Source organism: Solanum lycopersicum, chromosome 2 (assembly GCF_036512215.1).
Source record: "Solanum lycopersicum chromosome 2, SLM_r2.1".
In the NCBI taxonomy this organism is placed as follows: domain Eukaryota; kingdom Viridiplantae; phylum Streptophyta; class Magnoliopsida; order Solanales; family Solanaceae; genus Solanum; species Solanum lycopersicum.
This window is the reverse complement of record NC_090801.1, coordinates 50,166,790-50,219,209: the sequence shown is the minus strand read 5'-3', so window position 1 is coordinate 50,219,209 and position 52,420 is coordinate 50,166,790. Positions and strand designations below refer to the sequence as shown.

The window sequence follows — 52,420 nt, the reverse complement described above, 5'->3', positions numbered from 1 at the left end:
ACACATCTAAACTTAACTAGGGTCCTATTATTCACCTAATATCATTTTTTCGTATTTTTGTGAAATTCATGCTGACGTAGAACCCTTCAACCATCTAAGTTAGTTGTGTTTGTACACACTCACCTGCCATATGCGTAAATATTATTATTTATAAAAAAATTATTTTTTTTAAAAAAAAATCTTTAAAAAATAATTTTTCCATAAAAATTATTTTTTTCTTATTTTCTTTATCTTGTATTGAAATTAAGTTATTACACTCTTTTTTTTAAATCTTGTATCAATTTTTTTTTATGTTCATTCAATTTTTAATATTTTTTTTCTTTCGTTTTGATTTGATTTCAAATTTAGTTTCAAATATTTTATATTTAAAATAAGTTAATTCTGAATGAATATCAAATTAAGTTAAGAAAATCAAATAAAACGTAAAAAGAAAAAGTTAAAACTAAAGGACACTTTTAAAATATATTTTTTTATTAAAAATACACATATTTTTTTTTAAATATAATTAAAAGTGAAAAGATTATAAATATCTGTACTAACTAACTATAAAGTTATCAATCAAAAAATGACATGTATTCAATTTGTGCACTCATCACTTGCTATCAAGAGTGTGTGCACACTTTTGATGCCATGTCACGTTTGTGCTATATTTATTTCATTTTAAATGAGTTGAAGGGGTGATAAAATTCTAATAAAATTTATGTGTTTCTGATGTTTCGATCATAGTCCAGAGAGTACTTATCTCTTGTCAAATGGAATAAGTATGAACAAATTGTACTTTTCATCCTTCACAAAATAACGTGTAGCTTGGCTTTATCTTTTACTTCATTTTGGATTTACTTGTTCATTTTTTATTTGTTAAACTTATTAAGAAAATAATAATTGACTTAGTAAATTTATCATTTTGTTCATATTGATTGATAAAATCTCAAAATCAATTTACTCATAAAAAGGGGTTCTATCTTTTCTAAAAATATTAACTCTTTAATGACAAATAAAAAGAAAGAAATAAAAATCAAAATTAAACAAATAAAACGAGACAGAAGAGTACATAATCGATAATTTAACATGTGGATATGATTCACTAACGTGTCACGCATGTATATGATGTTACCTAATGTCGTGCTCTGCTTGAATAATCTCATCCACTCAATAGGCCAACCTAGTTGGAGTTGATTGTCTGAAAAAATATAAATTTTATATATATATATTGTTAGAATGATAAAGATTTTGATAATTGACAAATACAGAAACAGATGAAAGAAACAGGTTGTACAGACGTGTTCCTCACAGAATGAATCCGACTTGGATAAAGAGAACGTCAACCACGTGAATTAGAAGTTATAAAGCTGTGGAATTATTATTTTTTCGACAAGCAACAAGTACAAAAAGTTTCCTTTTATAAAGGAGTTCAAAGCCAAGTGAAAGAATGAAAACTAATTCCTATTTAAGGAAATTTATTTAAGGAAATTGTGTTTTCTTATTTATTAAGGAAATTCTATAGAAAAGGAGTCCAAGTAGAAGTCAACAAGGATTTGTAGAAGGCAAATACAAGTTGAATTATACAAGGATTTGTTGAAGTTTTGATCTATAAACAGGGAGCTATTTGCATCAAAAAAAATTGCGCACTTACATAGAGAGAAGATCAAAACACGATCAAGAAGTTTGAAAGAGTTTTGAGATTTATTGGGAGTGTAGCAATTTGTGAGGAAAAATTGTAAGATTGTATTCAAGAGTCTTGTTTACAATCTGAATTTTGTGAGTAGGAGTTGTTCAACAAGTTGTAGAACTTGAAGAACATTGGAAGATATTAAACCGGGGGTTTTGTGTCTTTGGGTAGCTACAAATTAGAGTTTATAATTTCTTAGCTAGGAATTAGAGCTATGCCCTCTAACTTTGAATGTGCACAAGTAGGCACTTGAACTATTATAAAATTAAACAAGTAGACACAAGTGTCCTACATGACATAATACACGTAGGATGTCATGTAGGATACAAAACTGTCATGTAGGACGAATGTGTTCATTTGCTCAATTTTATATAAGTTTAAGTGTCTACTTGTGCACACCGAAAGTTAAAGGTCAAAGTTGTTAATTGACGCCAAGTTAAGGGTCATATTTATGTATTATGTCTAAAGAGAGTACATACATTCTGTATGCCATGTTAACAAAAAATGATGTAATAATGTAACGACCCATTTGGTCGTTTGAGTACTAGAGAATTTTATTCATAAAAGACTCTTACAATAGATTTTAAATGAGTATTTTGAACAATATATATCTGTAATTTTATGATTATAGGGATAGTTTAAATAATTAGCTTAGTTGATGGTTAAAAAAAATGACACTAAAATTAATAGGAAACATTTTTATCTTTCTTATAATTAGTCAAATATAATAACTAGGTTAATAAATAATAAATAAAAGAAAGAAAGAAACATACAATAGACGCAAAATTACACAAAAGGAAATTGAAGCGGCTAAGTTCCCAGGTAAAAATCTCCATCAAGGTATTGAATCATTGTTTGGAATCATTGTTTATCCATATTTCTTTTTTATTTTTCTCTAATTACTTGTCTATTTTGACAAATCAAAAAAAGACAAATTATTTTTATCTATTATATTTTTTACTAATTACTTTGAAAAAGGTAAAACTTCTTGAAAATATTAATTTTTTAAATTTATCAATTTCATAATTAATAGAGATAAAATATAAATTTATTATGTCAAATATTAATTTTTTAATAGATATATCGATTCAAAAGTGAATGAATAATTAGAAATAAAAAAAATATAAATCGCTAATTAATGCGTCGAAGTTGAATAATTATTATAAACAGAAATCGAGGTGAAATTGAAGGGTGAGAACTAGTTACCGTTAGCGTTAGATTTGAGATTGGGGGACAAGATTTTTGGTTAATAATTTCTATGATTGCTTATTGATTTCCTTATGATTACTAAAGAATCACATGGTGCAATTAACTATTTAGTGCAACATGCATTTAATAAAGTGACGAGGATAACATGTGGCTTTAGCTTTGGATATTGTAAAATTTTTATTATTATTTTTATAAAATAAGTTTTGATATTGAAATAAATAATTAATTATTTAGTGTAGTATCTTTCTTGAATATCATTAAAGTTATATTGTTCAGAGAAACAAAGACTTAACTTTAAGTTTGAATATAAAAAATAAGAGATCTGATGTGTTAATTGACCTCAACATTAGAAACTTGAATATAGATTGTATTTAATGATTTTTGGGTCTAGGGATAATTTTTGAGTCTAGGCTATACATAGAGTAATATGAGTGTCTATAGACGCTAAACTTACAAATGACGCATACTACATAAATTGGAAGCGCTCCGAGACATTGAGAAAAGAAAAAATATTAAAAAAGTAACCTGTTTGACTTCGATTCTTCGGTGAAGATAGATTATGATTTATTTTATGTGATAGATAGACTCTTAATAGTGATTGATAGTAATTGAGTGATAGTGTGAATTCTGAATGTACTTGGTTGTGCAATTTGAATAATCTATGTGTTGTTTGTGATTGGTGTTTTAAAGAAAAATAAGAAAAAAATATTTGTTTTGAAGAGTTTCCGACTTTATTAGAGTCGCCACTTAATTTTGAGGAAAATAAGAAAAGCTGACATTTCCAGAAGACTTAAATAGATTAAATCCTTTTGAAAACTTTAAAGTAATTCGGGGATTCATATTGTTAGATTAAATCCTTTTGAAAACTTTAAAGTGATTCGGGGATTCATATTGTATTTTAGGAAGGTACTTAAGGCACCTAAAATACTTGTTTAATACGATTTTCCGGCAACTAGCTTAATTTGGCTAAATTTAAAAATGCGATAAAAATATTTGTTAGAATTGTTTGAAAAATGTACGCGCAAATCATTTAAGATTGTTTTGAAAGTAAAAAATTATTTATCTGAGTGAATTTTAATTTGTAAACCCTTAAGCCATTTACTTGATTTGATCGAGTTGTTAAAATCGAAGTGACGTTTTGCGAGGAATTGGATTTTTCTAACCTTAATAAAAAAAAAAGACAAATAAAACAGATAAGTAATAAAAAGGCAAGTAAAGAGAGAGGGAAAGAGATTTGGGTCCAAATCCGGGTTATCTGTTCGCTTGGATCGGTTTTTGGACCCACCTGTTTTGGGTTTCTGACCCATTTTTCTTTCTTTTTACTTGTCCTAGACTAAGCAAATAATAATACAAAGTAAATACAGAAAAAGTAAAAGACGACAAGGGCTTACGCCCGAAATACAATACGAAATGCAAAAAAAAAAAAAAGAGTCTTCTAATTCATCTTCTCCGACTTTGTTCAATTTTTTAAACTTCGGAACCTGTCCATCAAGTTGACTGACTCGGTAAAGGAAAGTGTGATAGGACCTCTATGATCCCGATAGGAAAATGCACAAGATGTAGATTTCACGAAAGCTCGAATGAGCGTCACATGAAGAGAAGAAAGCAAGAACACATAAGAACCTAATATATTCAAAGCTAATGACAATAGTTAAATTGCCAAATAATAGGACATTTCACGGCATTCAACTTAAGCAGAATAAAGATAAGAAAAAGTAATAACATAAAAATAGCAATAACAAAAACTTTATGCAAACAAAATGCATTTAAGGGACGCCAAAGAAAATAATTGTTGCTTATTGAACTAATCATAAAGGAGGCATGATACAGAATTATGATAAAAACTTATTTGTAAACCTCTTATAGCAATAAGAAAACGCAGAAAATGTTAGATCTTCCAAATCACACATTGACCCCTTTTTACCATTAAGCCGAAAGTAATTAATTTTATAACAAACTAGATACACCATTCTTATACATGAAAACTGATTTTAATCAAAGTTAAATGTGGATAGAAAACAATTAAAAATTTTTTTAAAAAAACAGTTGGCTAATAGAAGGAGATTACAGGGGATGCAAAAATGCATTTAAACAGTCCAAAATTTCAAGGGAAATCTGAATAATAAAATAGGAGCTAATGGAAATAAACAAACCAAAATGATCTTCCAAAATATCTAATATTTTAACGGTATTCAACTTTTGAGTTGATTAAGGCTCGACTAAGGTGATCGAACCGTGAGAAGTTGAAGAATAGTAAAGCCACCTTTAAGGGATAAAACTTGGAATTCAAATCCAAAAAAAAAAAAAGGAATATTCCATCCCGATTCTGAATTTGCAAAGGATTGAAGGATGAGATGGATTGACTTTCTCGCCCTTGGGGCCACGCGTCATCATCTCTAGGCGAGCAAGGTCCAGGCTGTTGGTGCTTTTCCTGGCAAACTCGTACAGAGACAGAAAGGGGAAAGGAAAAGAAAAGGGGCGACGCAATTTGCATCGCGTCTGGTTCAGGGCAAGAAATCTGGAGCTCATCCCTTCGTGCGTGAGGGATGTGGAGACGATCTGGAGCTCGTCGACATCTACTGCACAACCTATTCTACTGGGTTCCTATCGCGCATAGGAGAGAAAGGAGAAGTGAAAGAGGGTCAGGTTGGGGGTGTGAAAAGGGTTGGCTGATTTCTTATGGGCCTGGGTATTACTTGGGGTACAGAGTAAATAAGAAAAGGAAAATGGGTATTGGATTTTTAAAGCTGAACACAAGCATTGTATTGGGCCTGCAGATTGGACCGAAAGAACTGCAACAGACTGCTAAAAAAATTAAGAGAAAGGCCCAAATTGGTCTTTTAGTTAACAACATTACCAATTCAGTCAAATTAGCTTATAATTGGCCAATTTGATTAGATTTTAAAATAAGAAAAATTAGCATAATTTAATTAACAAGCTTCTTAAGGTTAACAAAACAAAATACTTAACTCGAAAATTAACTGAAGATTCAAAATATAAGCTAAAAAGATTAACAAAATATCACTATCATTATTATTTCTTGATTTTGAATATGGATAACAAATTTAAATATCTATACGAATAATTATGAATAATTAAGTAAGCATATACATTAGCTAAAAATTAAAAAAGCATTAAAACTTTTGTAAAATGGCTTGCAAGCTAGGCTATTATTATATATATACATTTTGAAATTCATAAAAATCAATTATTTTGAATTATTTAAACTCGGGAAGCTCATTAGTTAATTACTATCGGGTGAGGGTCAAAATCGGATGTCAACAATTGGTTTGAAATCCTGAGACCGTAAAATTTATAATCTTAAATCTTCTCTATCAAAGTGATGCCTTGAATAAAGAAGGCTTGATGAAATATTGTTAATGAAGTGAAAACTGGTGCCACGAGCCAGCCAGCATGATATTATTGTATCAAGTGTCACATTCTGACACAATATATTGGATCATATGTCACGAGCCGACACGATGTCATTAGATCGGGTGTCACGTTCTGACACGGTAATATTAATACACAAACAATGTACTCAATCTCAAAGAACTCAATTCCCAAAAGATCTAGGTGTGGATGCATGAGCCCTCGTGTGTTTTCTCGAAATTGTTACCTGATTTCGTTCTTAATTTGGTGTTGTTGTCACTTGTTCATGTTGGTTGTTTTACACCTTCTAAGTGTTATAGTTGATTTTATACTATTAATAATTGCATATTAGTTTCTATTTTGAGTTGACCGATGATATTAATTTGTTTTCCTGTACTGACACCTACTTGTGTTTTCTTCGTTTTCTTTTGTGAAGTGCAGCAATTGTATCATCGGCTTCGACTGGCCCTCAGCTTTAGCCAGTATCCAGCTCATCCGATTTCAGGGTGAGCTACTTCTTCTAGCTTGTGTTGGATCCTCTTGGTTATGGCATGATGTATTTATATTTCGGACATAGACTATCGACTTATTTGTTTTGGTGTCTTTAATACTCTTAGACTTGAAATTGTGATAACAGATGTCCTTATGTGATGACTTTCAATGTTTTGGGATAATATGTAATAGACTCTAGAGGTTTTTCTTATTGGAACTTTAATAAGTTTGCAGCATCCGCATTATGGTTGTTTTCTGTAAGATGAACAATTGATAGAAGTTAGGGTTCAAATCGCTGGTTCGCCCACCTAGGACGGTAAGTGTGGGTGTCACTCGTGATTCAATTTGAATCATGACGAGCTTAATATCGGTTTAGGTTCGGTGATCACGTCACACAAGGACGAGTCTAGTAGAGTCTTGCGGAACGATACAAAAACATTTTACTTTTCTTTGAGAGGTTATAAGACTTTATCTAAGTGATACAAATTGATAGTTAGGTGATGCATATTTGTATTTGACCTTCTTTACTCTATTTATTAGATGGTTAGAATTAGAGTAACAACTGTAACAACACCAGCACTAGCAAGACAGGGTGCGCTTGAGCCAACCATTGGGGCTAGCTAAACCCATTAGAGCAACAATTGTGGCAATAATAATTGACTTGTCTTAGAACCAATCAAACCATAAAGAAAAGTTAAAAATGCTTGAATAAAATAGTGGACCTTTAAATTGGACTGCTAGAATCATTTTTCCCTTTCACCCAAATCTATAAAAATAAACTTTACTGTGCTATGCAATGGGTTATTTTGAAGCCGTAAAAATATAATTTAAGATTTAAAATTTATGAATTTTTATTTTGTAAATAAGTTCATATTTCATTTTTATTGATGAATTCGTTGTATATAAATATTAATAACATACTTGGTGAATTAGTAAATTTAATGTGAACAGTAAAATAATGAATTTAAGTTGTATATCAGTCCTATGCTAGTGCCATTCACCCGTTCAAAAACTTCAAATAAATTTAAATTCGAATATTTTGTGTCGTCGAATTGATGAATTTAGGGATCATAATATGATTCTTATGTTTGGATGGTTGTCACTTGGCATTTAGGGTTGGTGGGAGTGCTATTTTAGTCTAACTTGACTAACGTTTGGAAAATTTTACCATTTTGTTTCCAATGGAGCTAGCAAATTAGCGGTTCTAGAATTAATTGACGTGTTAAAGAATATAAAATATGTAAGAGTATATTAATTAAATTAATCTTCTCCCACGTGAATTTGTGAAAAATGATCGAATTTTTGGGTTTCTAAAGTTGGTTCTATGGTTCATTAGTACGGTTGCTAGGCCGAAATCGTAGGTCGCTTCTAGCAGTTTTTAATTAAGTGTGTTTTGATCTTTTCCTACCCAATTAACCTTTTACTATATTGTTTTGGACTCATAACTAGTCATATAATTGATTTTCAATTCCTAATTTTACACAAACCCTCTCATTCTCTCAGACTTAAAAATAAGTTATAATAATTGCAAAATATTTTTCAAAATGACTCGAAGGACTTTCTTGAACTTTCCTCTTAACCTTACCTTGAGTATAAAGTGTGAATTTAAGAGCTATGATTAGGATATAATCTCTCAATGATTAATGAAGGCTTAGATAGTTAGTAATAAGAAGAGAGCAAAGATACAATTCTAAAATAAGAACTGGCGCAACGTGGAGGTGGAATTTAATTTTTGATTGAGAAAATTTTTTTTGAGACAGAGGACTCCGTATCCTCTCCGCAGCGCGGAGAGAGGGTGATTGCCTGCAGGTGAAAATTTGAAACGCCTCTACAACGCGACTCTAGGTTCAATTATTTGGTTGTTCTTTTCTTTCTCTCAGGGAGTCAATTCAATTACTCAATGTCATTCCATTGTCTAATTTCACAAAATTTTATAAACTCGGAACATTTTCAATGAAACCACATAAAAATCTATCAAGAGACTCAACTAATTCGCAAAACTCTCGCCTCAAGAACTCAAAGACCTTCATTGTTAGCTAAAAATCAAGAACTTCCCAAGAACTCAATAAATCGAGTTCAAGAATAAATTCATTGGTAAAATTTTACATGATTGACATGAGGGAGAACAAATCCAATACTATAAAAATTTACATACCTCGAAAGAACTAAGTTCTTGAGAAAGATCCACAAATCTTAGTGACTCTTTGGTGTCTTGGAAGTCAAAGAAGTAGAATACAAGAAGCTCAACAGAAGCTGAGTATAGAATATAGCCTATGACAGAATTAGTATGGCTACAAATATTATTGCTAGAAGTTGAAGTTAAAGTTGAATTTTGTATGGAACAACATTGTGACAATAAGGCAGCAATACAGATCTCCTCCAATCCCATATACCATAAACAAACAAAACAATTGTCATTTCATAAGAAAGATTGCAAGAAGGTGTAATGAACACAGAATACATTGCAAGCAAGGATTAAATGTCATATCTCTTCACTAAAGCTTTGGGAAAGTAGTTGCACAGTGAAGTTGTGCAAGTTGGGACTGATGGATATATTCCACCACCTAATACAGTAAATTTTAGGTTTAGCAAACATAAAAATTATATTTATAAGTCATAGTTATAGTTTACGTAATTGTACTCCATTTAAAATTGTATATTTGCTATGAAGCTTTTGATTTGTATAATTCGTTATATACACCCAATTTATATACAAATTAGTTAGTTTTGTATAATTAATTTATACAATTGAATAATTTGTATATAAAACATCTCAGTTTTTCTATATTTGTATATGTACACAATCATATTCGTCTTTAATTATGATAATTATGTTTGTATATTAGATGATACTTGTATATGTATATGTGTTTTTTGGTTAGACTTATCCATTGTATGTGTACATATAGTCATAATTTGTATATGTATATATTCTTTGTATAAGTGTATATGTGAAATCTATATGCAAGTAAGAAATAGGCCAAATACATATGCAGGTCCCTAAAGTTGTTCGCGCTTTTCTCCCAGGTACCTCAACTAACCAAGATTCCTATTAAATCCTTTAACCCCAATAATTTGATCCTTTTAAATATTTTTGGCTGATGTGGAGCTAAACGTGATCTCACGTCCTGTAAGCGCGTGCAGACGCTTTAAAAGTGCTGATGTGGATCTTCAACCACCCACCAACGATCTTCTTCCCCCTTTTAACCCTAATTTCTCCCATTCTTCCATTATTTCTCCTCTTTTGTTTCTCTTCATCCCTTATTTCTCCTCTTTTGTTTCTCTTCATCATTATTTCTCCTCTTATATCTCTTTTTCATTGATTTCTTCTTAATCATTAAGTTCCAATGTCGAATTTATCTTCTTCATCGATTTCTTCTTCTTCAACTGCGAAAGTACTATGTCAATGTGGGATTGTTGTGGAAATGAAGACCTCATGGACGCAATCCAATCCTGGACGTAGGTTCCTTTGTTGCAAAACTTCAAAGGTAAATCAAATTCATTTTTTTGTCCAATATAGTAAAGAATCACCTTATTTATAATTCAATTTTTTTCTTTAATTTTGTAGGCACGAGGTGGATGTGGATATTTTCGATGGTATGATGATGAAATGCCTGCTCAAGCTAGGAGGGTGATATGGGGTTTGTTGAAAAGAGTCAAAACATATGAATTGGAGAGGAATCGATCAAGAAAAGTATGGATAATATGCATCATCGTAGGGGTGATATTGGCTACTTGGATTTGTGTAAAAAATAATCTTAGTTGATTCATTTGTCTTCTATTAGATTCCTTCATAAAAGTATGTATGGTAGATTCTAGTGTTCTTTATGGACAATTTAGATCGATTTTTCTACTGTAAATGCCTTGTGTTTTTATTGTAATGATCTAATTGAAGGAATGAAGATAATTTGTGTCTCAAAAGCAGTTAAAATTGATCATTCATGCCATTAATTTGCTCTAGTGAGCTCCAAGTTTTAAAGCAGTCAATACAAATTTCTGCTGCTAATTACACAACCAAAAAGGGACTAGTCTACAGAAATACATAAATTAGGCATTCTTTGGTGCACTAGATGTTCCACGCTTGTTTTCCTTGACTGAGTGATACGTTGCAACTGTGAACCAGTGACAGCATCTCCACCATTCCACTTGAGTCCTCGAGGCTTATAACCAATATCAATATTTGTTGGAGATGCATCCTTATAAACTCTGGAATTGATAACTTTTTCTCCTGAAGTACCAGACTGCATGGAAATATCTTCAAATGAGACTTTATATAGTAGAGTAAGAAATGAACAAAATTATGTATACACTTACATTAAAGGTTTGACTACCACTTGCATTTGTATAGATGCCAAATCCTATAGTCTTGGTCCTTTTTTGTCTTCCTGTTGATATTGAAGCTTCCACAGCCCTTGGTTGATCAGGTTGCTGACTTGATACACCTCCAATGTTGAAAACACTGCCTCTTCCAATTTCACTGGCAGTGCCAGTACCTCTCCCAGTGCCTCTACTAGTTCCTCTGTCAGTACCTCTCCCAGTGCCTCTACCTCTGCATGTGCCTCTGCTTTTAGCAGGTTGTTGCTCTGTTCTAACAGCTGAAGAATCAAAACACATAGAACTGCCTTGATGATTGAATACTGGTGGCTGACTTGAGCTTGATGATCTACTAAAAAGTGGTGGCTGACTTGAGCTTGATGGTTGGCTAAAAAGTGGTGGCTGGCTTGAGCTTGATGGTTGGCTAGACAATGGTGGCTGGCTTGAGCTTGATGGTTGGCTAGACAGTGATGGTTGGCTTGAGCTTGGTTTCCTGTTTGGGTAGCCTCCAGTTTGTCCCATTTCAGCCTATTAATACAGTAATAATAATTGATTATTGTAAATAATTGAAACTTATTGTAAATGTATTAGAAGAGAATAATAACTTACCAATGTTGGACAAGATTTTTTGTTGTGGTCTACTTGATGACACAGTGAACATGTCATTTTTACTCCTCTTTTGGATAACTTTCCATACTTTTTTCTAGGCTCATTCTTTGACTTTCTTCTGCACTTTGGTGGCCTACCAGGCATGACTTTTGGTTCATGAGGTTCAATCACTACACCACTAGTGTGAGGCTACATTTTCATGTTTGGTATTGGCTGTAGAAAATGATTATAAGCCTTCAAAAAAGTCTCTTTCCTATACCAATGTACCACTTCATATTCAGGTTCTATGCCTTTGTGCTGATATGCAAGCACAGCATGTTGACATGGTATGCCCCTCAATTGCCATGTTCTACATGTACATGTCTTCTTTCTTATATCAACAATATGTCTGTATTGACCATCTAAGATTTCATACCCAATATCACCATTGAATCTAACTTCACAAAATCTAGCAAGATCTTTGTTCTCTTCTAGTACTAGTCTAGCCATAGGAGAGATATCTGAGATCCAAGTTTCAGCAAATTGTCTCATTGCAATATTTCTGTCCATTGTCTTGTGCCTAATCTCCTCTAGCATAGTTATGATAGCCTTATGTCTAGCAACTAGTATCCAAGAATTAAAAGTTTCACACATATTGTTTTCAACAATATCACACTTAGAATGCTCTTTAAAATATGCTTTGCACCAAGTAGTTTTTTCATAATGCAACAAGTCCTCACAAATTTTATTACCTAATTTTTTGAGTTTATCCATCTCATCTTCAAATTTCACTTCAAAACTTGACTTAGCACATCTCCAGAACTGTTTCCTTCTTTCTTCACCACTCCATAATTGATGCCAGTTGGACCAGATATGTCTAGCACACCTTCTCTGCTCACTATCTGGTAGCAACTCACATAAAGCTGGTACAAGGCCCTATGTAAGCAGTTGTAGCACAAACATTAAAAAGTATTAGCAACACAAGAAAAAAAATAATAGAACAAGATACAATGCAAAAACCATCTAACCTTCTGCATATCTGACATAACAGTCAGTCCATGTCCTGTGCCTAAGTTCAGATCTTCTATCAAGTACTTTAGAAAAAAATTCCAACTATGTTTTGTCTCTATGTCAACAACAGCCCATGCGATTGGAAACATCTGTTGATTTCCATTTCTACCAACAAAAACCAACAATTCTCCCTTGCAAGAACCCTTCAGAAAACATCCATCTAAACCAATAATTTTTCTGCATCCTTCCAACCACCCCCTCTTCAATGCATCAAAGCAAACATAGAAGTAAACAAACAAAGTTTTTCCTGGCTGAGACTCTCTATCTGTCCTCACCCAACAGGAAGTACTAGGATTAGTATGTTTAATCATGTCTGCATAATCACACAATCTTGAAAATTCCATCTTCCAAACACCTAAGAACTCCTTGATAATCCTCTTTTTTGCCCTATGACAAACAGTTCTTCCAACATATAACCCAAATTTTTTTCTCACTAATTCCTGAATTTCCCATAATCTTATATATGGTTGACAGGTTATTTCATCCTTGAACTTTTCTGCAACAAACTTAGATGTACACAACTTGTTCTTGGTCGATTGAGGACATACATGCACAGGATAATAATTTTTGACAACAAAATCACCAGAATCTTTATCTATACTAGCAAACAGCAACCATTTACATTTCTTGTCCTCACATTTAACTCTAACTCTTTTTTTGTCAATAGACTTCAATTTTAACCTAGTTTTATATTGACAAGAATAGTCTGCAACAGCTTTTCTAAATTGTTCAGCACTTTCAAACACCATACCAAGCTCAAAAATTGCTACAACACAATCAGGATCAAATCTTACCTTTTTACTTTTTCTTCTTCTTGGTAAATCAACACCCTTCACAAATTCTGAATCCAATTCATCCCTACTGTCTTCACTGTCCAATTCTGAGCTATCTATATATTGCTCATCACCCCCCTAGTCTTCCAGTGTATCTAGCAGCCTTATTCCTTCCTATGTCTTCAAAGCCTCTATCAACACCAGCTGTTCCAAGCTTTATTTCCTCAGTTTGAGTAGGTTTTTTCTTTTTCACTTTGTTTCTCCTTTCATTTCTAAGAGATCTTAATTCTTCATCAACCTCAGAGTCATCCATATCAGGAATAGCATCCTCTTGAGAGTCATCACTACTTTCTTCATTTGATTCAGTCCATTCCACATCTAGATCTGATATATCTCCTGGCTCAACTTCCACATTAACATTTTCAGATTCAGCCTCATGATTTAACCTTTCACTTGTAGTCACATTTATATCTTCTAAGTCTTCTTCAACGACAGACCCACAAAGCAAACCTGTTGTGACCACTTCTAAATCATCCACCACATGCTTTACATAAATGTCTAAAAAGTCACCATCTTTTAGGTCTTTGATGAGATTTACTAATGTTAAATCAGTGTCCACCTCAATAAAGCCATTTTCTGTGGGGTCTTTAACACAGAACCCACCAACAGTAATATACCCCAATTGTTTAGTGTAAAAAAATAACTCGATTATTGAGAAGTGGTCCTTGTCGATATTAACATATTCCACCTCGGCTTCCCCTTTATAAGTAATTCCAGTTTTGTCCTGAATAAACTTACCACCATGATGAAAACGAGTTATAATAATGGCGTCCATAAGATTCCCTGAAACAAGGCTACAAATTTTTCTGACAGTTATGAACAATAAAAACCAAAAAACCCTAACTTTATCTAGATATTAACAACAACAACCACATTGATACTAAAACCCAGTATATATCAATAATAAACACAGGATAAACACATATATTAAAAACACACAACCACAACAACATGCTCGTCACTTACCTCACACTTGTCAACTCGAAAATCGCGAATGAACTCCAATATCGTCTGCAATCTTCGATGATTCCTTCAACAAAACACTCGAAATCACTATAAAATGTAAGAATTTCAGCTGTAAAAGTAATTGAAAATGAGAGATTCTTAGGGTTTTCTCGTTTAGAAACGGGTTAAAAGTGATTTGGGGGAAAATTGATTTTTAGGTTTGATGATATAATATGTGGCACTGACGTGTAATTTGGTTGGACTGTATTGGTCAAAATTTCCACGTGGGGAAGGTTCATCTCACGCGCCTAATTACCAAAAAAAAAATTATTGAAATTTGGCTCCACATCAGCCAAAAATATTTAAAAGGATCAAATTATTGGGGTTAAAGGATTTAATAGGAATCTTGGTTAGTTGAGGTACCTGGGAGAAAAGCGCGAACAACTTTAGGGACCTGCGTATGTATTTGGCCTAAGAAATAATATAGGTTGTAATTTGTATAAGTATATGTTCTTTTTGTTGTGCTTTTTAGTTGTACATGTATATAATATAAATAAAAATTTGTAAAGTTGAATCTCTCTCTCTCTCTCTCTCTCTCTCTCTATATATATATATATATATATATATATATATATATATTAGATAGAATACAAAGAAAAAACTAATATAAAGTTGATTTCAACATGTTTTTGGCGGTTACCAAAATTCGTAATAGCACAATTGGGAGGGTAATGGTGACAATTCAAAATTCAAAAATAATGTTGGTCATGAAAGGAAATTGATCTGGGAGAGAGAGTTCAAGAGAAAATTGTGTAAATGAAAAGATAAAAGAAGGAAAATTTAAAATTCAAAAATAATGTAGGTGAGGAAACTAATCTGGATGAGAGAATTTAGGAGAAAATTATGTAAATGAAAAGAGAAAAGAACTCAAAAAAATCAAAATACTATATAATGTGCGTGCAAGAAAACTAATCTAGGTTAGAGATTTTAGGGGAAAATGGTGTAACCGAGGATAGAAAAGAACTGCTTTGATTTGTATATATCTTTATACAAATATACCTTTCGTCTCTTTATACAATACTGTGGGTCTTGTTAGATAGCAAATTATGTGGAACAGTCGCTACGAGCTGGAATTAAACTAAACTATAGCTATAACATTTAATATGAACTAAATATTTGCTATTTTATACAATTTTTCCTATAATTCGATTAGGATTGTAATTTTATCTTAAATTCCTATTATGTAAGTAATTAATTAATTATCTAATTATATAATATTCCTGTCGTCAAAAATCACATCTTACGTTATTGCTAAAAGAAGTTGTTGATATAATGAATTTTATCGTAAAACTAAAACATAAATCTCAAACTAGCAGCTCCCATGCGCCTTACAAAGGCACAGTCAGCTTGCGCCTTGTAAGGACCTTCTTCTATCAAATCAAACACTCTCTTGTCTAAATGTTTACCCTTTTGGTTTCAAATTCGTTTGAAATCACTATGTTACCTTTTGATTTCAAACTTATTTTTTGTTACCCTTTTGAAAATTTCACTCAATTTTTTTGCTCTTTCGGCTCCGAACGTGATCCACTTTGAATGGCAAAAAGGGCTATCAGGTGGACACATTTCTTTTCATCAAATTGTATGTGATCTAAAGTCCAATTCTGCTCAGTATTACTGGGGTGAGTAAATGCGTCAAATTGATGAATTGTGCTGAATTTAAACGGATTAATATGAATTTGACGTAAATTTGATGTAAAGAACAGGAGAGAAGTGATGTATAGTTGATCTTCACTCTCTGAGAAAGAGTCGAACTTGGAACTCATTTACCCATTTTCCAACTCAAGCCCCATAACCTGCACATACTTTGCTTCGTCTTCAATGGAAATTCTTCAATTATTCGCCAAGTTATACCTTTATTTCATAAATCTATGAGTCATGACCCTTTCAGAAAGATCACATCATAAAAGAGCCATATCTTACTACTGCAATACAATATACAATGTAGAACCTGTCTGTTCCACTCTCCCTTTAGCTGTGAACTCCTTCAAGTCACCTGCAGCCAGAACGAAGTAACACTTGCATTGAGAAACAATAGAAATACTAAGGAGACGTTCATTCTGTATAAATCTGAAATAGTACAAGATATCAAATTACTGTTTTATTCCGTGACACAAGTAGAGAGTATGGAAATCTGAGCTACTCACCTCAGCTTTCTGTAAAAAGAGAAGGCGGGAGGACTTTATATGGGTTTAGAATTCCGTTAGGGTCCAGTAGCTTCTTAATGTTGGCCATTAGTTGGACCTGCGATAAGAGATGCATCGGTTCAGCAATTTATAAAGGACTTACCCACACATTGAGGGGACAGAAGGAGGGGAAGGAAAATAATACATGCAGTATTTTCACCTAATAGTTTTTCAATTTAAAAGTAAGCTATGCAGACTAAATCAGACAATGGACCAACCGATGCCAATATCCACATTCCGTTCTTTATAGTATCATTTTGGTTTAGAACCTATTAATAGGTATACTTGATGGCAGTATATCAAACATGCTGGCTAGATGGGTATTTGCAGAGATGTGTTAGCAAGCTCACGTTATCTTCACTATATGATGCTTTAGAGGGAGACAAGGGCTTGATGTCAGTACACAATCATAGATGATCGTTTATCCCCATTCAGTCTTAACCTATGAAAAGAACTATTATTCATCACATCTCTTGTACTTAGTCGCGTTATTCCAGTATCTAGAAAGAAAATACTGAGGATTTACTGCATATTGGGGCGAATTCTCTGGGGCATCATGCAAAAAATATATATATATACATGAAGTTTCAGTATTTCCTAACTAGTGATACTTCTTTTGGTGTTGAAAGAAACGAGAACTTTCTATATTGAGATGTGTCGACAATTGCTGCTTGCAAACACTACATCCCGACAGAAGACTCAGTAGTACTGATGTCACTTTGTTTAAAAGATAACTAAAAGTACTGGTCTTACAGTTTCAGGTGACTTGGTATAATGGATTTTATTGGCTTTCATCAGTCCAAGGCCATGTTCGGCACTAATACTCCCTTTGTGCTTAGAAGTCCATTCATAAACGAAGGGTTCAATCTGTGATAAAATCTGCAACCAACATATCCAATTAATGAGATAATCAACTAATAAAATTCAGTGAGAAGCAAGAATGCCAGGGTAGTACATTATCATCATACTGAGGAGTTGAGATATTAAGATGTAAGTTTCCATCCCCAAGGTGACCATAAGCGACTACTTTTGCTGAAGCACCTGTAAAATTTCAATTAGAACAACATTAAATTCTCTGAGTTTGTTAGTTACCAGTAACAGCTGGCATGCCCCTAAAATTGTCGATTCAACAGAAAATGAAGAGATGGATAAAAATGAATGCATCAAATATGATATGGCATCTCTGAATGAGACATTCAAATTTAACTGTGCATTTACTTCTCCTGCAGGTAACTGAGTCATGATTTTGAAAAGGAATATATTTTTATTTTTGAAATTGAGTCTGTGGCGAAAGTGAAAAACTGAGTCCTAATTAAGGAAGCGCTAAGAAGAATTGATCCCATAAATAATCCAAACACACTAATAAGAATGAAATGGAACATGCTTTCAGCGAAGCAAGAATTTTGACATTCTTACCAAGTCGGACTCTCATTTCCTCAACAAGATCATACATCTTTTCAACTGGTATTGACAAATCATATTTATATACACCTCCTGCCTTCATCAAAGCTTCAGGAATACCCTACAATATAAAGATTAACACCTTTATTTATCAAGACATGAACAGACTCGTACCGCATGAAGATGTGCACTTTTTAAAAATAAATTTACAACAATAAACCCAATGTAAGTGATAGGGCAAAGTTTTCATCAGTTATTCATTACTGAGGAGATGCAGATATCTTGGTTCTTATCAAGTAAAACTTTCATGATGACAATAGGTCTTGAGTCTTGACAATTTTATAAAAAGCAGGTGCAGCTACTATAAAATCTACAAAAGGTAAGAGCTGAAAAAATGTGATCCAGATTCCAGACGAAAATCAATAATAGTAACAGAGTTCTAATAACAGAGATTTGTAAGGGACACAGAACTCCTTCACCCAAATTAAAGATTGAATTGTTCTTATTTATTGTGGAGATCACATAATATTCTCACTTGCATAGATGACTGGATGATATTTTTGGAAAATTATAATTTACTTTAGGGATCTTGATGGGTCTATATGATATTCCATATCACCTCTCTATATGGTGGTTACTACTATTGAAGCCCTACTTTAGTGATGAAGGAATATTTACTTATCAAATTATACATCCTTTCATTCTCTAAAAAATATTTACTTATCAAATTATACATCCTTTCATTCTCTAAAAAATATTTACTTATCAAGACTCTGAATAGTAGAATATCACAGGTTACAGATGCAAGCTTTTTTTGCTTTTTTTTTTTCTGAGAGAGATATTACATACAGATTACTTGTCAAGTATAGAGTGATAACCTCACGAATATGCCAGCAAGAAGATGCCTGAGTTATATCTTGTGCAACAACTCCATCACTTATCAAGTCATTTTCCATTGAGTGCAGCAAGAAGGCATCTAGTTTCTCTCTGCATACGTCAATATGACGTAACAGAATCCAACAAAGAATGAATTCAACTTATCAAATTGCATACTGAATAAGCAAGAAATTAGCTAAGTCAGAGGAAACTGAGAGGCTACTGACATCCAATCATCTTCACAAAACAACTAAACATAAAGGATAACAACACTCAAACGCTATATATTATTTACAATAGGTCACTCAAGCATGGATTTACTTTGTATCCTTTCCATGTGATAGTCAGACTTAATAAAGTAACTAGCAAATCCATAGTTAAAACTTGACAAATCTCCTAATGAATAGCGAAACACTAAATTCAGAAGCGAAAATTTTCATCGTAAAAATTAATTCCTCTTTCTAACTTCAACTCAAGTAACAAATAATGTTTTCTTGGTAATTTTACCATTTTAAGCATTTCAAATCCTATAACATACAAAATTAGCAATTTTTTGATCAATGATTCCTGAAGTATATTGATTCTAATCATAAGAAGTCTTATCCCGGCTGCTAATAGTTTAGGTTAGCTAATGAAGCGTGACCTACTGCCATCCTACAACCAGAGCATATAATAACCAGGAGAAAAAGTACTAAACAATCAACATGAAGAAACCAGAACTAGCAAGCACATTCATGAGTGAAAATTGGAACAGCTCAACGTAATTTTACTTTATTGATTAATAAGAGATGAGGGATAAAATGTGGTTGGCTTCTTTCCAGACTCAAGCGTGGGTTTACAAAATGGTAAGCAAGACACAAATGGCTAACAACCCATCATATGGTACAAACAATGAAAAGGCGTTCTAAAATATTGTTCAGTCAACTAGTGGTCTGAAAGTAAACTAAGCCAAAGTCCTCCGATATATAGACATCTCATGATACATTTGAAGTCTGATAACAAAGGCACGGTATAATATCCAACGGCTCGCCTCTATACTCTGAGAGGCACAGGAAGAAACATGTAGCCTTATGAGGATTAAGTTGTGTGGAAAAGGTTATTGTTTCTCCGATTTTTCCGGAACAAAATATCCAAAACAAACATGAACTGAAGTTCTTTCAAATGAAGGATATAAATAGTTATGAGCAACCAAAGTATTTTAAACAAGTAGAGCAAATTAAGCAATGAGGATGTTACCTATCATAAGATTCGCTGCTTCCAGTTGTCTCAATAAGAACATAAAAGTTATGCATTGAGGAAGGAAATGGATTACGGACACCTTCTAGATGTTTCAGGACCTGCTCCACGTAACATAATAGATAATGCTGCATTAAAGTACTGCATAACAATGGCCTATAACATTTATAATAGTTGTCAAAATAACTTGAATCTCCAACTTAAATTAACAGTCTAAGCACAAAGTTGACAGGTAAGGAACGATGGCTGACTATGCAGCACCTGCAAGCTTACCATGCAATTTTGAATAACATACAAAGTGACAATGCAGTAGTTACCATTCATCAAGTATAATAACCTACATAAAGCAACTCAAATAGAACAGGAAAAAGAACTTGACATTCCCAGATGATATCGTCAGGTGAGACTTGATGGATTAAAAAGACACATAAAGCTCACCAGATCCATTGCGCCATGATCAAGGAATTCAAATGCAGAAAGAATTTCCCCAAGTTTCCTCTTTGCCTCTAACAAAAGTTTCTGATGGCAAACAGAATTTTCAGCAAGTAAAGTTATCATATCAAGTAACTTCATAGTTGTATCATACTTCAGAGGGTAGAACCATTATTACCAGGCAGCTTGCATAATCTTTACAAGCAAGAAAGCATACGTTTACAGAGGACAACTTTGGAGGAGTAAGAATGGAAACCTTCGTTACAATACCCAAGGATCCCTCACTTCCTATGCCATGCAATAAAATAAAATGTTTATCACAATGTAAAACAACTTCTGTTGACATAGAATAAATAATATAATCTCACCTATAAATAAATGTTTCAAGTCATATCCAGTGTTATCTTTTCGTAAAGTGCCGAGCATATCAAGCACCGTTCCATTTGCTAAAACCACTTCAAGACCTGAATAGATGAAAGTAAATTTGAGAACACTTACAGAAGAATGGACTTCACTTATATGTTTTTTTAGAACAACATTACTTTTATGTTTACCAAGGACAGGAAGATCTTGAAAGGCTCATACATAGCCTTGTCCTCAAACGGATGTGACAAAACGGATCCCAAGTTTATCTTACAGATCTAAAGATGGAACATAATTTTCATTATTGGCTAAATCTTTCATCAGCCCCATTAATAGACTCACAGATTTGTTTAGGTCAGCAACTTCGACTCAGAAGTTCCATAACATAGCTCAATCAGATCTTACCAAGCACACTGCCATGCAGTGAACCATAGCGGAGAAGTCGCAAACCACCAGCATTAGTTGAGACGTTTCCACCAATTTGGCAGCTTCCTTTAGCACCTAAATCTAGTGGCATAACAAACCTAAGACAGAATGTGATTGACATTGATTTCATAAGGAAACAGAATAAAAAAGAACTTATTCGGTGGCATCAAAAGAGCTAGTAAGAAGTACCCAGAATAGTTTATAAATAGAAACAAACTAGACAGAAGATAGATGTAGAAAACAGGACAGAACTCTCAGTGCTGTTTCTTTCTATTGTCATGATATTAAAAGAAGATGTAACAGAGTTTGGAGAAGATCAGTCTACGAATTTGCAGATGGAAATATTAAACTGAAACACCTTGCTATTACATGGTAAGAATGCTTAGAATAGAATCACTCTGATGGATAACACTACGGAGTTTATATGCCAATTAAATGGAGAAAGAAACATTCTTTGGTCAGAAAGTTGCAAATATATGACAATAAAGTATTCAAAGGTGTTCCACTGTTTCTAGATTAAAACCTAAAAAATTGCACAAGCAGAATTATCCACAAAAAAAAAAAAAAAAAATATCCTTGACATGATTTATATAGAATTCATAAAAGGTCTCAAGTAAGAAAAAATCACCCTTGGTTATCAAGAAATGCGATGAGGTTTTCCAAAATGCATCCTGCCTCACAAACCAGTATGCCACTAACCTACAAAAAGATGTAAAGGAGGACAACTTATTCTATGTGCATAGACTTTATACAGTCGTAAAGAACTCTTTCCTTCATCAACTTTATATCTGACAAGAACAAGAATTGAAGATAGATCAGTAGAGTTACTTTTATCTTGTCAATGACATCTTTTTCTTTACGCTGAAATAATATTTATATCCCCCTGCAAAAGCAAGGGTTCATGGAGTATTTACACTCACCAGCACATTTTCAGAATAAACTTACTCTTACCTTGTCAAAAGAAATGAATTTATTCATATGACTGATACTGACGATCACCTGGACATTTTCAAAATAAAGAATACATCAGTAATCAGTTAAGAAAAGAATTATAAGACCAGCCAACATATTTATTTCAGAGAATTTTCAAACATTCACAGCAAAGAACATATCAGCAGCAAAAAAACTAGTTACATCAATCGGTCTATCATCTACTACTCAGTCCCAGACTAATTGTGGTCGGCTGTATAAATCAGCTATATCTGTTTCACATTTCTTATCCCAGAAAAAAAATACAGTAGCAATAATATTGATGTTTATAATGACTAGAGGTTCAGAAAACATGGATATGTTTGATAGATGTTGAGTACTACTAATTCTAGCTTGACGAGTATCAGTGCTTAGCTCATGTGTGAGACAGAGAAATCTAAACAGATTGGTTTGAAAAGAAATACAAGTTCAATATCTCTACAATGAGTTAGGAGGAAGTTCTGGCTTGGTTCTAAAGTTGTTAAATTGAGAAAAAAGACTTGAATTACTACAGCTTTGAAGTTTAAAGTCTCCTCACAGTGCAATTGTTTATAGAGTCAAGAAAACATTCAGCAGTTCTCTTGTCATTATTTACATTTCAAGCAGCCCAATGAACAATGCAATAATGCCGCCGCAGATCCTTCCACTTCCGAAAGAGAGGAAAGTGGAAATAAGGGTTCAAGCAGCATTTTGGATTGAAGTTGTAAGAACATCGATGAGAGAGTCGCTGAAACACGAATGTATTCCTCCTAGGTGAAGCTTTAAAGTAAAATGAGACAGTTTGCCCCCCACTCTTACCATTCTAACAGAAGATGGTTTAAGAAACATGATGCAGCAATAGTTATGTTTACTTCACATGATTAGGCAACTATCAGAAATCATTCCCATGGGTAATTAGCAAAATTAAGATTTGGCCCTTCAGAATAGGGCACACTGGTATAAGAAATGTCATTTAATGACCCAATTATTACCCTTTGTCCTTTGGACGGTTCAGTGAAAATTTGTTTGAATGGATTTGGCTTGACTTTGACCAAAATTTGATCCCAAAAACTTCTACAAGTATTTTATTGTGCCAACTGTTCTGAATTATTAAGTCTTCATGTATACTTTACATGAATGTACTCTTATCATTATGATTTTGGGCTCCTTAAACTATGATATGAAACATGAGAACATACCCTGGTAAACTATGTTTAAAGGTTGTTGGCTACTTGTGCTCTAACTCTGATTTTACAAACTAAGACAATCTATCTACGAAATAGCATTTTCTTATTAAGTTGGCTTTAATGAAACTAATTGTTTATCTGTTTTAAGATCCAAATCAACATCTATACCAGGTAATTAACAGTGTTGTTGAAGGTGAAATTTTGAGAGTCTGTTAGGGCTTTAAGCTCAAAGCGCAATAAAACTGTGGACGTCATTAAATGAAACCGTGATGAAGAACAAGAATTATGTATGTAATGCAAGAAAAAGTAACTACAATCACAAAAAAATAAAATTTTACGAACAAAGTAGTTGAAACAAACTATCGTTAAATATTAAATGGAACAGATAAAGTTGACAAAAAAAAATCAAATTTTTAATTAGATGAAAAATGCAGTTTTAAGATTTTTATTCCGTTTAGGTTAAGTTTTCTTATATGAAATCTATAAACTCCTTTTCCTAAATAAGTACCAAATTCATTCATACCATTTTCTTAACAATTAAGATATCTCTTCTCCAATTATATTTATTTTTAGAGGCAATCTCTTCAAGATAGCATGGTTAATTAAGCGCACACCTTCAAGCCTTGAAACCAACATAGAATGCCAGTTAAGCAGGCGAAGTGCACTAGGTAAGCGTCACCATCTTCAGATGTTAAACGCGCCGCAAATGAACCTTTAAGAACAGTGGTATACAACCAAATAGAAGAAGATATAATACAATGTGACGGCAGCCTGTCATTCTATAATTAATATGACTAACGGAAAACAAACTAACAATTTCTACTTGGACATAAGACATTCATGGTAATGTATCCCTCTACCCATAATTAATTACCAGTGGTCATCAAGTAATCAAGAATTCCTTACCTCATCAAAAGCAGGAACACTTCCTCCCACAAGACCTGTATTCCCCCCTTGTGGAACAACAGCCAGGCACCTGGAATTGCAATATTTAAGAATCTGAGATACCTGCAGAACCAAAGTCAAAGAAACACAAATGGGAAACCAAAAGGTGTAGATATTAGTATCTATTATCAATAAGGAACAAAAAATTTGCGAAGAGACGTGACATTTCAACCTCCTCTGCTGTCCGAGGTTGGAGCATAAGTTTACTGGTGCCCTTGTATTTCCTCATCCAATCCGTGTTCACAGCATCGAGTGTCTCTTCATCTTGAACCACCCCTCTTTCCCCTAATATATTTTTGAAATAGCTCAAGTCTTCTGAACTAACTGTTGAAAAATCTGGTCTTCTTTGAATAATGCTGGCCTGAGAAGCAAAACATCTATACTGGCTTCTGCATCTGTTCCATGGATTCGTACCCAGAGATACCGGGAGATGTTTAAATGTTTGAAATTCTTGTTGATAATTACAAATATAAGGTTTTACCAACTGAGAAGGTTGGCTACAATGATACCTAGAACCTACAAACCATGAGAATGAAGATTCTCAGTTTGCTTCATCAGAGTATCTTTTATAATACACATACAATTAGTTCCACTTGGGTTCATTTTCAACTAAACCTTAATATAAAGTCACTTCATTCATTGAACCTGAAGATTTATCAGAACAAACTCAGTAGATAACAATCGGAGTCCTACGTCAATGATTTTTTATTCAATCAGTAACCCCAAAACCATGTGACTAATTTTTTTTGTTGTTAAAAATCAAGATGAGAACGGTTGAATCAAGCATCCTCATACTCAAGTAACAAAATTCGAAATTGCAGGCTCTGAATCAGAGCAGCTCCACATGCAATCATCAAAAATTTGCGTCTCAGTCCCAAATTAGTTGATTCAACTATCGGACTGTTTGGTACGAGGATAGAGGCAGATCTAGGATTTGACATTTGGGATTCCTACAACGACCTCAAGTTAAAATACAATGATAGTTGCATTCACAATGAAATACTCATTTGATTTCTTAATATATTCAAGGTCAGTGCAAAAGTTAAGCTCTAGATAAGCCACTAACGAGGGAAGTCAAGTGGAGGTTTTTTTTCAAGGAAAATATTTTCCATCAAAATGGAAAAAGTGACTTCCCTCCCTTATAGATGGAAGTGTTGTATTTGTCACAACCATCTAAACTTTTAACTACATTTTACTTGCTCCAACTAAAACTTGGCCACCATCTAAGTTCCTCAGACTCAGGTTTGGATGTCCGATAAAGGTGGATCTGCAAGTTGGATCCTTCATGATCAAAATATTAAGATTTGGGGTTATAGATACAGGTGCGGAGATTAAGCTCAAATATCTAAAAATAAAGTTATATGTCTAAGTTATGAGACATTATGTGGAAAACTTTCCAAGGAGAAAAAATTGATTAAGACGAGAATTCTAGAAGGGTATAAAAGGAAAAGGACCATCATAAAAATTATTATATACAAGCTATTCCATTTTCTTCAATCCCCCTTAGATTTTGTTTTGTTTTCATAAACCATAGGTATTTATCCCGATTTTTCATGTCAATTATAGTCAAAATAGTGAAGAATCCGGGCAACTTAGGACATTATTGCCATAACACAGATGTGGCATACTCACTGACCATGTTACTAACATATTTTGTCTAAACACTCTCCGGATAGGTAATATCACTCCCTTCATCCAATTTATGTGGACCTTTCGAGTTTTGAGAGTCAAACAAGTGTTTTCCTTCTACCGCAATTTTCCAGAAAAATGACTTGTGTCATACAAACACACTCTATATGAATCGTTTCCATACAATACAATTCAATTTCGCTATTATTTTTACCTGATCGTCGATTTAGCTTTACTCCCTCGTTTTACCACAATCCATCTCATTTATCCGGACTTGGGAGTTTCTATGCTATTAGAAAATTCTCAGGATTGCTATAATTATAGAACAAAGCATAAATTTAACTGAGATGAAATGCAATAAAGCATTATATCAAAAAATTAGTTAATAAGAGCGGTACCTGAGGTGCAAAATGGCTTAGAATTGTGAAAATTAGGGTTTAATCGGCGATGAAAAAAGTGTTTGCAGTATGTAAGTAAACGGTAGGTCGATTTCCAGTCCTCCATTTCTGCAACTGTCTTCACTCTTCTGCTTCCTTCATTAATGAAATAGCAATTTCCCTTTTTACTTGTAACGTTATTATTTTTTATTTACCTTTATTAATTGTATCATTAGTTGCTACAAAAATTTCAATTAAAATAAGAAAATGCATCCTCTAATAATTTTAAATATAGAGTTTTGCTTATCAATTTTCCTAACGTGTCAAGTATATCTATTCGTGCAGGTCTATGTCAGATTCTCATACGCTCATACGTTATCAATATCATATAATTCTAATTAATTATCGAATTATCAAAAACCAAATAATAAAATATCGACTCATTTCTAGAATAACAATATGATAAACAAATAAGTAAAAAAAATATTAACAGAATTTCTAGATTAAAAATTCACATTTATTTTTCTTTCCATGGACAAAAATAAAACTTCATGTCTCTGCTTGGACATCCCATATGTTCAAGTCTCAATGGAACAAGAAACAGCTGCATTGAATGAAATGTCTTTTAAGTGGAACTGAAGCCAGCTTTTCCAACTGAGCATCTTTGACACATACAGCTCTAAGTTACTGATATTAACTTTTTAAAAAAAAGTTACTTGTATCATGTCCAAAATTACAAGTGTTAGACTATAGGAATCAAATAATCTCGAGCAACTGACTGACTACACATGGATCAACTTCTTGAAACAATATGTGCCAAGGAGAAACCAACCAATAAGAACAAACATGAAAATCAACAGGTAAGTAAGGAAAGTCCCTCCTCCAAAGATGAGTCCTAAACCAAGCACAACGAGAGGCGGTAAATAGGTTTTAACCATAGCTGTTCTATTTACCCAACGTCCCTTGAGAAAAATGAAAATGGCCAGGTTAACTACATTCCATCCACCAGACTGAAACCCCAGCCTGTTCAAACCATTAGCTACAAAAGAGTGGCAGTTGCAAGTGAAAATGCTGTAAGATTGGTGTTGGAATTCTTGAATGCTCTTTCTTATGGCAGATTCCCACGTGTCAACATTACCTCCAGATTCATCATGGTTCTCGACATATTCACCCGTAGGTTCAGCTGAATAAGGAGAAAGGCAGCAGCACTGTCGGACATAAAAGCGATGAAAACAAAGTAAAGATGCATTAGGATGTAGGACCAACCAATCAAATAGCAAAATCAATGAATCCTAATCACATAATACACCAGCTTGGATGGAAAATCTACAGGTTGAACCAAGAGCAAGGGCACAACAAGCCAGTGACAGCTTGATTAGAGTAAGGAAGTCTTTACAGAAACAAACCCAGTTAGAACCAGTAGGAATACCTGCTCTCTGCTTAATTGGAAATAGCAAGTTGGTGCCCCAAATGTGAAATTGTCAACAGAAACAAAGTTTGGCCCTGCAAAGTCCAAGATCACGCCATCCTCCCTACAAATCCCTATATGCCCAATAAAGGGGATAAACCAAGACAGGACAGGAAGTGGTGACCATACAATGCAGCACGGAAAACGGTCTCTTTTTGGATCAATCAGCATTGGATTCGGATAATTTTCTTCAATCATCAGAGCATGATCTGCATCTACCTCAGGAACCATGACCAGAGCATAAATAACTAGCATAAGAACAAAACATCCAAAATTATTATGATTCATATATGATTGTCATAGTGTATGTCCAGTTTCAACTTATGGTCTACACTATCCAAAATCATCTCCCACAGAAAAATTATTTCCTTCTCAAAAAAACAAATCAACACTGGCTCAAGCCAGAAAAGTGAAACAGCTTCGACATTTCATAAACTTAATAAATACATTTTCCCACATTTATAGCAACAAAGAGGTAAAATGCTCAAAAAGTTGGCTATGTTCAAGGAAGTCTTCAGCTAATATCTCCAATAAGTCAAAACAGCCAGCAAGGCTTCAGTAGCACTAGACAGAAGCACCAAATGAGTTCCCAATTTAGTTGTTCCATTGTACCCTCTTTTTGATCTAGCAAAGGTAAAAATGTAATACTGGTCCAGCTGGAACCTGATAAGAGAATGTGCACTAAGGCACTTACAGGGGCAGAGCTCTATAGAGCCAAGGGGGTTCAACTAAATCCTCTTTGTGGGAAAACTATACTGTGCAAATAGGGGCAAACATTTTTTGGGGGAATTATACAAATCTCCTTGACATAAGACCTCAAACGGGGCAATCTCGATGTTGGAATGATAATCGTTGTTGTATGCAAACTCCGTCAAAGGCAAAAATTGGTCCCAACGAGGCAACGACCATCAAAATCAATAACACAGGCCCTCAACATATCCTCCAGAACCTAAATAGTCTTCTTGGTTATAATTCATATTAGAGGGTGGATTGGTCTTTATGGAAAGTTTCTTCTTTGTTCCTATAGCCTTGAGAGCTTATGGATTTGACACTGTTTATGGTTTTATGCTACTTCTTTTGTTGTTATGTACGTGTCTTTAAATTGTGCAATATAATTGAATACCTCTCTTGCCTTCCTATATACAGTAAGCTGCTAATATTTTTTAATTCTATGTTTGGCTTTATTTCTTTACTCATCTAGCTCTTTTTCTCTCATCTAAGTTCCAATCTTCAATGGTCTTCTCGGTTGGCATTCCACGGTTCAGGTTAGCTAGTTTTGGTTCCTGGATATGGAGACATGGGGTAGGAAGTTGGTTAACAGTGACTAGAGCATAACATCATACTTGAGAACAAGGAGCTGTAAAAAATGACACCCACATTAGAAAAATATGGGGAACATGAAGAAGAAGCATCTGAAAGAAGGGCACGCCCACTAGAAATCATTCTCAAGTTCCAGTGAACAAACGAAGGAGGATCTGGTTTTTAACTAGCACTGTTTTCTTTTTTGGCAGGAATTATAACCAAGGTATATTCACTATCAATGTATGGTAATCAGCATCCTTGAATGCTCATTTCGTTGTATGGTAAGAAAGTAATTATACACTTTAGAAAGGAGAGGAAACTCGAAAGCGCAGAAACTTATGGTGCTTCGGTAATACAAGGAAATCATACTGGTGAAACGTATAACAGCAGAAACTCATCAACAACACAGAACAACAAGTACAATTACTCAAAACCATAAATGCACAGATGGGTATACAAGTATAAATGTAGAATCCATAGGGCAATAGCTACTATGGAAAGTACTTGTTACATAGAAGAAATATATCAGTAAAAGGCCAGGCAAACATCAACAACAAACAGAAATCCATTTCGCAGGCAATCAACGCGATATCATTGAGCACTTAACAAGGCATAATAGAAACAAAATGGAAGAGATATTGAAACAGTATATACCCTAATAATAGAAACACTACACATTCAAAGCCCAATTTGGGGCTTATACAGAGTTTAGCATCTCTATAGAAATTGGATTTTCATAGTTTTGCCATGAACAAGAGTTAGCTTTTGACTTCATTTGATTTTGAAAGGAAAATTAAGTTAAATCCCTTAACCCTAACACACATGAACTCAATCTCAATTAGCTGGAAAAAAAAAACTTATAAATCGAAGAAAAAAGGTCATCATTCATTACACAGCTAAGAAGAAGTTATGGCGAAAAATTGAAGAAGAAGCTGACCTGCAAATTAGAAGAGAAGCCGAGAAGAACAAATTGAAGCTGAAAAGAGAAAAATTAATTGCAAGAGGAACTTGTATCGTGGGCTAATAAAATTGTGCGTTGGCACAACATGCAACAGATACTTGCAATGACTAAAACACCCTTAAAAATGATTTTTAATGACACTTTCCTATTGGTTTTCATGTCTTAATCACCTCTATGTCCCTCGCATATTATTTCATTTGTTTCAATTTGTGTATATTACTTTTTATTATAAATATATTATTAAAGTTAAAAGTTGTTTTTGTTACAAATTTAATTGATTGTGGATGATTCTCTTGATCTATTTCTAATGTAATGTATTTATTTATTATATTAATTAAATACTATATTAACGTATTTGTCAAATGTTATAAAAGAATGATATGAATATTCTATAAAATGGTAGTCTTTCATCTTTGTGAAACACAATAGAAGAAGTTAAAATAAAGGTTATAACTTTATAATTTCCATCACTTTATCTTACTTTCTTGTTTAAGTATTTTTGCATTTTACTCTTGTTTTACAATATGTTATCAACACGAGTCTCTAACCAATATAGATCTACTTAATTTGAAATTATCTTTTTTCCTAAAAGGTAACCAATTTTCTTCATGTCGATTTTGTCATAATTTAAATTTGTGGCACTTGACATTTCTGGAAAGAACTATTTGTAATGGGTACTTGATGCTGAAATTCACCTTATAAGACATCAATTTAGAATAAAGCGAAAGATATGATATTTTTTTATTCAAAAAGTCTAAAAAAGTAAGTAATAAACTAGTAAAAAGACGGAAACATAAGCTAAATATTTTCCTTCATTGTCATCTTGATGAAAGCCTGAAAGTTGAATACTTAAAAATGAAAGATTCACGTAGTTTGAAAGGGAGATATGACAGATGCACTTACGTTTTCAAGATTATAAAATCGTAATTGAGTATAACTCTGTTGTACTTAGAATAACTTCCTAATTAAAATTATGTGGAGAAACTATGAAAGATGAGGACATATTGGAAAAGACACTAACTACTTTTCATGCCTCTAATATGATATTGCAACAACAATATCGTGAAAAAAGGTTTTCAGAAATCTTATGTCTTTTGGTGGCTAATCAGCATAATGACCTTTTAATGAAAAATCATGAAGTCCGCCCGCTGAAAATATTCCATTACCGAAGGCTCACGGGATAGAAGCACACGTCCAGTCTGAAATAAGAAAAAATTATTGGGGCCATGAAAATGTGTGTGGGTGTGGGAAAGGCAAAAGGCGATATAATAATCGTCGAGATGGTGGTCATAACAAAGGAGAGGACAATATGGGTTCTCAAAATAATCCTTCTAAATATTACTCATCTAGAAGTTGAGGACTTCTTTGGGGATCACAACTGAAGATTGATAATTGAACTGGGAAATGAATAATGTTTTTCTTGTTTTTAATATATTACTTAAAGTTCATGTACTTAAATTTTATTTTGTTAAATTTCGTTCTTTTATTATGTATCCTTATTTTTGTGAAGATAAATGGAATTTCTAATCTTAAATTGGATCCTAGATGAGTAATGGAGATACTGTCTTGTGGACAGTGTCACGACTCTTACAATACTAAGAGAAAAGAAATATTTCTCTCATTTGATTATGAAAAAGACATATGTTAATACAATACTCGATAGTACAGGGTTGATTGAGGGCTCGGAAAGAGCGGCCTTATTGCTACATGGAGGACATTATTGTAAAATAATAATGCATTGTATTGTAGTAAGTCTCAAGGGAACTTGTTAAGTTTTAAGGTTATTCGTCAAAATGACTATCACGTTGAAAATACAAATGAAGGAAATGTGGAATATCTTTATATTACTACGATAAATGTGGAGAAGAAAATTATGCATGAAAAATTATCTGCACTTTCTTCTAGGTTGTACCATACAAATATTGGTACGGTTAAATCAAACAACAGGTTTACTATTCTAATGATTTTGTCATTTTGCATGATCGATTGGACCATCCCGATTATAATATGATGTGCATAATAATTGAGAATTCACATAGGCATACTTTGGAGAACCAAAACGTTCTCCAATCAAAGGAATCATCTTGTGTTACTTGTTTACAACAAAAGTTGGTTACCAAACCATAAGTGGCTAAGGTTGGGATGGAATCCCCTGCATTTCTGAAACAGATACATGGTGAAATATGTGAACCTATTAACCTTGCATGTGGATCATTTAAATATTATATCGTCTTGATAGATGCATCTATAAGATGGTCGCATGTGTTTTATTGTCAACTCGTAATATGAATTTTGTGAGGTCGTTAGTTCAAATAATAAGGTTAAAAGAACAATTTTCTAATTATGCAATAAAAACAATTCGTCTTGCTAGTGCTAATGCTAGTGAGTTTACATCTCCAGAATTTAATAATTATTGTTTGTCCGCAGAAAGAACAGTTGAACATCTTGTTGCACGTGTTCATACTCAAAATGATATAGCAATGTCATTAATTTAACTACTTCAATTGATAGCTAGACCATTGCTAATGAGGACAAAGTTGCATGTTTCAGTATGAGGGCTTACTATTTTGCATGCACCAGTATTGTACACGTAAGGTCAACCAGTTATCATGACATCTCCTCATAAAAATGGTTTTTTATCAGGAGCCAAACATTTCCTATCTTAGATTTTTTTATTGTGCGGTAGTATGTTCCAATAGCTCCATCGCAGCGCACAAAGATGTGTCTCCACAGAAGGTTGGGAATATATTTTGGGTATGAATCTCGTTCTATTATAAAATGCTTGAAACCTAGAACTGCAGACTTATTTATGGCAAGATTTGATGGTTGTCATTTTGATTAATCAGTATACCCAACATTAGGGGGAGAACAAAAGCAGTTGGAAATGAGATAGATTGGAATTCACTTTCACTGTCTCATTTGGATTCTCAAACAAATCAATGTGAGCTAGAAGTTCAAAAGATGATTTATTTGAAGAATATTACCAATCAACTGTCGGATACATTTACTAACCTTTCACGAATCAATAAATCATATATTTCAACTGCTAATGCTCAAGTTTGAGTTGATGTCCCGGTAGGACATAAGGTTAAGGCAAAGGAGACTGGACCACGGTTAAAATTTGGTATATCAATTGATTTTAAGGATAAAAATTCTCAAAAAATAAAAGGAATAAGTGATCAAAAGGATCATAATGGAGGCAATTGCTCATTAAGAGCTCCGATACATAATAAATGATGACACCACTAAGGAGGTGTATGCACATGAAACTAATGAGAAAGAGGAAATCTTAATAAATTATGTCTCGACGAGAAAAAGAAAGAATCAAAATTATATTGTGGTTGAAATATTTTTGTCTATAATGTTGCAGGTGATATAATGCAACAAGATGGGTTTTGGAACCAAGATCTGTCAATGAATGTAGACACAGAAATGATTAGCCAAAATGAAAGAAATTCAAATAGAATTGGCTTCACTTATAAAACGTAAAAATTTTTAACCAATAGTCTAAAAACCTAAAGGTGTCAATTTAGTAGAGCACAAATGGATTTGTGTGAAAACGCAATGAAAATGATAAAGTCGTAAGATATAAAGCACGACTTGTTGCACAAGATTTTTTGCTAAGGTCTGACATTGATTATGAGGAGACATATTCTCCCGTGATAGATGCAATCACCTTCAACTATCTAATGAATATGATGTTAGGTAGTGGAGCCTGATTAATTTTAGGTTTTCCTATTTATTCTCTATTTTAGGTTTTCCTATTTATTCTCTGTAACCAAAAATACTCTGATTTATTAATATAAATATACCTCACCGCCGTGGAAGTTACTCACGGGGTGTTACCACGAAATATTGGGTTTTTTCTCTTTCTCTCTCTAGATCTCTCATCTCTTTCTCTTGAAAGTTCTTGTGTTCTTCATTCAACTAGTGTGTGTGCGTGAATTCGATTCTAACAACTGGTATCAGAGCTAAGGAGATTCAACACGATCACAGAAGAGGGATAGTTCAAAGCTTGGAATTGAGAAGTTTGATGGATCCGATTTCAGTTTCTGGAAGATGCAGATCGAAGATTATCTGTACCAGAAAGATATTTACGAATCATTGATCGGGGTGAAGCCAGAATCCATGACGGAGAAGAAGTGGAAACTCAAAGATCGCCAGGCTCTAGGGTTGATCCGGTTGACTTTGTCAAGAAACGTGGCGTTCAACATCGTGAAGGAGAAGACTACGTCCGGTCTGTTGAAGGCACTGTCAAACATGTATGAAAAACCATCGGCTATAAACAAGGTATATTTGATGCGTAGATTGTTCAATTTACAGATGTTTGAGAATACATCCGTTTCTGATCATATAAACGAGTTCAATATGATTGTGAATCAACTAAATTCTGTGGATATTAATTTCGAAGATAAAATTAAGGTGTTGATTTTGATGTCATCTATGCCCGAGTCTTGGGATACTGTTGTTGTTGCGATTAGCAGTTCCCGTGGATCTGAGAAACTGAAGTTTGATAAAATCCGTGATGTTGTTCTTAGCGAAAGTATTTGCAAACGAGAAGTGGGAGATTCATCGGGCAGTGCTCTCAGCGTTGATCGAAGGGGGAGAAGTAAGACGAAAGGTCAAAATTAACATGGTCTATCAAAATCAAAGAATCGAGGAAAATCCCTGAATAGATCAAACGTGACTTGTTGGAACTGTGGAGAAAAAGGGCACTCTCGGACGAACTGTACAAAGTCAAAGCAGAAATTTGGAGATGACAATGATTCTGTAAATTCACCAGAGGACATTGGGGATGCTCTAATTCTTAGTGTGAAAAGCCCGGTTGAATCATGGATTTTGGATTCTGGTGCATCTTTCCATTCGTCTCCAAGCAAGGAGTTGTTTCAAAATTTCAAATCTGGAAATTTTGGAAAAGTATATCTTGCTGACAATAAAGCCTTAGAGATTGAAGGAAAGGGGGATGTTTGCATAAAGACCACCTCGGGAAACCAGTGGACATTGAAGGATGTCAGATATATTCCTGGGATCAAGAAAAATCTGATCTCTGTTGGTTAGTTGGATAGCACTGGATATGCAGCAGAGTTTGGGAAAGGTTCGTGGAAGATCGTGAAAGGTTTTATGGTAGTAGCTCGTGGCACCAAATCTGGAACCTTGTACACCACTGCAGGGTGTATAAACATAGCCGCTGTTGCTGAAGGTGTTTCTGGTTCATGTCTGTGGCACAACAGACTTGGACTTATGAGTACTAAAGGAATGAAGATGCTGGTTGCAAAAGGAGCATTAGAGGGTCTGAAGTCTGTTGATATGGGTCTTTGCGAGAGCTGTGTTATGGGTAAACAGAAAAGAGTAAGCTTCATAAAGACTCCTAGAGAGCCAAAGAAAGTGCGGTTGGAAATGGTCCATACAAATGTTTGGGGACCATCTCTAGTATCATCACTTGGAGGATCCAGATTCTATGTTACCTACATTGATGATTTCAGCAGGAAGGTATGGGTTTACTTCTTGAAGCATAAGTAAGATGTGTTTGCAACTTTCAAGAAGTGGAAAGCTGAAGTTGAGAATCAGACCGGTTTGAAAGTCAAATGCCTAAGGTCTGACAATGGAGGAGAGTATAACAAATCAGAGTTGAAGGCATTCTGTGCAGCTGAGGGATCAGATTGATGAGAACAGTTCCTGGTAAGGCAAGGCAGAATGGAATTGCTGAGAGGATGAACAGAACATTGAATGAGTAAGCAAGGAGTATGAGGTTACATTGTAGGCTGCCCAAAACACTTTGGGCGGATGCTGTGAGCACAGCTGCATACTTGATCAACAGGGGACCATCAGTTCTTTTAGGGTTCAAGATTCCAGAGGAGGTGTGGACAGGAAAAGAACTCAAGTACTCACACTTGAGGACTTTTGGTTGCACTGCTTATGTTCATGTTGATCCAGAAAAAAGAGAGACAAGCTTGATGCTAAGGCTGTGAAGTGTTACTTCATAAGCTATGATTCTGATTTGTTTGGTTACAGGTTTTGGGATGAAAAGAACAGAAAGATCCTGAGACATTGTGACGTGACATTTGATAAGTCTGTTTTGTACAAGGACAGAGAGCAGAAGGTTCTAGAGATTACAAAGCAAGTGGGAGTTGAGGTTGAGTTGGAGAAGAGTAACCCCAGAGATGTCGAAGCAAATACTCAACCAACTCTTACTGAAGAATCTGAAGTGGAGCAAGTTACACCTGAGCAGGTGTTAAGGAGATCATCCAGATCCATCAGGACACCAGATAGGTATTCAACTTCATTACACTATCTATTGCTGACTGATGAGGGGGAACCAGAGTCTTTTGATGAGGCCCTACAGGTGGAGGATTCGATCAAGTAGGAGCAAGCCATGGATGATGAGATGAGGTCACTCGAGAAGAACGACACATGGGTGTTGACTGAGCTACTTGCAGGGAAGAGAGCTTTGTTAAACAAGCGGGTGTTCAGAATCAAGACTGAACCAGATGGCAAAAGAAGGTTCAAGGCTCGTTTAGTGGTTAAAGGATATTCACAAAGGAAAGGTATACATTATGCTGAAATATTCTCTCCTGTTGTGAAGTTAACCTCTACTCGAATTCTGTTGAGTGTTGTTGCATCGGAGAATTTGCATCTAGAGCAAATGGATGTAAAAACAGCGTTTTTACATGGAGATCTGGACAAAGAGATATATATGCAGCAACCGAAAGGATTTGTGGTTCTAGGCAAGGAACACATGGTGTGCAAGCTCACCAGGAGCTTGTATGGACTAAAGCAAGCACCAAAGCAGTGGTACAAGAAGTTTGACTCCTTCATGACCAAGAGTGGATTCTGCAAAGCTGAAAAGGATCCTTGTTGTTACTAATCAAAATAAATAGATTAATAAATCGGTATTTTCTCTTTGAACGAAAACCAAAAAATCTCAAGAAATACACTGATTCATATGTCTTTCTACTCTCGTATGTGGATGATATGTTGATTGCAGGATCTAGTATGGGGGAGATTAAAAATTTGAAAACAAGGTTGTCTGCAGCGTTTGAGATGAAAGATTTGGGTCCAGCAAAACAGATTTTTGGGATGAAGATTTCTCGGGATAGATCTGCTGGCACTTTAAATCTATCTCAGGAGTTGTACATTGAGAAGGTGTTGAGCAGATTAAGGGTTAATGATGCTAAACCCAGGACTACTCTATTGGCAAATCACTTTAAATTGTCAAAGAAGCAGTCACCCAAGACTGCCGAGGAGCGTGATCACATGACACTTGTTCCATATGCTTCAACAGTTGGTAGTTTGATGTATGCTATGGTCTGCACTAGGCCTGATATAGCACATGCAGTGGAAGTTGTTAGCAGGTACATGGCGAACCCTAGGAAAGAGCATTGGGAAGCTGTGAAGTGGCTTCTGAGATATCTGAGAGGTACATCCAGTACTTTACTTTGTTTTGGCAAAGGCAATGTGACTCTACAGGGTTTTGTGGATGCTGATCTTGGTGGGGATGTTGACTCGAGCAAGAGTACATCCGGGTACATTTACACCATAGGTGGAACAGCAGTGAGTTGGATGTCCAGGCTTCAGAAGTGTGTTTCTCTTTCATCTACTGTAGCTGAGTATGTGGCAATAGCTGAAGCTGGGAAAGAGATGATATGGCTGGCAGATTATCTTGAGGAATTGGGCAAGAAGCAGAGCGAGAAGATTCTTTACTCAGATAGCCAGAGTGTCATACAGTTGGTGAAAAATCCAGTCTATCATTCGAAGACAAAGCACATCAGAAGGCGATATCATTTCACTCACAGGGCAGTGGAGGATGGTGATATGTGCTTGGAGAAGATAGAAGGTGCAAAGAACCCGACAGACATGTTGACGAAATGTGTTGATGTTGGGAAACTGATATTATGTAAAACCTCGGTTGGTCTTCTGTAGTTGTTGCTACAGATGTTGCGGTGCGGTAAAGATGTTGATGATGAAGAGATTTTTTTTTGAGAATGTATTTTTTGAATGACTGAGTCAGTCTCCAAGTGGGAGAATTGTTAGGTAGTTGAGCCTGATTAATTTTAGGTTTTCCTATTTATTCTCTATTTTAGGTTTTCCTATTTATTCTCTGTAACCAAAAATACTCTAATTTATTAATATAAATATACTTCACCGCCGTGGAAGTTTACTCACGGGGTGTTACCACGAGATATTGAGTTTTTTCTCTTTCTCTCTCTAGATCTCTCATCTCTTTCTCTTGAAAGTTCTTGTGTTCTTCATTCATCTAGTGTGTGTGCGTGAATTTGATCCTAACATATGACAGTTCATAAAAATCTTGAAATGCATCTAATGGACGTAAAGTCACAAATGGCTCACTAAACTACAAATTTTATTTTATAATCTCTGAAGCACTCAAAGTGCCTAAAGAATATAAAAATTCAAAAGAAATCTGTACAATAAAGCTTCAGAAATTCTTATATGAATTGAAACAATCAGGACAAACATAGTATAATCATCTTAGTAAATATTTGCTAAAAGAAGGGTATAAAAATCACTATATTTATATTTAAATTTTTATAAAAATGTCAAAATTTGAATTTGTAATAATATTTGTTTATATTGATGACTTGAACATCTTTAGAACTCTTAAAGAGCTTGCAAAAGTTGTTTAGTGTTTGAAAAAAGAATTTAAAATGAAAAATATTGGTAACACAAAATTTTGTCTTGGACTTAAGATTGAACATCAATTAGATGAAATATTTATTTATCAATCAACATATAGTGAAAAAGTTTTGAAGTAATTTTACATGGATAAATCACACCTATTGAGTACCCCGATGATTGTGATATCCCTTGACATAAATAAAAATTCATTTCGACCTCAAGAAAAAGATGAAGAATTTATTGGTTATGAAACTTCATATCTCAGGCTATTGGGGCATTAATATACCTTGTCAATAATATCCGATCAGATATTATTTCGCAGTAAATTTATTGGCGAAATTCAGCTCATGTCTAATAAGAAGACATTGAAAAGGTGTAAAACACATATTTATACATCTTCAAGGAACAATTGCTATGAGATTATAGTATTCACAGTGCTCGATGAAGCAACAATAGTTGTTACTTCTTCAAATCATGTGGAGATAATAGTTATTTGTGAATTGTCAGTCGAGAATGTGTTTGGTTGAGATTAATGATTCAACATATTTTGTAATTAATGCGGTCTTTTTGTGCAAACAAATATTCCAGTATGAAGATAATGTTGCTTGCATAGCTCAATTAAAGGGAGAATATATTAAAGGAGACCGAACAAAGCATATTTCACCTAACAAAATAATAAGATAAATGTTCAACAAATTCGTTCGAGTGATAATCTTGCAGATTTTATTCACTAAGTCATCGTCAACGTCAACATTTGAAAAGTTAAGATATAAGATTGGAATATGTCGTCTCCAAGATATCAAATAAATTTTTTATTGGGGGGGAGGAAAGTAAAATATGTGTTGCACTCTTTTTTCCTTAGCCAAGACTTTGTCCCATTGAATTTTCCTAGTAAGATTTTTCATGAGGCAGCACTCAAGGCATATTGCAAGATGTGTGTACTCTTTTTTCTTCACTGGGCTTTTTTCAACTGGCTTTTTTCTAATAAGGTTTTAACGAGACACATTATCTATAAACATCTAAGGGGAGTGTTATAAATCCATTCAATTGTGAATGTTTATCTTGATCTATTCCTAACTCAATGTATCTATCTATTATATTTAACCCAATACTAATGTATTTGTCAAATGATGTAAAAGAATGGTTTCAAAATCCTATAAAATGGATAGTCTTCACGCGCTTGTGAAACATAATTGAAGAGATTAAAATAAGGCTCTCAACTTTATACTTTTCAATCACATTTTGTCTTACTTTCTTGTTTAAGTATTCTTGCATTTTCCTCTTGTTTTACAACACTTTTTTTATTACTTTTTAGTTCTATACTTTTCATGTGATATGTTTAAGAAATAAAATCACAAGATTCAAGACATTTTGATACATTCTTCTATATATTTTTAATTTAGAATTATAAAAATTTAATTATGTCAAATCAAAATAAATTTAAAATGTAATGTTTTATACGTTAGTATTGATAATACATATTGCTTATTTTAATTAGCTAGGAAAGAAGTCTTGAGTCGATTTACTAGAAAACCCAAAGTATAGAATAAACTATCTTATCAAACATCCATCACTACTATAAATGCTAATATTATTTTTACTTTCAAACGATTACATATATTATCACTTTTAGTATTTTATATCATATAGTTAATATATTATTTGAAGATACAATTAGATACTTCATACTCACATACATACCTTAAAACTAGAATTGATTGATTATCTGCTTAATTAACTCTTTCAATCCAAATCAACCACTATCTCTTAATTCTCCCCTCTCATATTTATCACTCAATGATATCTCATCCTTTCTGATTCAAGAACTTCACCGTACAATTTCATTCCAACAATAACTAATCTACTCTCTTCTTCTCAAGATATCATCACCATGACCGATAAATTCTCCTGAATTCAAATATTATCTTGTATTGTTCATCTATAACGAGATCAAATCAACAGAGAAAACTTTCAATTCAAAGTGGATCTTGACTGTTTTTCATTTATAACGAGATTACATCAAAGTAACTTTTACAGAAGAAACTTTCAATTCAGAGTGGGTCTTGATTGATTTGTATTTAGAAGAAATGAATATTAGTTTTGATTATGTTATGCCACAACGAAAAATGTTAAGAGGATTATTGTAGAGAGTCTTTATTTGCTAGTTTTTTCTAAGACTTTCTTTGATTACTGTGACATGGGTGTAGTAGTACTAATATTACTTTAATATGCCCTTGAAACATGTGTATCTGTTATAAAACTATTGAATAAGAAGAAGAAACTAGAGAGAAAAGAAGAGAAGACTTGTTATTTCTCTTGATGAATTAATTTACAATGAAGAGGAGCACTTTATTTATAGGAGAAATCTAACTTGGTCCCCAAGTAGGAGGACTCTTTAATCATATCCTAAAAGGGCTCCACATGATAGACATTCACTATAATACAAATATTTTATAACACTCCCCCTGAATGTCTAATTCATAGATGATGTGTCTCGTCAAAAACCTTACTAAAAACTTTAAGAAAATAAAAACTCTAGTAAAGGAAAAGAGTACACATATCTATTAATACGCATCTAGGCTGCCTCATTAAAAACCTTACAAGGAAAACCTAGTGGGACAAAACCTCGTAAGGGAAAAAGAGTACAACGCGTATTCACTCCCCCTAATGAGAACATTAATCCAGAGACTTGAATCTTCGCATTCCAAGCTTGTGCACCATCTTCTTGAAAATTGCAGTTGGTAGAGACTTGGAGAATAGATCAGCCACATTGTCACTTGAACGAATCTGTTGCACATTTATATCACCATTCTTTTGAAGTTCATGTGTATAGAAAAGCTTCGGTGAAATGTGATTTGTTCTATCTCCTTTTATGAATCCTCCCTAAAGTTGTGTTATGCATGCTGCATTATCTTCATATAAAGTGGTGGGTACTTTATCACATTTTAAACCATATTTCTCTCGAATGAGATATATCATAGACCTTAACCACACACATTCTCTACTTGCTTCATGAATAGCTATTATTTCAACATGATTAGATGAAGTGGCTACGATGGACTGCTTTGTAGATCTCCAAGATATGGCAGTCCCCCCCACATATAAACATATAGCCTGTTTGGGATCGAGCTTTGTGTGGATCAGATAAATATCCTGCATCAGCATAACCAACAAGATTTGGGCTACAATTAACAGAATAAAATAATTTCATATCAGTTGTCCCTTTAAGATATCGCAAAATGTGTTTGATCCTATTCCAGTGTCTCCTAGTAGGAGCGGAACTATACCTTGCTAACAAGTTAACAGCAAAAGGTATATCAGGCCTTGTAGTATTAGCAAGATACGTTAGTGCACCAATTGCACTAAGATATGGTACTTCAGAACCAAGAATTTCTTCATCCTTTTCTTGAGGTCGGAGTGGATCCTTATTTACATCAAGTGAACGAACAACCATTGGAGTACTTAATGGATGCGCTTCATCCATACATAATCTTTTCAACACTTTTTCTGTGTAGGCAGATTGATGAACAAAAATACGATTTGTCAAATGCTCAATTTGCAAACCAAGACATAATTTTGTTCTTCCCAGATCTTTCATCTCAAATTCATTCTTTAAATAATCAATTGCCTTTTGAAGCTCTATTGGAGTTCCAATAAGATTTATGTCATCAACATAAATAGCAAGTACAACAAATTCCGATATTGTTTTCTTTATAAATACACATAGAAAAATTGCATCATTTGTATAACCTTCCTTAATTAAATACTCACTAAGACGGTTATACCACATGCGCCCAGATTGATTCAAACCATATAATGATCTTTGCAATTTAATTGAATACACTTCTCGAGATTTTGAATTACATGATTTAGGCATCGCAAATCCTTCAGGAATTTTCATGTATATCTCATTATCAAGTGATCCATAAAGGTAGGACGTAACCACATCCATCAAATGCATTTCAAGTTGCTCGTGGACTGTAAAACTAATGAGATAACTCAATGTTATTGCATCCATAACGGGTGAGTATGTCTCTTCATAGTCGACGCCAGGCCTTTGAGAAAATCCTTGTGCCACAAGGCGTGCTTTATACCTTTGTATTTCATTTTTCTCATTTCTTTTTCGCACAAAAATTCATTTGTAACAAACAGGTTTAATACCATTAGGTGTTTGAACTATAGGTCCAAAAACTTCACGCTTGGCAAGTGAATTCAACTCTGATTGAATCGTTTCTTGCCATTTTGGCGAATCATTTCGTTGTCGACATTCTATAACAGATTGAGGCTCATGATCCTCATTATCTTGCATGATATTTGTTGCAACATTATACGCAAAGACATAACCAACCACTATTTCTGATCGATTCATATTAGTTTCAACATCTCTTAAATTTATGGATAGTTCATTATTTCCTTGAGTTTCAAGTTCATTGATTCTTTCATGAATATCAGACTTATTCAAATTTTGAACTTCCATATGAGATTCTTTCATAGTGTCATCTTGACATTTAATCTTTCTTTTTCTAGGATTCTGATTCTTAGACCCCAATGGTCTACCACGCTTTAGGTGTGTTTTTGACTCATTAGCAATGACACTAGTGGATGGTCCTTTAGGGACATCAATTCGAATTGGGACATTCTCTGCAGGAATATATGATTTAGTATAAATCCTTTTCAAATCTATAAATGTGTCTGGCATTTGATTTGCAATTTTCTGCAGATGAATAATATTTTTTACTTCTTGTTCGCAAGTAGAAGAATATGGATCAAGATGAGACAATGATAATTTTTTCCACAAAATTTCTCGTTTTATTTCACTATTCTCTTCCCCTAATTTTGGGAAAATTATCTCATCAAACCGACAATCTGCAAATCTAGCAGTAAACATGTCTCCAGTCAATGGTTCAAGATAGCGAATAATGGAGGGTGACTCAAACCCAACATATATTCCTAACCTTCTTTGAGAGCCCATCTTAGTGTGGTTTGGTGGTGCCACAGGCACATGTACAACACTTCCAAAAACTCTTAGATGGGATATATTAGGTTCTTGACCCATAACCAATTGCAATGGAGAAACCTTATGATAACTTGTCGGTCTGAGACGAATAAGTGTTGCAGCATGCAAAATTGCATGTCTCCACACAGAAGTGGGCAACTTAGTTTTCATAAGCAATGGTCTTGTTATTAATTGCAAACATTTAATTAATGAATCTGCGAGACCATTCTGAGTATGAACATGAGCAACGGAGTGTTCAACTCTTATCCCAATTGCTAAACAATAATCATTAAATGATTGGGTTGAAAACTCTGCAGCATTATCAAGACGAATGGACTTAATCTGATTATCAGGAAAGTGTGCCTTTAACCTTATTATTTGTGCCAATAATTTTGCAAATGCCAAGTTACGAGATGACAAAGGCACACATGAGACTATCTAGAAGAAGCATCTGTTAGAACCATAAAATATCTAAATGACCCACTAGGTGGGTGAATAGGTTCACAAATATCCCTATGTATACGTTCCAAGAACGCAGGGGACTCAATCTTAACTTTCATTGGTGATGGTCTCACAATTAACTTGCCTTGATAACAAGCAGTACAAGAAAATTCACCATTTAAAAGAATTTTTAGCTCTTTTAGTGGGTGTCCATTCGAATTTTCTATAATTCGTCTCATCATTATTGACCCATTATGTCCTAGACGATCATGCCAAAGCACAAACGTATTGGAATCAGTAAACTTCTTATTTACTATAAAATGTGCCTCAATTGCAGTAATTTTTGTCCAATACAAGCCAGAAGATAAAGCAGGGACTTTTCTATAACACATGTCTGCCCAGAGACATACTTGGTGATACCAAGATATTCAAGATTTATTTCATCCATTGATTGGTAATGAAAATCATTTTCACGGATATCTTTAAAACTCAACAAGTTTCCCTTAGATTTTGGTGAAAATATAGCATTATTAATGATGAGTTTAGTTCCCTTGGGCAAAATTAAAATGGCTCTTCCAAAACCCCCAATCATATTAGTACTACCAAAAATTGTAGTAACATTTATTTTACCCATACTTAAATGAGAAAAATATTTCTTATTTTTGAATATCATATGTGTTGTACCAGAATCATCAAACAAATATCTTCATATTTCGATAATATGTTCTTAGAATTATCCATATCTTCACATGAAATGACATACACAAAATAAATATATATTAAATATTAGTGTTGTCAAAAGGGTACAATATATTCAAAGGAACAAATTAATAATTAAATATTAAAAACCGAGCCTTAATTTATTGTTTCCTCTAAGTCAAACACGAGTTGTTATAAAAATAAAATAAAATCATTATTTAATCCTAGTTAATAACAGACTGCATGTTTTTAACATTAGATCAAATTAAAGACCTAATATGATATAAACACATGATAAATCCTAGTTAATATCAGAATTTATGTTTTTAACATTAGACCAAGTTAAAGACTTAATATAATACAAACACGCGATAAAGTTTAGTATTTGACTAACTCTATCATATTAGAATCATATAAATAAATCAATGAAAAATATATATTATTTTATTAAGAATTAAGGAACAAGCTAATGAACGACTAAACTAATTTAAAATACTAATACTCATGCAAACAACTATCATTACATGAAATTTATTAATAAATACTACAAAAAAATATCACTCTTCCATGTTCACAGAACCATCACCAATTAAGTGAATAATTTTTCCTTTAGGATGTGCGAAGAAATCTGCTACATCCAAGTGCGTGATGTCAACTTGATTTTCAGAGATAAAATTTGCCTCATGATTTTTCTCTTTCTTCTTTAGTGATTCTTGATAAAGCTCAACCAAGTGTTTGGGAGTATGACAATCACGTGCATAATGACCTCTTCCACCACATCGAAAACAACCTTCCCTAGTTGCTTCACGTTTCTCATCCTTTCTTTTTTCCTTTTTATTTGATGAATGATTGATGCCAGGAATAGAATTACGTTCTTGACCATAATCACGACCACGACCACATCCACGTCTAGTTTTGTAAGCCATTAAAATTAAAAACAAAAGAATAAATAATACATTTATTAATTCTTCAAATCTAACCTTCACTTTTAAGAAATTAGAGTCTCGTGCTGATAACGTGTTATAAAACTATAGAAAAAGAAGAAGAAACTAGAGAGAAAAGAAGAGAAGACTTGTTATTTCTCTTGATGAATTAATTTACAATGAAGAGGAGCACTTTATTTATAGGAGAAATCTAACTTGGTCCCCAAGTAGGAGGACTCTTTAATCATATCCTAAAAGGGTTCCACATGATAGACATTCACTATAATACAAATACTTTATAACAGTATCTAATAAGTAGTAATCTTAATTAAGATATGAGTTGTATTTTTAATAATGGGGTATCTGAAATGTATATGTATCCACCATTAAATTTCGAATACATGATTTTTAACTATACAATGATATAAATGATACAACAGTTACTCTACCGTCATGATTTGTTCCTAAATTCATGTGTTTCACCTATATTTCATATTTCGTACACATAATTAAATATATATGTAGATGCTTACTATGTAATCGAGATACATGTTTTTGAATATAACATATGCAAATGATACTTGATATATCAAATTAATACTAGATACGTATAAAAGATACATGAATTATATATATATATATATATATATATATATATATAAATATAAATAAATAAATACATAAAATTAATACTAGATACGTATAATAAATACGTAAAATTAATGCTAAATACTTTAAAACATATGAATATACTTTTATGACACTCGTGAATCTAAATGTTTAGTTTGTTAGATACATCATAAATTGATAATAAATACATCAAATTAATGAATTTATTTTTTTAAAGAGTAATAATTTGAAATTAATCAAATTACACCATCAAGATATACATGTTTTTATCTTACATTAATAAATATTAATGAATTTTCTATTTCAAATAATAATAAAATGAAATTAATTATCTATGTATTTTGAAAATCTTCAATTTCTTCTCTAATCAAGTAAATCAGTTAGAACTAATTAATTTGAATAAATGTAACGACCTGTTTAGTCGTTTTGAGCAGCAGATTTTATTTCTGGAAAAACAGGCTGAGACGACGAACCCAACGACGGACCGTCATGGGCACGACGGACCGTCGCAGGGTCTTGTTTCAAAACACTTAGAAAATCTGAAATTGGGTACTGAAAATCGACTCTCTGAACTTCGTAATGGAGTGGCAGGACGGACCGTCACAGGTGTGACGGACCGTCACAGGTGTGACGGACCGTCACAGGCCATTCACCCAAAATCAAGTTTCTGAACTATGCGACGGACAGTAGGACGGACCGTCGCAGGCGCGACGGCCCGTCACAGCTTGCGTAATCCCAGTGGGAGTCGGATTTCTGGTTAAGTTTTAAGGGACGTTTTTGACTATTCTTGCCTTAATTATAAAGTTCGTGGGTTTATATTAATAACTCAAATTCTTGGGGGTTAAAAGAGGTAACCTTAAGTTAATTAGTGGGGCATTATTGCCATCTTTTATCCTTAATTATATACTAATTAGGGTAAAAGAAAGAGGGTTTGAATAAAGAAAATAGAAAGAACAAGAGAAAGAGAGAGAAAGTTGAACGAGAAAGAGGAGAAACGAAGAGGACACAAAGCTTTGGGAATTTGCTTGCTTGATTTCTAATCTTCGGTGGAGGTAGATTATGGTTTTCATGCTTTCATAGTAAACTCTTAATAGAGAATGATATGTATTGGTAGTACTGTAAACCCTACTATATGCTTAATTGTATGCTTGCATGAATATGATTATGTGATTGTGATAAGATAAGCATGATGCAAATATTGAATCCCAAATCTTGAAAAGAAACTTTAATATACATTATTAATGATGATGCCTTGGTATAGAAAAAGGCGTGATGAATTAAAGTGATGGGATTGATGATGCCTTGGTATAGAGAAGGCTTGATGATTTACAGAATGATATTAGTGGATCGGAGTGTCACGTTCCGACACATAGTATTAGTGGATCGGAGTGTCACATTCCGACACATAGTATTAGGGGATCGGAGTGTCACGTACCGACACATATAGGGGATCGGAGTGTCACGTACCGACACATATAGTGGATTGGAGTGTCACGTTCCGACACATAGAATTAGTGGATCGGAGTGTCACGTTCCGACACATAGAATTAGGGGATCGGAGTGTCACGTACCGACACATATAGGGGATCGGAGTGTCACGTTCCGACACATATAGGGGATCGGAGTATCACAAACCGACACGTAGAATTAGGGGATCGGAGTGTCACGTACCGACACATAGTAGTAGGGGATCGGAGTGTCACGTACCGACACATAGTAGTAGGGGATCGGAGTGTCACGTACCGACACAAGAGGAAGAAAGATAATGAATCTTGAAAGATGATTATATACTCAACTTAATAAACTTAATTCCCAAATGAGTATGGTATTGAGGCTTGAGCCCTCATGGATGAACTTGATGGTACTTATTGATGATTATAGTACCTGTTGTTGCTACATGTTGAGTTTTATAGTTGATTTATGATATTACTTGATATATACTGTTCGCTATTTTGAGTTGACCGATGATATCTACTCAGTACCCGTGGTTTGTACTGACCCCTACTTTTATGTTTTCTTCTTGTTATTTGTGGAGTGCAGCAAATGTTCCGTCATCTTCAACTCAGCAGTGATTCTAGCCAGTCTTCGTCATACCGGATATTCAGGGTGAGCTAATGCTTCTAGCTTGGACTGGGTCTTCTTCTTCAAGTCTTGATGCCTTGAACTTCCGGCATGGACTAGCTTCTTATGTATTTTTAGCTTTAGAATATTCTTAGTTTAGTCATTTGATCGTAGATGTTCTTGTGATGATGACTTCCAGATTTTGGGGAATAATAGATGTTGAATTTTAGAAGTTAATGAATTGGTCTTTATTTAATGAGTTTAAGTCTTCCGCATTACTTACTGGTTATATTATATTGAAATGTTAAGGTTTAGATTGGTTGGTTCGCTCACATAGGAGGGTAAGTGTGGGTGCCAGTCGCGGCCCGGATTTGGGTCGTGACAATAAATAATTTTTTACTTCAACTTTAAAATTTTGCAGATATATGTATATCTCAGATTTAAACTCATGTATCCTAGGCATAAAATATAGTAGAAGAAGTATTATTTGAAACTCTTGAGAATCTTAGTAATTAAGACCTAAATTAGAGAGATTTACGTGGTTTACCCAAATGTATAATAGTTTTTACCTTTTTTTAGTACATAAAATTTAATTCACACTAAATGTTTCTTTTTCTTTCCTTTTACAATTCGAAATTCTAGAGAGAGAAAAATTAGGAAAAAAAGATTGTTAAGTCGGTTAATAATTTTAAGGACTTTATTTTCCAAATACACTAAGGATTCTAATTCTTAACAAAAACGGATTTTATTTTATTTTCCCTATATATACACCCAATTATTCTCCCAAAATTCTCACATCAATTCACATAATTTTCTCTTCTACTTGTGATTAAAAAAAAATTTAATATATTTTTCAATAATGGCAATTCTCTCAGATTATCAAGAAGAAAATCAAGAACAAACTATGGAGATTATTGAGAAAGAACAAGATAATTCTTCTACTTTAGCCCCTAAAGAAGAAGAAATTTCATCTTCAACCCCAAAAGAAGAGAAACTTAAGCCAAATAAGTCCAATGGACTTGATATGGAAAATTATTCATGGGGACAATCTCTTCAAGAAGTTACCATCAATGTTCCTGTTCCTCCAGGTATAAAATAATTTAATTTATTACATGTTTAATAAGTAAAAAACTTTTTCTGACTACATATAAATTGTTATATCCCTTTAATACGTTTAGAAATTGCTTTAAATAGCTTATTTAAAAATATATTTCAAATCACAAGTTAAACTTTGATCATGACAATCTATTAATACTTTTTAAATCCTTTTACATAGATTATTAATTTTTTGTTATTGTCATATATAATAAATTATCTAAATATAATTTCTGATTTTGTTTACTTTTTTAACCTTAGGTACAAAATCAAGATTCATAATTGTGGAATTCAAGGCCAATACTCTCAAAGTTGGTCTAAAAAACCAACCACTAATATTAGATGGTGAATATTTCAAGGGAGTTAAAGTTGATGAATGTTATTGGAGTTTAGAAGATGAAAAGGAAATTTCAATTCTTTTAACAAAACAAAACAAAACTGATTGGTGGAAAAGTTTATTTAAAGGTGGAGAAGAAATTGACACACAAAAAGTAGAGCCAGAACCAAGTAAATTGAGTGATTTGGACACAGAAACAAGAGCAGCAGTTGAAAAAATGATGTTTGATCAAAGACAAAAACAAATGGGACTTCCATCAAGTGAGGAGATTAAGAATCAAGATATGCTTAAACAATTTATGGAACAAAATCCTCATATGGCTAAGAATTTTGGGAATGCTAACATGATGATGCCAAATTCTAGGATGATGGGCTAGTACTTTTAGGAAGGTCATATTTTTTTTCTTAATTCAAAAAAAATAATTCCACTAGATAATTTTATTTTTTTATGTATTTTACTTTTTTTTTTAATGAAAAGTTTCTATATTTTTCATGTCATTATAATATTTTGTTGAACTATAATTAAAAAATTAAACATCCATGACTTACATATTATATTCTTATGTTTTAATGCTTATGCAAGTCTATACTAAATAAAATGGCAACTTTTAGTTGAAAGGTTTGAGGTGAAGATCTATGTAGGCTAAATAAAAGTAGCAAGTCATACATATAATTTTTATTTACTCTCATATGGTCCCAAAATTATCATATCATAAAAATGGCAACTTTTAATTGAAAGGGTTCTTGTCATATAGTATCTAATGAAAAATCTATGTGCATTATTGGACTCTAGATGTAGCTTTTGAATTATGGATTCAATCCATCCTAATATTTTTATTTTTTCTATAATATATAATAAAAATATAAATAGGGGTGTATAAAATCGAATTAAATCACAAATTGAATCAAATCGGGAAAAAAATCCTTATATTATATGTGTAAAATATTATTTTATACATAAAATATTTACGTTGATATTATTTTAAAATATTTCTTATACTATTTCATAGTTTTTAACTTTTAATATATTGTTTCAAGTTTAAAATATAGAATTTGGAATGGTCCAATATAGATTATAGTTCATAGATTGATAATTATAATAAAACTTAAATTAAAATTAAATTAATACTAATGCAAAAAGAAAAAATCAATTCAATACTAAGAATGACAATAATATTGAATATTTGTTCTTTAGTTTTATATTTATTTACATAATCTAATTTTTGTTTTCCTTAAATATTTAATAATGTAACTAATACTTATTAAACTTATTTTAGCATGATTTAAAAATTTTAAATTATGATTATTTTCATTATGACTTTACAATATTTATTTTATATGATGATTTATTGTTATTTTTTATTGAATATTTTTGTATCATCAATACTCATCTCATCTTTTGTGTAATTTTTTCAAGAAATACCTTAGATAATTATATTATGGTTGGACTAAAGAAATATTTGGAGCACAAGTTAATTATATGTTTGTATGCAAACTTTACCCGAAAAATCTAAAAATTTGAAAAAATCCGAAGTTTATTAGTTTGGTTTGATTAAAAATTTAAAAATTCGACACAATGGTTTGGTTTGGTACTTGAAAAATACGAATCAACCCAGAGTTGAAAACCCCGAAAAAATCTGAATTTTATTAATTTGGTCTGATTTATAATTTTAAAAATTTTACACGAATAATTTGATTTATTTAAAAAACCCGAACAAGCCCGAAACATGAAAATTTACATAACTTCAATAATATCATATTTAATTATTCAAAAGTATGATGAAAGTTATTTTGAAGGATTATGCCTAGTTGAAAATTTAGAAATTTAAGTCATTGTAGCACTTATTGTCCTTCTAACGAATAATTATTTTTTAAAGAAATAATATTTAAGATCCATCAAATATTATCACATATATTAAGACAAGTTAAACAGTGACATTCGAGTTTAATTGAATTGATGTTCCAAACGTACTAAGCTTTCACCATTTCTAGTGTCCTAGTTTGGAATATATCTTACTCCGTTAAATATATATTTAATGTTTGTTCATTTTTTTATGTTTTGAAAGCAAATGAGTCATTGCTATAAAGCCAAAGTTTTATTAACAACTTGATTTATGTGCTTAATCAAGAAGAGTCATGTTAGTTTGGCCAAATTTTCTAAATATATTTATTTTGATAAGTATTATGTAGAAAATATTTTTGGAGAGTAATAATTTTGTGTTGATTAATTAATTTAAAAGTTTTTTTTTAAAAATCATTTTTAGAACCTTAGTTTGTGCTTGACCTAATTTCACAATTACTTTTTGTATTTTTAATTT

At 33.2% G+C, this 52,420-nt stretch overlaps 5 protein-coding genes across 9 annotated transcripts; 1 reads left to right on the top strand and 4 right to left on the bottom strand.

The window, feature by feature from the left end:
- Positions 1-10,649: 10,649 nt before the first annotated feature.
- On the bottom strand, positions 10,650-11,946 carry LOC104646070 (uncharacterized). Its single transcript, XM_026029232.2, has 3 exons — positions 11,666-11,946; positions 11,057-11,584; positions 10,650-10,983 (listed from the first exon to the last, which is right to left on the bottom strand). The coding sequence occupies exons 1-3, from the start codon at positions 11,807-11,809 to the stop codon at positions 10,768-10,770; spliced, it is 888 nt and encodes a 295-aa protein (XP_025885017.2). The 5' UTR covers positions 11,810-11,946; the 3' UTR covers positions 10,650-10,767.
- LOC138341725 (uncharacterized) lies at positions 11,855-13,601 on the bottom strand. The gene is made up of 2 exons (XM_069293357.1): positions 12,673-13,601; positions 11,855-12,580 (listed from the first exon to the last, which is right to left on the bottom strand). The coding sequence occupies exons 1-2, from the start codon at positions 13,462-13,464 to the stop codon at positions 11,855-11,857; spliced, it is 1,518 nt and encodes a 505-aa protein (XP_069149458.1). The 5' UTR covers positions 13,465-13,601.
- Positions 13,602-16,208: 2,607 nt separating this feature from the next.
- Positions 16,209-26,861, bottom strand: LOC101247582 (D-2-hydroxyglutarate dehydrogenase, mitochondrial). Of its 3 annotated transcripts, XM_010318927.4 has the most exons (17): positions 26,578-26,857; positions 24,723-25,066; positions 24,512-24,613; positions 22,422-22,469; positions 22,099-22,169; positions 21,450-21,568; positions 21,050-21,145; positions 20,860-20,969; positions 20,688-20,768; positions 20,250-20,350; positions 19,016-19,124; positions 18,153-18,258; positions 17,692-17,777; positions 17,490-17,615; positions 16,698-16,794; positions 16,502-16,546; positions 16,209-16,404 (listed from the first exon to the last, which is right to left on the bottom strand). In XM_010318927.4, exons 1-15 carry the CDS (start codon positions 26,681-26,683, stop codon positions 16,699-16,701), a joined length of 1,701 nt encoding a protein of 566 aa, XP_010317229.2. In that variant the 5' UTR covers positions 26,684-26,857; the 3' UTR covers positions 16,209-16,404; positions 16,502-16,546; position 16,698. The 3 variants fall into 3 exon arrangements, with proteins under 3 accessions (XP_010317229.2, XP_004233543.2, XP_010317230.2); XM_004233495.5 differs by having other exon boundaries at positions 16,209-16,546; positions 26,578-26,861; XM_010318928.4 differs by having other exon boundaries at positions 16,209-16,546; positions 24,723-24,945; positions 26,578-26,799.
- A 195-nt stretch (positions 26,862-27,056) lies between these two features.
- LOC778265 (green ripe-like 2) lies at positions 27,057-30,369 on the bottom strand. 3 transcript variants are annotated; one of them, NM_001246980.1, is given in 3 exon segments: positions 27,057-27,764; positions 27,986-28,272; positions 30,264-30,369. In NM_001246980.1, coding segments are annotated over 2 exon segments (696 nt in total). In that variant the 5' UTR covers positions 28,256-28,272; positions 30,264-30,369; the 3' UTR covers positions 27,057-27,338.
- Positions 30,370-49,460: 19,091 nt separating this feature from the next.
- On the top strand, positions 49,461-50,601 carry LOC101250959 (protein BOBBER 2-like). The gene is made up of 2 exons (XM_004233927.5): positions 49,461-49,759; positions 50,028-50,601. Exons 1-2 carry the CDS (start codon positions 49,531-49,533, stop codon positions 50,477-50,479), a joined length of 681 nt encoding a protein of 226 aa, XP_004233975.2. The 5' UTR covers positions 49,461-49,530; the 3' UTR covers positions 50,480-50,601.
- The last annotated feature ends 1,819 nt before the right edge of the window (positions 50,602-52,420 follow it).

Coding starts and splice junctions, on each gene's coding strand:
- LOC104646070 (XM_026029232.2), bottom strand. CDS start 11,809: ATGCCTGGTAGGCCACCAAAGTGCAGAAGAAAGTCAAAGAATGAGCCT. Junction 11,585..11,665: donor AAAAATCTTGTCCAACATTG/GTAAGTTATTAT, acceptor CTGTATTAATAG/GCTGAAATGGGACAAACTGG. Junction 10,984..11,056: donor GTGGTAGTCAAACCTTTAAT/GTAAGTGTATAC, acceptor ATTTCCATGCAG/TCTGGTACTTCAGGAGAAAA.
- LOC138341725 (XM_069293357.1), bottom strand. CDS start 13,464: ATGGTGTTTGAAAGTGCTGAACAATTTAGAAAAGCTGTTGCAGACTAT. Junction 12,581..12,672: donor TTATGTCAGATATGCAGAAG/GTTAGATGGTTT, acceptor CTGCTTACATAG/GGCCTTGTACCAGCTTTATG.
- LOC101247582 (XM_004233495.5), bottom strand. CDS start 26,683: ATGGAGGACTGGAAATCGACCTACCGTTTACTTACATACTGCAAACAC. Junction 22,470..24,511: donor GTGTTCCTGCTTTTGATGAG/GTAAGGAATTCT, acceptor GAAAATGTCCAG/GTGATCGTCAGTATCAGTCA. Junction 20,769..20,859: donor AAGATTATGCAAGCTGCCTG/GTAATAATGGTT, acceptor GTTTGCCATCAG/AAACTTTTGTTAGAGGCAAA.
- LOC778265 (XM_069293155.1), bottom strand. CDS start 28,255: ATGGTTCCTGAGGTAGATGCAGATCATGCTCTGATGATTGAAGAAAAT. Junction 27,765..27,985: donor TCCAATTAAGCAGAGAGCAG/GTATTCCTACTG, acceptor TATGTCCGACAG/TGCTGCTGCCTTTCTCCTTA.
- LOC101250959 (XM_004233927.5), top strand. CDS start 49,531: ATGGCAATTCTCTCAGATTATCAAGAAGAAAATCAAGAACAAACTATG. Junction 49,760..50,027: donor CAATGTTCCTGTTCCTCCAG/GTATAAAATAAT, acceptor TTTTAACCTTAG/GTACAAAATCAAGATTCATA.